At 50.9% G+C, this 70,499-nt stretch overlaps 2 protein-coding genes and 1 pseudogene across 2 annotated transcripts; 1 reads left to right on the top strand and 2 right to left on the bottom strand.

Annotated features, from left to right (window-relative positions):
• Positions 1-15,107: 15,107 nt before the first annotated feature.
• Positions 15,108-27,275, top strand: LOC131756223 (NADH-cytochrome b5 reductase 3-like; annotated as a pseudogene).
• A 3,042-nt stretch (positions 27,276-30,317) lies between these two features.
• On the bottom strand, positions 30,318-60,778 carry AP1M1 (adaptor related protein complex 1 subunit mu 1). Its single transcript, XM_059063115.2, has 12 exons — positions 60,496-60,778; positions 54,568-54,724; positions 52,003-52,070; positions 50,124-50,254; positions 49,132-49,279; positions 40,228-40,354; positions 39,039-39,181; positions 38,503-38,574; positions 37,713-37,871; positions 32,087-32,212; positions 31,378-31,453; positions 30,318-31,213 (listed from the first exon to the last, which is right to left on the bottom strand). The coding sequence occupies exons 1-12, from the start codon at positions 60,535-60,537 to the stop codon at positions 31,191-31,193; spliced, it is 1,272 nt and encodes a 423-aa protein (XP_058919098.1). The 5' UTR covers positions 60,538-60,778; the 3' UTR covers positions 30,318-31,190.
• Positions 60,779-62,932: 2,154 nt separating this feature from the next.
• Positions 62,933-68,737, bottom strand: FAM32A (family with sequence similarity 32 member A). The gene is made up of 4 exons (XM_059063126.2): positions 68,587-68,737; positions 68,355-68,496; positions 64,399-64,452; positions 62,933-64,096 (listed from the first exon to the last, which is right to left on the bottom strand). Exons 1-4 carry the CDS (start codon positions 68,658-68,660, stop codon positions 64,028-64,030), a joined length of 339 nt encoding a protein of 112 aa, XP_058919109.1. The 5' UTR covers positions 68,661-68,737; the 3' UTR covers positions 62,933-64,027.
• Positions 68,738-70,499: the final 1,762 nt, after the last annotated feature.

Genomic DNA, 70,499 nt, shown 5'->3' with positions numbered 1-70,499 from the left:
ATAGGCCCCCAAGTGTAGTGCTGAAGTGCTATCTGTTGTTCCTAAGAGCAAAAAGGCTGGGATGCACTGCTGGGGAAAAATACATGTTACTTCATTTAGGCATGAGTTCTGCACAATATATAGTAAACAAAGTGTCTGTAAACAGAAACACACAGAAAACAAGGTTATGCATTGACTGCTTGATGCAAATGTTGTCACCAGAGGCTCGCAGGAAACTAACCCTGTATTTCATTTAGGGTCAATGGTCCAGTATTGGCTAATTCAGTGTTTTTGGTGGATAATGAGAATTGACTACACACACACACAATATGTAGACATATATAAATGTATGCAAATATACTATAATATGCAAATGTGAAATATATGTAAAGCTATTACATATAAATATATACTTATATTTATGTTTATACAGACATTAAAAATTATATATATATATATATATATTTTTTACAGTTGGTTTGTTTGAATCCTGTTCCAAGCCAATGTGCAGGGACCTAGAGTCTGTCACACAGAGTGAAGTAAGTCAGAAAGAGAAAAATATTGTATATTAAGGCATATATGTGGAATCTAGAAAAATGGTACAGGTGAACCTATTTGCAGGGCAGGAATAGAGACTCAGACATAGAGAACGGATGTGTGGGCACAGGGGGAGGAAAGGGGGGAATGAACTAGGAGATTGGGATTGACATATATACACTACCGTGTGTAAAACAGATAGTGGGAACCTGCTGTATAGCCCAGGGAGCTCAGCTCGGTGTTCTGTGGTGACCTAGATGGGTGGAATTGGGGGGTGGGAGGGAGGTCCAAATGGGAGGGGATATATGTATACATATAGCTGATTCACTTCGTCGTACAGCAGAAACTAACATTGTAAAGCAACTATGCCCCAATTTAAAAAAAAGAAAGAAAGAAAGAAATGTCCTTTTCGTCTCTTTAACTTATAGCTTTTCCTCCCTCCTTTTCTTTTCCTCTTTACTTTTTATTTGTTGAGGAGCTGGGGTCACACGCGTGTCCTGTAGTTTCCCCAAATCTGGATTTTTCCTCTGGCGTCCCTACATGTTGCTCACTTTGCTGTGACTCAAGGTTGATTTTCGGCATGTTGACCCCCTTGAGACACAGGACGGGTCACTGAGCTCCATGCCATCAGAGGGACCCCGCATCGTCACATCCTGTCCTCGCAGCCTCCAGTGACCTCTGCCTGGAGCCACGACCTCTGAGGGGGGGCTGCGTTTGGGGCTGGACAGCTGTCCCTCTAAAGCCAGGTTTCCGTCTGGGACTGGGGTTAGGACAGCAACGTGGAATCCCACCCCTGCTGGGTCAGACTTGTCTTTATTTAGAACAGGGATACTTTGTTCATCATGGATATTTTTGCATGCGTTTTGATTTTCAAAAAGTTCACATTACATATTATTTATCTCGAAGATGGAGTTTTCTGGAGCAACCTGGGCCCCCCACCTCCCTCCTCTGGGTCCCCTGACTTTGATCCTCATCTGCATGGGAGAATAATGATAATATCTCCTCCCCCCACAGGGTTGGAGTGAGGCTGAAAGGAACCCACAAGCAAGAGAGTGTTTTTGGCCCCCTCCCCCCCCCCAGGACGAGGTGGCCGTGGAAGGAAAGTGGTTCAAGGAGGGAAGCTGAGAAAGAAGAGAGTCAGCTGGTCACTGGGCAGCAGGAGTGGGGGACAGAGGAGCTGGACACATCCCTGCCCTCCCTGGCTCTGTTGCTGCACCTGTAGCTTGAGGTGGCAGCCCCATTCTTCTGCCTCCCTCTCTGTCTACAGACTTCAGGCTTCCAAAAAACTGACATCCCCTGGTTCTCTGAGTTTCCTGAACACCTACTATGTGCTGAGCTCAGTCTCCGACCCTGGGGACACGGCAGTGAACAGGACAGGTCCAGTCCTGCGTGATGGAGCTGACATTCCAGGGGGATCAAGTCTGATGATTTGATTACAGGTCATGATAGACGGGGAATTGCATTAAATAGGGTGCTGAGAGAGGGGGAATCTGGGGGCTACTTTAGTCACTAGGGGAGGCTCAAGGGGCCCTCTTTGAGGAGGTGACATATGAGTTGAAGCCTGAAGGAGGTGAGGGAATACACTGTGTGAGGATCTGGGGGAAGGACGCTTTGGACAGAGGGCATGGCACATGCAAAGGTCCTGGGGTAGGGAGCAAGCTGGGCTTTTGAGGAGCCATGGCGCTGCAGAGTGTGTGGTCCAGGCAGGGAGGAGGTGGGGGTGGGGAGGTGGGCAGAGGTTTGCCAGAAACTTCAGGGAGCCAGGAAATCAGTTCAGGGATAAACATATGAATCAGGCTTTTAGATGTAACTTCTTATAGCATCTGCCTTTCTGGGGCCCTTTGGCTGTGTTCTGCCTCTGAAGCACTCTCCCTCTCATCTTGGAGCTGTGTATTGGGAAACAGAATTATCTCCCTTGGCTTTGGAACAGGCTGTAAATGCTCAGGGGTGGGGTGAGGGAGGCAGTGAGCACTATGCCATGTCCCTCCAGGTTTCAGGTGTGTGTGTGTTGGGAGGGAGGGTGTAGAAACCATGGCAGAGCCCTAGGAACCCCCAACCTGGCCCAGATGGGCATGGGCATCCTGGAGGCCTTCTTGGAAGCAGCGTCCAAACTGAGGCCTGTTCCCAAGCAGCCGTATAGGGTAAGATCTTGCTAAATTCTGTATCCCGGGCCCCTGCCTGGAGTTCTGGTTGGCCTTGAGAGGCCCAGTGTTTTTACATCCCCACTCTCCCTCCTTGCAGGTCCCTGAACTACCAGGAAGAGAACTCCTGGTGATGGCACACAAAGGCCTGGAGGGAAGGGTTCTTTTCCATTCCCCGCCCCCCCCTCCGCCCGCCATCTTGGGACTCTCTGAAGGCAGGGGCAGGGCAAGAGCAGACCTTGGGGAGGTCCCGAGGGTCCTGTTCCTCAAACTTTGCCTCTTGGAGGTGGGAGGTGGGGGTGGGATGGGACTGGACCCAACCTGACCCTCCCCTCAAAGCAGAGAATTTCTTTGAGGTTTCAGGGTGTATTTTGAAAACTTCTCTGAAGTTTTCACTCAACCCCTTGACATTTTCTTGTTAACTTTGCTATAAAACCACATGCAATTTTCTATTGAATCTGTGTGTACACTTCCCCCAGACTCAATTTTCTCATTATGTAATGAATAGTCACTGAATCCATGATGGCCACCAGGGATGGTCGAAGTCCCTTCCCATATGGGGCTCTCGGGCCAGCAGGATGCGAATGATATCAGTAAATAGACACCAAATGGAATTCCAGGTACTGAGATGGTCAGAAGAAGAAAGGCCAGGGGGAGAGAGGGCGCATTCATGCCTGTGACTGGAAGGAGGCGGCAGGGCTTCTCCCAGGCGGTGAGAGAGGCCAGAGGGAACAGCCAGTGCAAAGGTCCTGCACCTCACAACCATCCCACGTGGTGGGCGACTTTAATCCCATTGCTCAGGTGAAGAGACCGAGGCTCAGCTATCCTGGAGGACCCTCCGGGGGTTAGTGGCAAAGCTGGCTCAGATTCTGGACCGGTGTTTGTAGGAGGAGGTTCTGGACTGGGTCTCCCTCCTGACCTGTCCCAGATTCATCCTGGGAGGTCCTGTCTCCATAGAACACTCGCAAGGACGCCAGGCAGGGGGACGCGGGTGGGGGTGGGGTGGGGCAGAGGAGGGCCAGGCCATGCCAGGAGCCTGGGGGAAGCCAGGCACCTGCGAGCAGACAGACAGACAGGCAGGCAGCAGCCCGCAGAGGAATTGGCTTAGCAGGTAGACAGGTAGCAAACGCATGGAAACCCCAGGCAGGCCTGGCGTCATGGGCAGGCGGGGGGCTCGGTGACTGATGCCACATCTCAGGGGCAGCCCCTGGCACCTGTCCCACCAGAGGAGGTGCAGGAACAGCTGGGGCAGTTGGGGTTCCCAGTGGAGGTTCCCCTGGTCCCAGCTTGGGTGACAGGGAGCTCACTACCTCCCTCGTTCAGCATCCCTCAAAACACTTCTTACCAGGAGGTTCAGCGCTGCGTCCTGCATTTTCCAGCTCCAAGGAAGAAAAGGTCTCCTTTGTGCTTAAGTTTTGTTGAGATATAAATGCACATACCATGTAATTCACTCATTTAAAGTATCCGATTCAATGGTTTCTAGTATATTCACAGAGTCGTGCAGCCGTCATCACTGTCTGTTTTAGAACATTTCATCACCTCAGGAAGCAACCCCGTATCCTTCAGCTATCACCTCACTATTTCTCCCTGTCCCCACCCCCGGCCCTAAGCAACCACTAATCGACTTTCCATCCATATGGATTTTCCATTTCTTGATGGTGTCACCGGTCCAGCTCCCTCCAGCCTGTCCCAAGTGGTCTCACTTTATCCTCACATCACCCCCACGGGGTGAGCGCTACCACTAGGCCCATTTCACAGATGAGAAAACCGAGGCTCAGAGAGTGCAAGCTGTGTGGGGATTTGAACCCTCACCTCCCCCCCCCGCACCCCGTCCCTGGCTTAAGCTGTGCGAAGTCCCCACTGCCCTCGAGATAAGGCCCAGCTCATTAACTTCAACTTGCCAGGTGGTCCCCTCCTCCAAGCCTTTGCCCATGTGAGTCCTTCTGCCTGGAGCGCCCTCCCCACTTTCCGCAACTAACCCTCACTCACTCCCCCCGAGACCCCCTTCCAGCATCTCTTCCACCAGGAAGCCCCCCGGAGGCCCTGGCATAGCCGTTCTCCCCCTCTCCCCAGCCCTGACCCTTGGCTGTGAGACCAGGAGGCATCTGGCTGAAAATCTTAAAAATAAGTCCTGTGAACTAGTCATTGGGTGCATTAAAGGCTCTAGTCGTCCAGGAGCACGATGGGGGGTCCTGATAACCCGGCTGTTTTGTACTAGCTGCCCTGTGGTGACATGGGCCAACTCTTCTGAGAAGTGTGTGCATGGAGAGGCCCCAAAAGCACCCTCCCCCCCGCCGCTGATAGCAGATAACATCCCCTGAGCTGTGGTTTTCGCAGCCATCAGACTTGTGGTGCCAGGTCGACCGAGCAGAGCGAGATCAAAACAGTATCTGGGCCCGGCCGTGGTCAGGAGTGAAGGGCAGCTCGTGGAGCGCTCGGGAATGCGAGGGGGAGGCAGGGGCCCCCAGTGCCTGATGAGAGCAGTGGGTTGGTATTATGCACAGTGGGGCTTCTTCCATCCAGCTCACACTGGAGTAATTGACGTCCGATCGGTCCTCATGCCGCATTCCCTGGGTCTATCTTGGCCAAGTAGGCGTCCCGATGGGTCTCAGACACCCTTTGCTTCATAGACAGGGTTCGGGAGTGCTGGAAAGAACTGCCGTCAGGCCTGGGGCTGTCCAGGGGAAATGCGTGGATCGTCTTAGGGGTTGGCAGGAAGTGCCAGCAGCTCGAGATCCTCTGCCTAGGATGGTGGCCTCTTTTCTGTCACACCATCAAGTCTCTGCAAAGGGGCGGCATGTGGGGGGCAGTTCAGTCTTCCTGGGTTCAGGTTTGAGGCTGGCAGCTGTTGGCCAGGGACTTGGGTCCTAGAGAGGCCAACTCAGCTGGGCTCTGCTGGAGACACAGCCCTGGCGCCAGAATGCACCCATGCTGTTCCAGACCGTTTCACGCTGTTCCATCTTCTTCAGGGAAGCACACAACAGGCTCAAATTCACTGCACTCTGGGGCTTCCAAGGGCAGGTCTGAAGGCCCTGAAGTTCCAAAGGCAGGGCTGGGTCTGTGGTACATCCATCCACTTTCAGCAAATATTTTCCAAACAGCTGTATCACGCTGTAGCATACCTGACCTAGGTATGTCCACAGGCATGTTTAGGATAAAATCCAAACCGTTTTTTGAGGCCCACAGGGCCCTGTGGTCTGGCCTCTGACACCCTCTGACCCCATCTCCTCCCATTCCCAACACACCAGCCTCCCTCCTGTGCCATGGTCACACTGGGCACTGTCTGTCTCTGGGCCTTTTCATTGTCTCTTCCTTCTGCCAAGAATGCTGTTCCCTCTGGCTCCCTCCCTCCCTCACCTCCTGCAGGTCTGAGCTCAAACAACGAGGCCTTCCTTGACTTTCCCAGCTGAAATAACCCTCCTAGTCCCACCCATCTCCTTCACTTGATTCATTCTTCTGTATCACAAAGATTTTTCCGGATGTTATGTTGCACGTTTATACACTTACTGTTTCTTTCTCCATTGGCAGGTATCTTGTTTGTCTTGCTCACTGCTGTACCCCAGCCAGGCATGCTGCATCTGTATAATAAATAGCTGTGAACGGATGGATACAGTCAAGGGGAAGTGTGGGGGCCTGATTTGGGTTGGGGGAGGTTGGTGGAACCTCTCTGAGCTGACATTGGATATGAGGCTTGAAGAGTTTGCTCCTGGGGAAGTCGGCCCAGGCGTGGCCCAGGACAGGGTCAGAGCAATCGAGAACTGCAAGGCAAAGGGGTAGCCAGAGTCCCCAGGCTTTGCTTGGGTCCCAGGTTCTGAGATTATTCTTTTTCTGTTCCGCCCATAGGATTTGGGGGTTGATGTGAGCTCATGTCCAGCTAACTCTTTAAATAAACCTTCTATTTTGGAATAATCTTAGGCTTCCAGACAAGTCGCACAGGCCGTACCCTGTAGCCCTCCTCCCAAACTCCCCCATCAACATTTGACATTTTCACGGTACCTTTGCCAAATTGAAGGAATGAATGCTGGTGTGTTTACGTTGCTATTAACGAAATGCCAGACTTTATTTGAACATCACCAACTTTTCCACTGGTGCCTTTTTTCTGTTCCAGGATCCCACATTGCATTTAGTTGCTGGGCTGTTTTATAAATATGGATTCTATGTATTGGAAACCCAGCTGTGAAACTGGAGAAGGCTTGAATGGGGGGCTGGGTGGTGTCTGTGGACCTCTGTGAGGCTGTCCCTGAGCAGGAGGTCCCCAAGGTCAAGGGCATGCTGAGGGGAAGCCGGGGGAAAGTTGCGGCTCCATCTGGGAAAGAATCTGCTAATCCTGGGAGCTGATTCAGGGGCGAGGGTCCCACCAGGTTGCCCCATGGGTAGTGAGTGCCCTGTCATGGGGGCATGTAAGGAGGTTCTGTTTGGGTTCCTAGAGATTTTATGGAGACCTCTGGCCTGCGCAGGAAAGTTGGATGGGATGAGCCAGTCTCTGATTCCTACTTGAGGCGAATTCCCTGGAGCGCATCTGCCCTGCTCTCCTTGTGATTCACCCACGTTTCTCTTTGCCTTCAAGTCTGAGGAGCTGCGTTTTCACGCTGTGCAAGCGGGTCCTCCTCTCTGAGCATGTTTCTCTGTCTGTAAAATAGGGGCTTCCACTTCTCTCGCACTAGGATGACTATCTTCAAAAAGGCAAAAACAATCAAGGGTTGGTGAGGCTGTGGAGAAGTTGGAACCCTCCTATACTTGTGGTAAGTATGTGAACTGGTTTAGTCGCTTGGAGAAGAATTTGGTGGATCCTGAAAGTTAAACATCGAGTTACCCTATGACCCAGCAATTCCCCTTCTAGGTACAGACCCAGGAGAAGTGAAAACACGTGTCCACACAAAAACTTGCACACGCACACATCCACACCAGCACTAGTCACAGCCGCCAAATGTGGAAACAACCAAATGCCAATTGACAGCTGAGTTCATAAACAGACAGTGGTCCATCCATACAATAGAATATTATTCAGCCATAAAAAGGAATGAAGCTCTCATACATGTCACAATGTGGATGAACCTCAAAAACATTATCCTGGGCTTCCCTGGTGGCGCAGTGGTTGAGAATCCGCCTGCCGATGCAGGGGACACGGGTTCGTGCCCCGGTCTGGGAAGATCCCACGTGCCGCGGAGCGGCTGGGCCCGTGAGCCATGGCCGCTGAGCCTGCGCGTCCGGAGCCTGTGCTCCGCGGCAGGAGAGGCCACAACAGTGAGAGGCCCGCGTATCGAAAAAAAAAAAAAACATTATCCGGAGTGGAAGAAGCCAACGCGAAAGGCCACGTAGTATGCAATCCCATTTATGTGAAATATCCAAACAGGCAAATCCCCAGAGACAGAAAGCAGATTAATGGTTGTCAGGGGCTGGGGGTTGGGGGGGAGGAGGAGAGACAGCTGATGCGGATAGGGGTTCCTTTCGGGGTGACGAAAATGTTCTGGAATTAGATAGAGGTGATGATTGCACCACAGTGTGAATGTGCTAAAAACCACTAAATCGTACACTTTAAAATGGTTAAAATGGTGAATTTTATGTTATGCAAATTTTATCTTGATTAAAAAAATCAGAGCTAGCCTCTGTGATCACCCCTAAAGCAAAGAGTTGTTGGGGGCACATGTATCGTCCCCTCTCCCCTCCCTTTGGACCCTCAGAGCGGGGTGGGCGCTGGCCGCCAGCCCAGTGAGTGCCTCAGTGCCCACCGACGCTCCTGCCCACCACACCCAGGTGGCAGCTACGCAGGCTAGGGTGGTAAAGGGGGAAGTGGGGCTTTTCGTGGTTCCAGGGCCCCTGGATTTGCATCGGCCACTTTTACATAAAAATCTTTCCAAGCTGTGCCCAGCGGGCCCTGAAGCCGGCCATGGGGTCGGTGGGCTGTGCACCGGGGGGCGAGCTTGCTGGAGGCTTCTGCAATACCCAGTCCGACCCGCTGGTTCCTGTTTTGGGGGAATGTTATCACTGCTGGCTTCTTAGAAAGAGCCCGAGGTGGGGGGAGCCTGCCAGCCCCCAGCGAGTCCTGGCACCACCTTTGCTCTCTCTTTCCCTGGGGTGGGGGGCAGACAGGAGCTCTATCTGGGGGTCGGCAGGGGCACAAGGCCAGGGGTTGTGGGGGCAGTGATGACAGGGGCCGTTTACCAAGCACTGTCTGTGTCCCTGGCTGTCTATGTGCTGTGGGTCATCTCCTGGGACCCCCATAAAATGTGTTTCCCCCAAACCCATAGTTCCGCTGAGAGCACGGGGGTTCATAGAGGTGTGATGGCCAGACTGAAGCCAGGCTGGGGTTCAAGCTGCTGGCCTGGTGTCAAGCCCAGGCTGATAAATCTCCCGTTGAGATAAGCTGGGGGGATGGCCGGCCACCGTTTATTCAGGCAACAAATATTTACCGAGCTCCTCCTGGTGCCAGGGTCTGGGCTGGGAGCCGGAAATTTGATGGTCAGCAAGCTGGCAAGGTCTTACCCTCCCAATGGCCGATGGCCAGGGGACAGAGGAGAGAAAGTCAAATGAGTAAGGTGATATCAGAGAGCATGGTAGGGTGACGGGAGTGGGTCCCAGAGCCACAGGGAGGGTCTGAGCGAGGGATGTGGGCAGGGGGGTCTTGGTGGTGACGGGTTGCCTGCTCTGCACAAGGTGGCTGTCTCCCAACAGGCGTCTCTTCCATTGCTCTCTCTTTCCTGCTTTGGTTTCACCCCCTCGGGCCTGAATTTGCATTATTGGGACATTTCTTCTTGTTAAAACTCCTACCTTCTGCCTTCTCTGCAGAGTCTCTCTTGGTGCAGGCTGGAGGGTACTGCTCCTATCCCACGGTCCCCCATAAGCAAAGGATTTCTTCCTCGGCTTCGGGTTTCTCAGAAAAACCGCCTCCGTGGTCCCCGGGAGTTGTTGGGGGCACATGAAATGCCCCCTGAGATGACCAGGAAGACCCCGTTGGACTCACTGCCTACCGATTGCCCCCTGCAACAGGACGGGAAAGGACCCCTCATAACTTTCCTGGGTCTCCATTCTCCAGTTGAGGACCCGGAGGCCAGTGAGCTCAGATTGGGACTCGAACCCGGGATGGCTGCCTCTTGGATGCAACGATCCTTCCTACCCTGAGGCGCACGGGGCATCAGACTGGAAAGAAAGAGACCCTGGGAGAGTCCGGCAGGCTCACGTTGCACCTCCACCATTAACATGTAGCCAAGTAGCCTGGCTTTGTTGGGCATCAGTTTCCCCCTCTGGCAAATGGGCTGAGCATTCCCCCCTCGCTCCATCATAAACACTCCTGCTTGTGGCTTCAGTGGCCTTAAAGGCATAGGTCCACCCCATGTTGTCAGCCTCCACTTAAACCTCTTGATGGCATTGCTTTGGTTTCAGGATAACGTCCACGCTCTTGGCTGTGGCTTTTGAGGCTCTATGTGGCCAGTCCCTGCCCCCACCCCAGACCCGGGTCTCTGCCAGATCCTCAGACACATGAAGCTCCCCCAGGACCCCAGGCCTTCACACTTGCTCTTCCTGCATCCATCGCTGCCTCTGAACCTCAACCAGTGACAGCCTACTCACCTGTCAGTCTCAGCCTGACGTCAAACTGCCTTCTTTCTTTTGCTTCTTTTTAAATGTTTTCTTGAAGTGTAACGTATAGACAGAAAAGTGCCTAAATCCCAAGTCTACAGCTCGATAACTTTTCACAAAGTAAACACACCAGTGTCACCAGCACCCAGGTCAAGAAACAGAACATTCCCAGCCCTAACCCCTCCTGCCAAACTTCCTGGTGGGCTCAGGATTTTTGAATTGATAATTAATGATTACATGAGGGGCCCTCTGCCTCTGATGTAGCTGCCCAATAAGCTTCTGGGTCCTTGGGCTGCATTAATAGAGGTATAGACTCTAGAACAAGGGAGGTGATTTCTCTCCCCATTCTGGGTTGATCAGAGCAGGAAGGCAGCTGCCCCTGCCGCCTTGAAATAGGGCAGACAGACAGCGGGTTCAGTGAAAACCAGCGTGGTATGTATGTGTGTGTGTATACACTTCAGAGTGGTGCCCTGGGAGAAGGCACTGGAGGCTTTAAGGCATTTAACTTAGAGAAGGACAGACCCAGGTCCCTGCCACCTCATCCAGGTGGTTCTATGGCAGAGCAAGGCAGGGTGGAGGTCCACGCTGAAGGAGGCGCGGGTTCCAGGCTACTTAGACGGTAACGAGCATCCCGTCAGGAGGACGATGGCAGCCTGATGCCCAGGGGGCAGCAAGCGGAGCAGGAGCTCATTACTGCAGGCTGGCCAAGACAGGGATAGTCTAATGCCTTGCCTCACACCAGGCCTTGTAGAGAGGAGGGTGAGGAGGAGGGCTGCAGGGGACACGTGGCCATGCTGAGACCTTTCTCAGCGGGGAGATGGAAGCCCAGAACCTGCCCAAGCTCATTCGGCCAAAACTGGCTTTCCAGGCACAGGCTGGCCTTGGAGCTCTGGCTTTGGGCGGAGTTCAGGTCAGGTTATATCTGGCATGGCCGTTCCCTCTCGCCGGCTGCAGCTGCCCGGGGTGGGGGCCACTGGGCACGCTCCACCACCCGCACTGGCAAGCGGCCGCAGGTGCTGGGCCGGCCACTTTACATAGCCACGCTTGGTCTCCCCTGCCTGGCTTGCTGTCCTGCCCCCCGGCCTCTCACCAGGAAAGGGCCAGGGGTCTGAGAGCAGGCGCCGACTCCGAGCCCCAGTGAGCTCTTGAGTATTTTTATTTCACTTCTGCGTTTCACTTTTACTGGTCTTGGGCGAAATGTGCATGCCTGTCGGGCCCCAAGCAGTAGCTCTTGGGTTAGGGGTGGTTCTGTTCTGTGTCGACCAGGGTGGGGATGGGGGAGCACACAGACCTGGGTCTGAACCCCACCCCGCCCACTGGCTGGCTGTGTGGCCTCTGGAGCTACACTCAACCCCTCTAAGCCTCCTGAGAGGTACATGGGGTGTGGGAAGAGACCTCGGACCTGGGTTCTGATGCGACCCTGCCTCTGGCCTGCTGTGTAGCCTCAAGCAAGTCCCTTCCCCTCTCTGGGCCTCGATTCTCTCTTCTGTAAAATGGGAATAACTACAGCCACATCCCTGGAATGTTGTGTCTCTGATCCAGCACTTGTTCAGGGTCCGGCCGGGTGCTTGTCCAGAGGAGGTGAGAAATCCTGGAGAGTTTGGACCAATGGCATGTCCTTGAACTTGAGAAGCTTGAGCTATAAGGATCTCATCATGCAGCTAGTTTAAAATGCAGATTCCTGGGCACTTCCCAGGGTCTGGAGGGGGCGGGTTGGCCCTCAGGTGTCAGCGGGTGTCACATCAGACCCAGAAACTTTAGGAAAGGCTCTGGGACCCGAGTTTGTGTTTCCTGGGACAGGACGGAGGAGGGCTGTGGGCAGGGGAAAACCAAGGGCCAGAGAGGTGAAGTCATTCACGCTGGGTCGCTCAGCCAGCAAGTGGCTGCACTGGGATCGAATGGTGAGTCGTACACACAGGCCCTGGAACCTCCAGCGAGCCTGGCGCTTGGGCGCGTTCTGTTCTGAGCACCCAGGTGTTCATGTTCCATCAGCCTCAGGGCCAGCGGGAGCTGCCGAGGAATGTGAAGCTTCAAGCTTCCCCCGGGAACAACTGGCAGGCCGGTCGGGGTTTATATAGTGGCTCCCAAAATATCTGGCCGCAGATAGGCTGAGGCAGGCGAGGGCGCGGCTGGCCAATGCCGTGGCTTCCTGTCCTGCCAAGATGTTTCCTGCAGATAGCCAGGCCCAGTGGCCTTATCTATGACCCTGGGGCCGCCAGAAGGACAGCACCCCCTACCAGGGGACAGGCTGTTCTGGCCCGGGGAAGGGGCTGCAGGGACCCAGGAGAGGGTCAGAGCAGCCCTCTGAGGGTGGCGGGTAGTTAGGTCAACTCACAAGTTTGGGGAAGGAGCACTGTACTCAGAGCCCAACTGGCCCAGGGTTGAGTTGCGGCTTTGGGGCTAAATGACTGTGTGACTCTCGGGAGTTGGGTCCCTCTCAAAGCCACCCTCGTCCATCAAGTGGGGATAGTGGCGTCTCCATTTTCATTTAACATCCCCCACCCTGGCCCCCCAGCCTGGACCTCAAGGAGCCCCAAGTCTGGGGGAGACAGAGCTGGACACAGATCCCATCCCCAGCCCCGCAGCATCAGGGCTTGGCTAGAAGGAGGGTGGAGGCTGGAGGAATTCAGGTGTCTGTCTAAGGTGGCTGCCTGGAGGAAGGATGCCACAGCTGGGGTTTAGTGGATATGTAGGAGCTCATCAAGCAGAAGACCTGGAAGGGATGACCAGGCTGAGGGAACAGTATGTGAGAATGCTTGGAGTCAAAGTGACACTCTCCCCATTTCACAGCGAAGGAAGCTGAGATTCCAAGAGGAAGTGATTCCATGGCTCTGAAACCTGGCTCTTCCTCCTGTACCTGCTGACCCGAGCTCCTGGGAGGAGACATGTTCCCTCTCAGTTGAGACCCTGGGACATGGGGGACTTTTTTTTTTTTTTTTAATTTCAAATGTGATTTTACTGTAGCCCAAACAATACAATGAACTATACATAAATAAACTATATATAGGTATTATGTATATACATATGTATGTATATGCACACACATTTTAAGTTACAGGAAATAACAAAGTGAATAAAATTTTCTAGGAAATAAAGTTTATTTTGATAGATGGTGTTAAAATTAAAGTTTCCTACAGCCATAACGCAACATCCTTAATTTGGTATAAGTGTGACACATTTTCTTGCCTTCCTGTGTCCTGCCAAGTCACCGTACCTACTGCTTTATTAAACTGATACGCTGATATTAAACATTACTCATTTCACTTACACTCTGATTCTAAAAAGGGGTTTTCACCTCTGACTCTCACCAGCTCCACCATGGTCCTCCTGGACCTGGTGGCCAAGGCTAGGGGCTCTGATGGGAGCAGCAGGGAGGGACTGGGGTCAAAGATGAGTCTCAAGGGTCCAGCTGGGGTCTGAGACAGGGTCACTGGCCCTGCCTCTGTCTTACCCTGTGGCTTCAGGGAGGCTGTCCACACCTCCCTGCCCTTGGAGGCAGGAGCCGAGATGCCCCCAAACACCAGTGTCCCTGGACTCTTTACCCGGGAAAACCCAGTTCCTACCTGCTCGCCGCATCCCCCCCTCGCTGGCTCAGGTTTGGAGATTTTGTGCACAACGCAGGAAGGGTCAATGGGGTGAGAGGTGAGGGAACTGCTGCTTTTCATTCCCTCTTTCATGTTTTTCAAGAGACGTGAGCAAAATATGGAACTTTGTTCTATAAATCAGTGCTGCCTCCATGGGGCCTGGGCCACTCGGGTCCCCTGGTTGGAGGACTCAAAACTGTGTGTCTGAGGGACTCAAACAAATACATGTACGTGAATATTCACAACAGCATTTTCACAGAAGCCAAAAAGTGGAAAAAAACCAAATGCCCATTGATGGGTGAAAGATAAACGAAACGTGGTCCATGATGCAAGGAAATATCAGCCATAAAAATGAATGAAGCCTGACACATGCTACAATGTGGATGAACCTCAAATCTGTCACACTGAGTGAAAGAAGCCACAGAGTGCATGATCCCATTGATATGAAATGTCCAGAAGAGGCAAATCCATCGAGACGGGAAGCAGACAAGCAGTTCCAGGGACTGGGGGAGGGGGGGACAGGGAGGGACTGCTCATGGGAACAGGGTTCCCTTTTGGGGTGATGAAAGTGATCTACAATTAGATACTGCTGGTGGTTACACAACTTTGTAAATGCACAAAGGGCCCCTGAACTGTTCACTTTAAAATGGCTGGAATGTCATGTGAATTTTACCTCATTTGCAAAAACGATTTTTAAACTGTGTGGCGGTGTCCAGGGGCTTGTTTCTGGGTGGTTTCAAGATTTCAAATGGTGAAGGCTTGTGCTGTCATCTGATTTTCTTGGCTGAGGATGGGATGGGCTCCCCCATTATGCAGTCAGCACCCCTAGGAAGACCTGCTATTGGAGCTGGGGTGATGGTGGTCCTGCCTCTGCTGTTCTGATGAAACACCTGAGTGCTTTAGCTCTGACAGCCTGCGGGACCCTCAGCGGCACAGGCCCCCTAGCCCCGAGTGCCCTCACAGAATCCTCCCCTGAGAGGCAAGGGCCACTGTGAGCCCGTTTCCCAGATGATGGATTGAGGCTCAGATGCTCTTGGTTACCCAGCTGGCAAGTAGCCGAGCCCCAGTCTCACTCAGGTCTGGCCGGCTCCAAGGCCGTGTGCTCGACACCACACAGGTCCTCACTGTTGGGTCTAGGACCCCTCCCTCCTCAAGCGGTGGCATGGTGGGTGCTGCAATGGGACTGCACGCCTCCACACACACCCACTCACGTGGCTGGCCTCCTGCCGCTCCAGGCCTTCTGGGAAGCCGTGCCAGGTGCAACCTGTTTCTCTTAGAAGGGAGTCGAGCCAGGAGGAGGATGGGAAATGCTCTCAGCGTCTGAGCTCAGGCAGGGTGGGAGACGGGCTGTGCAGGAACTGCTGAGGGGCTGGGGACGTTCTGGGCTATGTGGAGAGGCGGGCAGCCTGTGGTCTGGGGAGCTGGGACAAAGCAGACCCCGCTGGTTGACGGTAGGTACATCACTCCTGCTCTCCGACCTGTTTTCTTCTATGAAATGGGCTTTATAAGAGCCACTGCCTCTCAGGGCGGATCTGAGGGATGCATGAGACAACTGAGGGCTCTAGCCGAGGGGGAGCCCTGCGTGGCAGGTGGAAGTTGGGACAGGAAGGACTGCTCAGGTCCTGGATGGGACGACTGAGAAACACTCTGGGTTTAAAAACAGACAGCCAACAGTATGGCAGTTCCTCAAAAAACTTGAAAATAGATTGCGACAGATGAATGGATGAACCAAACGTGTTATATGTGTATGATGGAATATTATTCAACCTTTAAAAGAAAGGAAATTCTGACACCTGCTGCAGCAGGGATGAACTTGGAGGACATTATGCTGGGAGAAAGAAGCCAGTCGCAAAAGGACGAATACTGTGGGATCCCACTTATGTGAGGTCCCTAAAGTAGTCAAATTTGTAGAGACAGGAAGTAGAATGGGAGTTGCCAGGGAAGGAGGGAAATGGGGAGGTTAAGTGTTTAATGGGGACAGAGTTTCAGTTTTGCAAGATGAAAAATTCTGGAGGTGGACAGTGGTGATGGTTGCACAACAGTGTGAATGTACTTAATGCCACTGAACTGTGCTCTTAAAAATGGCTAAGATGGTGAATTTTAAGTTATGTGTATTTTACCGCAATTTAAAAAAAGAAGCAAACGGCACGATGATCCCTCCAGGTGGAGCAGCTCTGGGCTCAGACTGCACTAGGTGAAGTTACCAGGTTTGTCCCTCTGACTAGAGGACCCCCCAAACCATCTGCCTGCCAAGCTCCAGCTCATCCTCAAATGTCCCCTCCTCCAGGCAGCCCTCCTTGATCTCCCAAGTAGATTCTAGCTCTGCTGTTGGGCACCCTCCAGCCCTTTCTCTGGCTCACCCCTGACCTCTCTGAGATGGGGCGTCTGCATCCGGCTCAGTCAAGGGGTGAGGCTGAGCCCATGAGAAGTTGGGGAGTGGGGAGCTCTGCTTTGAGGTTGGGAGAGTGTGGAGGCAGTAGCAGGGGAGAGAGGCTTAGGGGACCAAGACCTTTTGCTCAGTAGGCATTTTTGACTACCCCTCCCACACCTGCCATGTGCCCCGAGGAGCCCCCAGTGTGGGGGACAGAGCAGGACACAGAGTGTGTGGTCAGGACTGGGCAGGGGCTGAAAGGCAGAGAGGGAAATTTGACACCGGCTCAGTGACCCTGGAACCTGGCCTGGCCCTGTGGCGGGAGCTGGGGGCCTGGGGAAGAGAGAGGGGCAAAAAGGATTGTCCCTCAAAGGCTGGCCTGGAGAGGGTGCGTGTGTGTTTGTGTGCTATAGGCACACGTGTACGTGTGTCTCTGTGTTGTGTGTCTCTGTGTGTCTGTTGTGTGTGTGGTTGTGTTTCGTGTGTATATCTGTTCACGCTTTGTGTCTCTGCGTGCTTCTGCACACGTGCGTCATGCACCCATGTGTGTGTGCGCACACGTGCCTATGTGGCATTTTTGAGGAACTGAATCCCCTGCTCGGATGTGTTTTCTGCCCAGAGAGTATGGGAGGCCCCTCCATGCCGTCATCACTGCCACACCTCTCTACCCCACAGCCCCAAGTCCCCAAGTCTTCTCGGCTCTCTGGCCACACCCCAAATCCGACCTCTTCTCTCCATCACCCGACACCCCTGGCCTCCCCACCTCCCTCCTATCTGGGTTCTCCTCTCTCCCATCAGCCGCCAAGGGAAGCTGTGGAAACCTAAACCTCTCTGTGACTCCCCCTCCCCTTCTCTGGGGGGTCCCGGTTTTTGTTCTTCTCTCCCTGCCACGCCTGGCTAGCTGCGTCCTGCCCGTCCCAGGCCTCAGCCTCTACTCTGAGTCCCCTGGGACGCCTCTCTACCCCATGCCAGGCCGGGGCCTCCCTGCCCTCATGCAGCTCCCGACATGCCGTGGTGGAGATATCTGTTGCCTCTACCTCATGCCCCCGAGGGGGAGGGGTTTTGTTTGTGTGGTTCCGTTGCCTTCTTGCATTGAGAACGCGGCCTGGTACTCAGCAGGTTCTCAATAAATATCCAAATGAATGAATGAATGAATGAGGGTGGGAGGAAGCGCTGGAGAGGTCAGAGGAACCAGATGCAGCAGGGACTTGCCTGAGGGCCTGGTCAGGGCACAAATGCTAAGAAGTCGGCGAAACAACACCTAAGAGGGGCAACGCATTTGTCTTAGAAGCACGTGGTGTGAGTTGGACAAGAGGCAAGTGCCAGGGATGGTAGGACATCCAGGAGAGCTGGGCCCATCCAGTGGAGATGCAGGGTCTTAGGCTAGGTGGGTGCTGGAGGGGAGGGGAGAAGTGGGAGAGCTGAGATTCAGGAGGCGGAAAAGGTGGGAGCATCGATGATCCATGTGGGGGAGATGAGCCTCGATTTCCCTTTTGTGCTTTGGAATAGCTAGGTTGGCGCTCACTGAGGCAGGAGAGGCCCCCCAGGGTGAGGAGGAGAAGTAGAGTGTTGGGTCCTTCAGGGGATCCCTTAACTCTGTGCCCATTTCCCTGGAGGCAGGAGGACCTGGAGACCTTGTTTCAAGATCAAGCCGAGAAAGAGGATCCACTGAGGGGATGGAGACGAAACAGTGGTAAGAAAACACAGAGGGGGATGGTGGCCCAGAAGCCGAGGGCAGAGGGGGCCCTCAAAAAGGTGGGTGTGGTCAGCACCCCAGTGGTTTCTCAGTGGGGAGCGTGGTACAGAATCCAGTGGGTGCAAAGTCCAGTTGCAGTGGGGTTGGAACATGCATGAACCACAGCCCTACCAGCAGGGCTGAAACGGAAAAGTCTGATAACACTAAGTGTTGACGAGGATGTGGAGCAAATGGAACCCTAGCTCACCTCTGTGGGAGGTAAAATGGTACAGCCACCTTGGGAGACTGTTTTGCAGTGTCCACCGAACATAGATTCCCCCCTGCCCTATAACCCAGACATTCCACCCCTGGGTATTTATCCACAAGAGATGAAAACATGCAGTAGCCACAGGACCTGGGCACACCTGCTTGGAGAAGCTCTGGACACAAGCTGAACACCCGTCAACAGAACTGGCCAAACAAATTGTTGTACAGTTGTGCTGTGGAATAGTATACCTCAAGGAAAAATGATGGAGGATGTGGGTGAATCTTGCAGGTACGATGATGAGCAAAAGCAGTGAGATCAAAAACAGGACACACGGTGTGAGTCTGTGTACCTGAAGTTCAAGTACAGACAAAATGAACCAATGGTGTTAGCCAACAGGATAGTAGTTCCTTCTGGGAGGTGGCACGAGGGAGCCTGCCTGGGGGATGGAGCGGTGTTATGTTATGTGTCAATTTGAACATACGCAGGCTACACACCTCAGATCTGAGTATTTGGCACAAATTGCTGTGTGTTATATCTCAATCCAAAGGTGAATATATACAGTCACAAAAAACAATTTGGGCAGCACTTGAAATACATGAGATTTGGTGGGGTAGGGAGGCTGGGCAGTGATTACTGAAAAGAACTTGCCAGAAAATTCCAGGCATGGTATTCCCAGTTTGGCCAGGAGTCATGGCCTTTTAGTCTTATAAAAACCAGTGAAATTCCTCAAAACAACTAAACATGGGATTACTGTATGATACAGGAATTCCACCCTTAGGCATATACCCAAAAGAACCGAAGGCAGGCATGAAAATAGATATTTTTACACCTGTGTTTATAGGAGAATTATTCACATTAGCCAAAAGATGGAAACAACGCAAGTGTCCATCTACAGATGAGTGGCTGTACAAAATCTGGTAAATCCACCCAATGGAATATTACTCAGCCATGAAAAGGAATGAAGCACTGATACATGCTACAACATGGATGCACCTGGAAAACATCATGCTGAGTGAAAGCAGCCAGACACAAAAGACCACACAGCACGTGATTCCATTTACATGAAATGTCCAGAACAGGCAAATCCACAGATATGGAAAGCAGATTGGTAGTTACCAGGGACTGAGGGAGGGGGATGGGGAGTGACTGCTCATGGGGACGGGTTTCCCTTGAGGTGATGAAAATTTCTGAAATTAGATAGAGGTGGTGGTTGCACAATATTGTGAATGCACTAGGTTCTGTGGAATTGCCCACTTCAAAATGGTTATGTAAATTGTTATATGTTATGTGAACTTCACCTCAACTAAAGAAACAAGAGTGAATTGGCGACATCAGGGCCTTGCACCTTCTAAAAGGATCTTGTCCCCTAGAGAGGGCAACTGAGTAGTTCCTACATGGTTGACAACAACCTAGAACTTCCTTTCTTCTAACAAAATGGCACGTAGACGCCCGATGTGGACATGGAAACAGGCCCAGAGAGGGTGGGGAGTCTGCTCGAGGTCACACAGCAAGGGGAGCCGGTCTGTGGGGCTCGGCTTTGGACTGGGGTTCCCGGCTGAGCTTGAGCGAGGGACAGACCCAGTTCCACATCTGTTGAATGGCTGGAAGGAAGTGGGTGAGGGATGCCCTGTCTGCTCTCCCCCAGGAGGCCCCCATCCCGACCCCAGGGGGCAGCACTGGGTGTAGGGGACCTGCCCAGTCCTGGTGCCCTGAGGACTGCTCCAGCCTGTCTTTGGGCCTCAGTCTCCCCATGTGTTCAGGGGGTGCTGCAGGGCACAGGCAGGTACTGGGCCACCTGCTGTGAGCTAAGGTTCCCTGAGTCTGGGAGTGTCCGACTGACTCCTTGGTGGCCCTAACTTGATCCTTTTAGCCAGGACAGGCTGGCCAGTGGGGATCACAGGCGCCACCGGAGATCAGGGCTCCCAGTGCCCCTGTCCTCCTTCCAACCATAGTTTCCCTAGCTTCTTCTGGCGGGGGCTGAGAGAGCACAGCTGAGTGATCTGGGAGCATTCGGAACCTGAAAACTTTCTATGACATTTCTGAGCCTCAATTTCTACATCTGTCACGGTCAGGCTGAGTGAGAATCCCCCAGGAAGGATAGCATGTGTCTGGGGCACCCCCATGCTCAGAGAAGGCCTGATCTCCCCATCCCCAGGCCTGTCCCGCCCACCTTTCTCGGTGGCCTTGGACCCAAGTCCCCAAGCATTTATTGCTGACCCGTGGGCATCCCCTGGTGGCCACAACTGGCAGAGCCTTGTGGGCATGTCCACAGGTCCCAGTCCCAGCCTAGCACTGCCCTGGACCCTGGTCACACAGCAGTGACAAACCAAACAGGGAACCCTTCCCTTGGGGGGCTTCTAGGCAGAAAGGGGACACAGGAAACGTGGAACAAAGAACAATTGTATGTATGGACAAGCTGGCCTGGCTCGGGGAAGGCGAGATTTGAATTGAGATGTGAGTGTCAGGGAAGAGGCAGCCGATATGGGTACACGAGGTGGAGGTATCTGCGAGTGCAAAGGCTCCGAGGTGGGAACAAGCTTGGGGCACCTAGGTGGGGGTGGCAGGAGCAGAGGGGAGGAGGGCGAGAGTGGAGGCCTGAGAGGGGATGAGACCAGACACTCAGGCGAGGAGGGACTTTATAATATACTATGTGACCATAGATGTCGAAGTGTTGTTTTATGTGATTTTAAACTTTGTATAAATAAGGGGCGGGGGAACATCCTCCTGCAGTTCGCTCATTTCATTAACAAGGTTTATATATTTTTAGCTATTAGTTTTTCAGTTTATTTTTAAACTTTGAAAAACTGAGGTATAACACGTGCACATAAAGTGTTTAAAGTGCACGTCTTCAGTGCATGTGACTTACACATGTGTAAGCAGAACCCAGGTCACAATGTAGAGCTTTCCTATCATTCCAGAAGGTTCCCTCCAATCAGTAGCCTCCTAGTCGCAGCAGCAGCTGCTTTCGCTCGTGCCTGTGATCCGTTCTGTGGTGGCGTGGGGAGAGCCCTTCTGCTTTTTTTTTGGTCACTGTATAATATTCCACTGTGTGGCTCATCTATACCTTGTGTTTCTAGTCTGGGGCTATCATGTGTCACGCTGCTGTGAACATTTGAGCCCCTGTCTTTTCATGGCATGTGCGTTCAATTCTCTTGGGTGAATGCCCAGAGGTGGAACTGTAGAGTCTCAGGCTGGGCAAATGGTCAGCTTTGGTAGAGACCACTGGGCGTAACTGAGAGATGTGGCCGCGTCAGCATACCCAGCCCTGGGCCGTTCACTGAGTGAGCAGAATATGTGCCTGGATAAATTGACAACTGTTCTGCCATCATCCCACCAGCTCCCATCTGGTTATTTCCCATTGTTAGCTCTTCCAGAGCTATGGTGAGTGTTCTTGGACCATTTGTGCTTGTGTGAGGGGTATACAGGGGACTTGTGATGGAATTTGGGCCAGGGCCATAGGACAATGACATCGTTACTTTAGCCTCTAATTAAAATCCAGCATTTTTGAGGCAGGGCTGTGAAATCATAGGGGGCTTAGGGGGGCCATCGATTACTGGCTCTTCCTGCCGGCTGTGTGCCTGTGCCAGAGAAAGCCTTTCCTTCTGTGCTTGTCTACTAGGGTCTCCGAGAGGGGCACTTTCTGATGTTTGATGGTAAATGGGGATCGTTTATGATGGGGAAGTAGCTTCCTTCTATCCCTACACCTGTTTCTATTAGAAAAGTCTGCTGTGTCTTAAGCATTCCTTTCCCAAATTTACTGATATGGTTCAGTTTGGTGGTGGGATGAGTTATGTGGATCGAGTGGACTCTGTGGAACCCATATCCTTCCTGGAATAAACCTTGCTTAATCAGAGCATCTGGTAGTGTTGACTTGCTGCTCAATTCTGGTTGCTAATGTTTTGTTTACAAGTTTTGCTTCTAAAGTAAGGCTCATCTACAGTTTCCTTTTTCTCCCCCTATCTTTAAAAAAAATTATTTATTTATTTATTTGGTTTTTTTTAATTTTTGGCTGTGTTGGGTCTTCGTTGCTGCGCACGGGCTTTCTCTAGTTGCGGCAAGAGGGGGCTACTCTTCGTTGCGGTACACGGGCTTCTCATTGTGGCTTCTCTTGTTGCAGAGCACGGGCTCTAGGCACGCAGGCTTCAGTAGTTGTGGCACGTGGGCTCAGTAGTTGTGGCTTGCGGGCTCTTGAGCGCAGGCTCAGAAGTTGTGGCGCATGGGCTTAGTTGCTCCGCGGCATGTGGGATCTTCCCGGGCCAGGGCTCAAACTGGTGTCCCTTGCATTGGCAGGCAGATTCTTAACCACTGCGCCACCAGGGAAGCCCCTTTTCCCCTATCTTTAACTGGTCTGGGTATTCAAGTGCTGGCTGCTTCAAAGACTGAACTGGGTAGTTTTCCACCATTTTGATTGCCTGGAATTAGAGTAATCTGATTTGTAATACCTTAAATTGGGGGGGAATTATACTATCATACTGTAAAGTACATGAAACAGACATGTACAGTTTAACAGAATTCTGAGGCAAACATCTGTGTTACCACCATCCACTCAAGAAACAGAGTACGGGCAGCATCCCAACCCACACCCCCCTGGTCCTTCTCCTCTCCTCCCCCTCCCCCAGGTAGCCCTGTTCTGACTTAACCTTCATCTAGCTTTTTAGAGTTTTTCCCTTCCTCTGGAAGCATCCCTGAAGAATATAGTTTAGTTTAAGCCTGTTTTTGAACTTCATCCCAAAGGAATCACACTGTTTATGTTGTGTGTCTGAATCACTATCCATTAAGTAGGTCTTGATGCCCATTTTTTCTTTAATGTTTGGTAAAACTTTCCCAATAAAGTCATCTGTATCTGGAGTTTTGACTAGTTTAATTTCTTTAGTAGTTATAGAACAATTCACATTTTTCATTTCTTTTGAGTCAGTTTTTTTCCCCTCTAGGAATTTATCCAAGTTATCTAACGTTTTCACGTTTGCTGGCATAAAGTTGTTCATAATACCCCTTTATCCAGTACTCCTTGCCCATATGGTATCTTCAGGTGGATTAGAAAAAGACAGTCCTCCTCGAGGTGGGTGAAGCTCTGGGCCAGGCACACGGCTTGGTAAACAGAAAGTGGGCTGAGTGTCTTTGTGAAGTGGCATTTGCCTTGTTCTCATCTTTTTAATGTTTCAAAAGCTACAGTAATGTTTTTTTTATTTTTCCATTTCCAATAATAGCTATTAGTGCCTTTTTTTCATCTTGCTCAAAATTTCCAGCAGTTTTTCAATTTCATTCATCTTTAAAAATAGCTGACTGGTTGATTCTTTTTATTTGAATATTTGTTTTCTATCTCCTTCATATCTGCTCTTTATTATTTCCTATCTATACTCTTAGGTTTATTTTGTTCTTTTCCTAAATTCTGGAGACAGATGCTTAGCTCATCATTTTCAGTCTTTCTTTTAAAACATATATTTTATCAATATATATAATGTTGTATTACATATTACATATATGCAACATATATTGCATATATTTTAATATCTAGTATTAATACACTTAAGGTTACAAATTTCCTTCAAAATGCTACTTTAGCTGCATTGCACAAGTTTTTAAATGAACCATTTTCATTATCTCTCAGTTCAAGATAATTTTCCAAAAATTTAATTATTTCCTAAAAATTAATTTTCCAAAATATAATTTTCCTAAAATTTCTTCCTTGGTCAATGGGTTATTTAGAACTGGTTTCCAAAAAATGGAGATTTTTCTTATTATTGTTTTAAAATTGATTCTTAACTAAATAACATTTTGGTAAAGGGACTATTTCCTTCAATCTTGCTTTATAACCCAGTGTGTGCTTCAAAGAAAAATGTATTTTGTAGTTGCTGAATATAATGTTCTACATTTACAGGCCCATTAGGTAAAATTTATTAATTGTATAGTTCAAATATTCTGTATCTTTACTGACTTTTTTGGTTTACTTGTTCTATCAGCTGCTGAGAGAGATGAATTTAAATTGCTCATTATTACTGTGAATTTAACTATCTCTCTTGGTAGTTGTGTCAAATTTGGCTTTATGTATTTTGAGGCCATGTTATTAGGGTCACACAAATTAAAAATATTTTTATCTTCCTGATGAAATGAATCCTTTATTATTATAATAATAATATGTCCCGCTTTATCTCCAGCAATGATTTTGCCTTAAAGCATATGTTGTCTAATATTAATATAACAATTCCAGCTTTCTTATGGTATTTCTATGGTTATTTTCCCCATCTGTTATATATATTTTTTAATTAATTAATTAATTAACTTTATCTTTGGCTGCGTTGGGTCTTCGTTGCTGCACGTAGGCTTTCTCTGGTTGTGGCGAGTAGGGGCTACTCTTTGTTGCAGCGCACAGGCTCTAGGCTCGCAGGCTTCACTAATTGCAGCACGCAGGCTCAGTAGTTGTGGTGCAAGGGCTTAGTTGCTCCGCCGCATGTGGGATCTTCCTGGACCAGGGCTCAAACCCGTGTACCCTGCATTGTCAGGCAGATTCTTAACCACTGCACCACCAGGGAAGTCGCCATCCTGTTATTTTTAAACTTTCTATATTTTAATGTTTTTTATATGTCTCTTATAAATAACATAGAGCTGAAATTTTAAAAAATCCAGTTTGACAAACTGACCTTTAGCTGGGGTGTATAGTCCATTTACATTTAATGTAATAATTGATATCACACTTAAATCTAGATTTAAATCTACCCTATTAATTTACTTTCTATTTTTACCCTTTCTATGTTCCTTTTCATCCCCTCTCTGGCCTCTCTGGCCTCCTTTCAGGTTGTCTGTGGCTTTTTAAAAAAATCATTGGGAGCTTCCCTGGTGGCACATTGATTGAGAGTCCGCCTGCCGATGCAGGGGAGGGGGGTTTGTGCCCCCGTCCAGCAAGATCCCACGTGCCGCGGAGCGGCTGGGCCCCTGAGCCATGGCCACTGAGCCTGCGCATCTGGAACCTGTGCTCTGCAACGGGAGAGGCCACAATCGTGAGAGGCCCGCATACCACCAAAAAAAAAAAAAAAAAAAATCATTGTCTTCCCTCTGAACAGTTGGAAGTTACAATTCTGCTTTTATTATTGTAGTGATTCCTTTAGAAGTTATAATGCATGCTTATCAAAATGCAGATTTCATCGATGTTTTTAACTTTTTTTTTTTTTTGGTACGCGGGCGTCTCACTGTTGTGGCCTCTCCCATTGCAGAGCACAGGCTCCGGACGTGCAAGCTCAGCAGCCATGGCTCATGGGCCCAGCTGCTCCGTGTCATGTGGGATCCTCCCGGACTGGGGCATGAACCCGTGGCCCCTGCATCAGCAGGCAGACTCTCAACCACTGCGCCACCAGGGAAGCCCTGTTTTTTACTTTTGTCCCATACAATCGTGGACTTGGAACACTTTAACTCCATTTATTCCCTGAGGACTTTCTTTTTTTCTGTTGTACATTTTAACTCTATCACTTTTTTTTAACTCCAGGAAACATTATTATTGTTTTATGCAACCTATGTTTGTTTAGGTTTTCCCATGTATTTACTCCTTCTTTATTCTTTATTCCTTCTTACATCTTGACCTTCCATCTGGGATCACTTTCTTTTTGCCCGAAGTAATATAATTTAGAATTTTCTTTAGTGTGAGTTGGCTGCTGGCAAACTCTTACAGGCTTTGTCTGAAAAAGTTCTTATTTCAACCTCATTCTTGAAATATTTTTGCTGGGTTGGCAGTTTTCTTTCAGCACATTGAAAATGTCATTTTGCTTTCATCTGGCTTCCTTTGTTGCTGATGAAAAAGTAGGCTGTTTACCTTGTCACACTTTTGAAGTTAATGTGTTTTCCACCCCCAGCTGCTTTACAGATTTGTTGTCTTTCTTTTCTTTATACATTTTACTGATGTATAACATATATATATGTTATAAATAAATGCTTGATGAATTTTCAAAAGTGAGAATACTCACGTAACCTGCATCCAGATTTTTAAAAAAATCACTGGTATTTTCTAATTTCCATTACATTTTCTTCTTTAATTACACATGGTAATTTAGAAGTATTCTTAAAAACTATATCTGGGCTTGGTGACGTGGCGGTGGGGGGGCGGGGGCAGGCCCGGGGCGTGGCGGTCTTGGCGGCGGCTGTGGAGCTAGAGCAGAGCAGAGCCACCACGGGGGCCCGGCTGAGCACGTTGGGTCACGTGCTCCTCTCCCCAGTCTGGTTCCTGTACAGCCTGCTCATGAAGCTGTTCCAAAGCTCCACCCCAGCCATCAGCCTCGAGAACCTGGACATCAAGTACCTGCTGCGGCTGATTGACAAGGAGGTCATCAGCCTTGACACCTGATGGTCCCACTTTGCACTACCGTCGCCCCAGCACATCCTGGGCCTCCCCGTAGGGCTAGCACATCTACCTCTCGGCTCGAATCGATGGGAACCTGGTCATTCGGCCCTACACGCCCGTCTCCAGCGATGACAAGGGCTTTGTGGACCTGGTCATCAAGGTTTACTTCAAAGACACCCACCCCAAGTTTCCTGCTGGTGGGAAGATGTCCCAGTACCTGTAAAGCATGAAGATTGGAGGCACCATTGAGTTCCGAGGCCCAAATGGGCTGCTGGTCTACCAGGGCAAAGGAAAGTTTGCCATCTGTGCGGACAAGAAAACCAACCCTGTCATCAAGTGAAGCGAAGTCTGTCGGCATGTTTGCGGGCGGAAGGGGCATTACCCCAATGCTGCAGGTGATCTGCGCCATAATGAAGGCCATGGATGATTACACCGTGTGCCAGCTGCGCTTTGCCAACCAGACTGAGAAGGACCTCCTGCTGCGGCCGGAGCTGGAGGAACTGAAGAACGAACGTTCTGAGTGCTTCAAGCTCTGGTACACGGTGGACAGAGCCCTGAAACCTGGGACTACAGCCAGGGCTTTGTGAACGAGATGATCCAGGACCACCTTCCGCCCCTGGAGGAGGAGCCGCTGGTGCTGAATTGCGAACCGCCGTGCATGATCCAGTATGCCTGCCTGCCCAACCGGGACGGCGTGGGCCACCCCAAGGAGCGCTCCTTCGCCTTCTGATGGGCGGGCCCGGGCTGCAGGCTCCGCCCCACACTCACCATGCCCTGTCCGCACCCACCCCTCTTGCTGTTGTCTGTTACCACCACTCTCCCCCACATCTCCTGCTGCGGCCCGGTTCAACCTGGCCTGCCCGTGCCTGGGAGGTCACCCCGCTGGGCTGGTCCCCAAGGGGCCCCTTTGGGAGCAGGGCTCTGTTACAGGTGGGCCAATGTCAGCCACCTTTAGGGCAGATTCCTGTCTGGGCCTCACTGGAGATGCCCTTCCCCACCCCCTCTTGGCAGGGGCTGCTGGGTGAGAGGCTGCCTCGACTCCAGGGTACAGCAGGCCGGGCCAGCAGGGAGTTGTGCTCTCCCTGGGGCTAGAGTAGGAGGAGGGGGCTGGCCAAGGGCCCTTCCAGCTGGCACATGGGCCCTCCCAAAGCCTCAGCATCTCCCCAAAACACCCAAACATTTGGGCAGCTTTGGAAGCTCCAAGCAGTCGACCTCTGATTGACCAGCTTGGGGTCCCAGGCTGCCAGCCCTAATGGCAGAGCTAAGACGATGCATTTATCCCTCTGTCCCAGACCCCCCTCCTGCTGCCCTCACCCCAGGTGGGGGAGATTTTGAGCAGAGCCTCTTGTCCGAGGGATATTCTCAGTGGCCTCGACATTGCCTTTAGACCACAGCGTGTCAGCCTCTTGCATATCAGCTTTTTAGAGTCATTTATGAGCAAACGTAACATCGAAATAAAACTTCGCTAATTTGGGAAAAAAAGAAAACTAATTATATTTGTAAATATTTTAAAGGAATTCATTTGTTGTTGAATTCTAACTTAATTCTCTTGAGAATTTCTTAGAGAATGTGGACTCTAATACCAAGAAGTCTTGGGAATTTGTGAAAAGTGTTTCAGGGTCTAGTACTTTTTTTTTTGGCTTGAAGTCTATTTGGTCTGATATTAACATAACTACATGAGGTTTATTTTGGTATTGGTTAGCATTATTTTCCTTTTAACTGTGTTGTGTACTTATATTTCAGGTGTATATTTCACAAACAGGATATAGCTGGATTTTGTATCTTAAACTAGCAGGTTTGCTTCATTTACATTTATTGATTCCTAACATTTGGATTTATTTCTACAATCTTATTTTGTGGTTTCTATGGCACAGTGTGAAAAGTTGTGCAGTTTTAAGTGTTATTATTAAAAGATTCTTAGGACACCTTGTATTTATCCCGCTTTTTCATGCTCCTCTCTCCTTTCCTGTTGGTTTGTTAAAATTTTCTTTAAACCGTTTCCCAACCATTGGTTTGGAAGTTATACAAGAATATATAGTTTTTTAGACTTTAGTCCATCTTCTTCCCAAACAGTATAAAAACCTTGGGAGGCATCGATGCCAACTGCCTATTTTGCAGGATGCTGTCCAGAATTTTACTTGTACCTTATGTTACTACTCAGACATTACTAACTCATCATTACCACTGCTTTATACAGTCAATGATAGTTTAGATATTCCCAATGTTTTCCAAGCTTTTTCAGCAATCCTCAAGTCTCTTTCCTTCCTCCTGCATTGAATCCTTTTTTGTTGTTGTTGTTGGCGGTGTTGGGTCTTCGTTGCTGTGCATGGGCTTTCTCTAGTTGTGGAGAGTGGGTGGCTACTCTTCGTTGCGGTGCGCAGGCTTCTCATTTTGTGGTGGCTTCTCTTGTTGTGGAGCACAGGCTCTAGGTACATGGGCTTCAGTAGTTGCAGCACGCAGGATTCAGCAGTTGTGGCGCATGGGCTTAGTTGCTCTGCAGCATGTGGGATCATCCCAGACCAGGGCTCAAACCCGTGTGCGCTGCATTGGCGGGCAGATTCTTAACCACCGAACCACCACGGAAGTCCTGAACCTCCTCCTTGTTGTACGCCAAGTTGCTTCGTGAGGGTCTGCTATTGTTAAACTTCTAATTTTGTTCGTTTGCTGGGCACAGAATCGGTCATCACAGATTAGTCATCTTTTTCAGCAATTTGAGCCTATTTATCTTCTGACTTCCATTCTTGCAGCTGTGAAACCAGCTCTCAGCCTAATTGCTTTTTTCTTTTTTTGTGTTGTGTGTTTTTATCTTCTTTGCGTTGCTTTTTATGATCTTCACTGAGTCTCTAATGTTCTGCATTTTGACTGTGATGTTTTTTAGTTTTAGACTTAGGTTTATTTATCCTGATTTGGGCTCACTGGTTTCCTGAATCTGAGAATGTAAAGATTTTACATTTAAAATGTTTAATTTTGGAAAATTCTGGTCATTGTCTCTTTGTGTATTGTGGCCCCCCAGGGTCTTCTGGAGGGAGGCCACCAGGGCTTGCTGCAGATGTGGGCAGGCGAGTGAGGGGTGGGGCATTAAGGGTGCCCACAAGGGCTTTGGCCTGAGCCCTGGGCCAGGGCAACGTCCTTTACTCCACGCGGTAGAAGGCGAAGATTCCACTCAGGCTGATGCCCACTAGACCTCCAAGGAGGAGCTGGGTGATACGGGAGAGGGAGAAGAAAACACAGTCCTTGAAGGTAAGAGGGTGTGGGCCAGGCAGGGCCATCAGCGTTGGAGGGACAGTGGGTGCAGGTGCTGCAGTGGGAAGACAAGCTCCTCCTGCCCATGCGCCCACCATGATCCCCTCTGTGGACCAGTCAGCGGTTCTCAGACTCCAGTGCGTGCACGAAGCACATGTAGAGCCCGTTAACTGGTCTCCTGGGCCCCATCCCGAGACTCTGCCTCAGCAGGTCACGGTGGGCCTGTGAACCTGCATTTGCAGCGAGCTCGAAGGGGACGTTGATGTTGCTGGTACCAGGACCACACTCTTAGGAAGATCCCGGGGCTGGGGAGGGATGGGGACAAGCTGTGGGGATCTGAGGGTTGGGGCCTGTAACAGTCATCGAAGATGAGAGGGATATATTTTGCTCGTGTGCTCGCCTCTGCGTGGCCCCCCTAGAAGGGGTGGCCCTGGTGGCCCAGTGCAATGGCTCTGCCGTCCCCACTGCCTGTTCCTGTCTTCCCTGGGGGATGCAGGGGCACTGGGAGCTGGTGACACTACACGGAGCCACACAGAGGTTGGCGTGAGCCTGCACCTCCCCCTGGTCATCCAGAGGGAGTCGGCACCACGCTGCATCAGATGGAAGGCAGGCAGCATGTTTAATTGATGGAATTTAATGTACTCACGACACAAACACAGACAGGGTTGAAGGGGGTGGTGTCCAAGCACGGATGTGGATGACCCGTGCGCCCCACCCTCTGAGGCTGGGGGCCCTTCCTGGACCCCACCTCCCCTGGTGGGACAAACACTGATGTGGCTGAGTGAGAGCATCGTGTGGCACAGGCTGCCCCTGAGAAGGCGCCTCTGTTGAAGCCTATGCGTCCAGGCCAAGGAGCCTCCAAGGAACAGCCATAAGCTGCAGCCTCCGATCAAAGTGCCAGGTTCTGGCCTGATGTGGGAAGGCGACCCAGCGTCAGCCTCGCTGTGGAGGCGGGCGAGGAACGGGGAGGTCCTGTCCTCGCTAAGTGCTGCCTGAGCGCTTCAGGATGAGGGGCAGGAGGCGTGGACAGTGAAGTTCACGTAAACAGCAACGGACCAAGACAAAAATCCAGGAACACTCAATAGACGTACAACATTCAAAAGAATGGCAACAAAACGGCGGCCCTGCCGGCCCGGCCAGACAGTGGTCTGGCGAGCGTTTCCCAATCTTTTCGTGACTAGGAGCTACAGCACAGAAGGCTGTATTTGATCTCTGGAGGGAAAGATTTCTTTCCTTCCCTTCAAACTGACTCGGGGGCAAAGAGACGAGACTTCTCGAAGATAAGCCTCTTCTGGGAAAAGGGACTTGGGGGATGAGAGTGGCGACGGCACAGCAGGTCCACCTGGAGGAGGAGGGGCCCCTGGGTGGAGCCGGGAGGGTGGCTGGTGTCCAGGGGAGCCCTTCCTTCCGGCAGGCTTGGCAGGTGCTTCCTCCCGGTGCTTCCACCAGGAGCCCCAGTGCCGGGCCGGGAGCGTTGGCCACCGTGGCCCCTCACTGGGTCCGGAGCTGGTAATCTAGGAGTGGGGAGGAGGTGTCTGTTGTCTTCTCTGCACCCTGGACCCACCTGCCCTGACCCTGGGGTTGCTCCGTGAGCACCACCCTGGCGACAGAGGCATACCCACCAGGGACCTTTTTAGCACCCCCCCCCCGACCTGCCCCACGGGTGGGCTGCACGCACCTCCGTTCTGAGTGATGTAACGAACCCACGGTAGGGCCTGGTAGCCGCTCTTCTCGATGATCTTCAGGTAGCGCACCTGGGGCACAGGTACCAGGGCCCTAAGCATGCACACACCCCCATCCCCCTTCCTGGTCCCCCCCTAGTCATTCCTCCCGGGGCCAGGCTGTGACCAGGAGGGTGAGGGAGGGGGCAAAGGGCCTTGATCTGTCTGAACCTCTCTGAGGCTGAGGGAGGGTGGAGGTACTTCTAGATGAGGCAAAGAGCCAGATGTGCACTCTCGGGCACAGCCCTCTAGCAGATTCCTGGAGAAGAGGTCCTCTCCAGGGTTTTCTTCCCCACGCAGGTCTTCTGCAGAGGTGCCCAGGAAAACGGGTCCCATGGTGGCAAGTGTGTGGATGCTAGAGGCTCAAACTCTAGTTTTGGGGACTGAATGTGTCTCTGAGCTTGGAGCTCAAGCACAGGTCGGGTCTGGGTAGACAATTGTGGGCCTCTTTCTATTAGGGCCGGGCTGCCCTCGGAGACAGGCAGAGCTGGGGAGCACTGCGGAGCCCCGGAACAAGCCAATTAGCACCCTTTTCTAACTGGTTGCACTGATGTCTGTCACCTACAACCCTCTGAGCCTGGACTGACACCTGGTCTCGGTCCCTGTGAGGCCCCCGGGGCCTGTCCATGTCTGCTCTGGGGCCCTGGCAGCCCTGGCCGCATGTACCTGGATGCCGGAGGTAGTGAAGTAGGGGATCTCAAACTTGACACTGATCGGGGGCTTGCCCTCCTTGTCCTCTGCCTCCACGCTGGGCAGGCCGAAGTGGGCCCGCATCAGGTACTCCTTGCCGCCCTGGGGGAGAACACCAGGGTGGAGGTGGTCAGGCTGAGGTCCCGGGCAAGCTCAGCCAACAGTTGCCCCCGGAGAATGCCAGGCTGCTGGCTCGGCCACCAAGCCCCTTCCTGTGTAGCCTGCAGTCACCCAGTGCCTTGGCTTCTCCAGAACACTCATACTTGTCCTCCGGGCCTCACGGGCTGCCCCCACCAGCCCCGCTGGGGAAAACTGTTGAATTCTGAGGATGAAGAGAAAATTTCACAAGTTGCCAGGCACAGAAGCCTAGCTGCTTCAAGGAAAATAAGACCAACAGGCCTTGGGAGGGAAGAACAGAGAGGGAGAGCGAGCACACACAGCACAGATGTGGGCTGCTGTGGGACAAGGGCCCTACCTGCCCAGGCTAGAGTCCAAGTGAACACCCCCAGAGCCCAGTGTCAGGAAGGTGTGTGAAAGCAAGAGGGACATGTCAAGACAAAGAAAAGGGAACAGGGAGAGGCAACAAAAATAAGAGACCAAGGTCGGGGGCTGACTGATGAGCTGGCCCTGGGTCTTGCCCCCAAAGGGCGTGGCTCTGGCCCTGGAAGCTGAGCAATGACTCCAGAGATGGGGTTTGGAGCAGGGCCAGGAATGACTGGAACCCTCCTCTCGGCCACGAGGAGTCAGGAGTCTTGGCCTGGTTGTCCAAGCGCCCGGTGAGTTTCACCCAGAACAGCAGGGAGCAGTGGGGAGCACAGCTCTCGTCATACCCAGGACATGGAGGGTTTTGATCCCCAGGCCTCTGGCAACAGGAGTCACTGCCAACCAGAGCTACTTCTACATGCCTTGGGCAGGGCAGGGCAGGGCAGAGCCATGCCTCCCCAGGGCTGAGCTCATACTCCCCTCGCCGGGATGAAGCGAGTGGTCTGTCTCTGCTCATCAGTGCAGGAATGCGGACTCTGCCTGACTCGGTGCTATGTGCTGAGTGAAGATTCTGGGACAATGAGGGGAGAATAATGTGGTCTCAGCAATAGACGAAGCAGGCAGCAAAGGAATAAAATCAGCTCCGTCAGCCTGTGTATGAAACAATAACCTGACCAAAAATCTCAGCCTTATAAAAACAAAGTGGAGGGACTTCCCTGGTGGCACAGGGGTTAAGAATCCGCCTGCCAATGCAGAGGTCACGGGTTCAATCCCTGGTCTGGTAAGATCCCACGCGCCACGGAGCAACTAAGCCCATGCGCCACAACTACTGAGCCTGTGCTGTAGAGCCCGCAAGCCACAATTGATGAAGCCTGTGCACTCTAAGGCCCATGTACCTCAACTACTGAGCCTGCATGATGCAACTACTGAAACCCACACGTCTAGAGCCCGTGCTCCGTAACAAGAGAAGCCATCACAACGAGAAGCCTGCGCACCACAACAAAGAGTAGCCCCCACTCACTGCAACTAGAGAAAGCCTGCGTGCAGCAACGAAGACCCAAACGCAGTCCAAAAAAAAAAATGTTAAGAGTATTAATTAAAGAAAAAGCAAAGTGGAAAATGAAAGCAAAACAATATGCAGAGACGCAGGCCCTCTCTGGTGGGGGGTGGAAGTCTGCAAGCCTACCTTGTGTCAGTCATGTCCATGTAAATGGGTTTACTTCTCCTATTAATGAGAAAGACTTAGAGGTTGGCTCACAGACCAAAACCCAACTCCACACTGTAAAAGCAAAGTGAGGAAGGCTAAACCAGTAGAAAGAATGGGTGAAGGTGTGCCAGCCAAAGTCAAACAAAATAGAGCAGGGCTGCTGCCGCAGCGGAAAATTCAGGGCAAAGAATTACAGGTGCAGAGGACAATAGTCCACAATCCTAAAGGCTATTCCTATGATCCATAGGGACAATACAATAGATAGGAGTATCTATGCACCAAATAACATGGCAGCAACTTTTGTTAAGCAGATGCTACAAGAGAGGAGAAGAGAACCAGAGGAAGGCAGAGCTGGCCCAGCTCTCTGTCTGACTGATGCTGTCATGGCATCATGGCAGACCTCATGGCACATGTGTCAAATTCTCTACCCAAATAACAGAGGCCCTATCTTCTTCTCAACTACATATGGGATATTTACAAACGTTGACCTTCTACTAGTGCACAATGAACACTTCAATAAATTCTAAAAGTAGAAACAGCATGAATAACGTTCTCTGGTCTCAAAGCACCAAATTTATAGTGAAGACAAAATGGAAAAAACCCCTTGACCAGGAAATTCAAACAAAACAAAACAAAACAAAAAAACACTCTCCATTCAATTACAGAATTTCTAGATAATATCAAATATTACATGCCAGATCTATGGGCTATACAGCTGAGGCAGGGTTCAGACGAACATTTGTGGCTTAAATGTTCATTTACATCAATACAAATTTTAAAACAAAATAATCAAATTAAAATACATAACTTGAAAACTAGAGCAAAGAAAGGATGAAGAAACAAATTAAAGACTTATAAAACTGAAAACTATTACAACAAATAAACTAAAAAGTGAATCTGGAAAAAAAATACGCAAACCACCAGGTAACCTTATCAAGGAAAAATGAAGGCACAAGTATGCAAAATAACATAACAAGGGAGAAGTAATTGTCATAAGAGAAGGGGAAAAAAAGACACCAATTTTCTACAACTCTGTAGACAAATTTGAAAACCTGGTTAGGATGGATAATTTTGTAGGAAAATACAATTTACCTAAACTGACTCCAACAGAAATAGAAACTCTAAACGGTCTAATTTCCACAGATGAGGTAGAGAAAGTAACAGAGATACAGATGGTCACACAGCCAAATTCTACCAATCCTCTCAAGGCGAGACGATCTCAAGGCTACTTAAACTGTTCTGCATCATGGAAAAGGGAGACAAAAAAATAATGAAATGGGTACAATATTGATACCTGATAGAGACTGTACCAAAAAAAAATCAATTTCAGTTATGAATCTCAATGTAAAAATCCTACATACAATGTTAACCAACAGTATTAATAGCACATTAAAGAGAAAATAGATCATGATCAAGTGGAGCTTGCCAGAATGCATGGATGGTTCAAGATCCTTCCTATATTAATATAGGAACTTACAGACACTGAAGAGGTGTTTGGGTAAATCCGTTGGCCATTTGTACTAAAAACACAGTAAAGGGGACTTCCCTGGTGGCGCAGTGGTTAGGACTCTGCGCTCCCAATGCAGGGGGCCTGGGTTTGATCCCTGGTCAGGGAATTAGATCCCACATGCATGCAGCAACTAACAGTTCACACACAGCAACTAAGAGTTCGCGTGACACAACTAAGGAGCCTGTGTGCTACAACTAAGGAGCCTGCCTGCCCCAACTAAGACCCAGCACAACCAAATTAAAATAAATAGGGCTTCCCTGGTGGCGCAGTGGTTGAGAGTCTGCCTGCTGATGCAGCGGACACGGGTTTGTGCCCCGGTCCGGGAAGATCCCACATACTGTGGAGCGGCTGGGCCTGTGAGCCATGGCCGCTGAGCCTGCGAATCTGGAGCCTGTGCTCCACAACGGGAGAGATCACAACAGTGAGAGGCCCGCGTACCAGAAAAAAAATAAATTAAAAAAAACCACAGTAAAGTAGGACGTAAGTGAATTGTACCTCAAAGCAGCAACACACTTAAGAGGGGAAACCCTGCCAGCTCCAATTGGGGGCAAAGCCAGGAGGCTGCTCTCTCCACTGCCATTTACAGGCCATGGAAACAGCAAGTGAAGCAGTGAGATGCCAGAAGCCATAAGGTGCCCAAGAATGGGAGAGGAAAAGGGGAAACTGCATCTGGCTGCAAACAGTATGGAAGAATATCTAAAAACCCATGAGAATTGAAAGAAAAACTACCACAAACAAAAAATTTAGTAAGGTACCAGGACACAAAATTACCATACAAATGTTAGCAACCTGTTGTAAGATATCATGGAAGAGAAGACCCCATTTACCAAAACATCAACTTAAAAATTATCTTAATGAGAAATATGCAAAACCAGAAGAGATCCTTGGGGTGTCCTGGAGGCAAGGAGTGTTCTGTAGCTTTTATCCGGTTCAGTTGTGTTCACTCTGAGGAAATTCACTGAGTTGTACACATATCCCTTGTTACTTTTCTGCATGTTATATTTAAATAAAAGTACCTTTAAAAACAATGAGAAAGGCCATATGAGGTATATATAAGGTAAGCATTAAAACATTCCCAAAAGGCACAAAGGTGAGAGTGGGGCAAGGCTATTGATAGGATAATTTGGCCTCAAAAAGGTGTTAATCCTTCCCAATTAACTTACAAATTTACTGCAAACAAACTGATTCTAAAATTTATAAGGAAAATGAAACAAGCAAGAGTTGCCAGGAAACAGACAAGCAGTGGGGGTGTGGGGAGTTACGGTGGGGGTAGGGTTGGCCCTACCAGATGTTAAAACAGAATAAAGTTAAAATGTGGCCTTGCAGCATGGAGAGACAGACAAGAGGATGCTCAGAAAGAGACCTAATGCCGTGTGAAAATTTGATTTTTGAAAAACACGGCATTTCAAACCACTGGGGAACAGATGGGACTTTTTAGTGAATGATGTTAGGAAACTGATAGCCATGTGGGAAAAGATAAAGTTGGATCAGTAGGTCACCCATTTACCAGACTGTGCTCCAAAAGGATCTAAAGTCTAAGGTGAAAAATACTACTGTACTCGTTCTAGAAGCAAACATGGGTGAATTGCTTTATAGCCTGGAATGGGGAAGCCTTTCAAATCATGACTTAAAATCCAAACACAATAAAAGAAAAAGACTGAGAAATGTGACTACATTAAACAACAATTAAAAGAAGAAGCAATCAAAAAGGTTACACAGCAAAAAACACCAGAAGCAAAGTCAAAAGACAAACACCAAACACTGAGAAATACCATTTGCAACTGATATCAAAGCAAAGGTACTAATCTTGCCCATGTGTAAACAGCTTTTGGAAACTAAGAAGAAAAAGAGCAAACTTGATAGAGAAGTGAGCAAGAGACAGTGACTACACTTTGCAGAGAAAGAAGCACAAACAGTCCTTTGAGACATGAAAAAGTGCTCTCTCTTGTTTATCATGAGAATGGCAATGGGCCGCACCCGGAGTCAGCACAGCCGCTTACCCATCTTCCAGTCCCAGGGCACTCTTCCCACAAACCCAGACTCAAGTGCTCAAAGTCCTGAACACAAGCCAGGTGGCTATACCAGCCTGTGGGCCGGGCAGGAAGTGCTCTACCTCCCTGGAGCTGGTGCTGGATTCCTGTGGGGCTCTGGCCCCAAGGCAGTCTGTTCCCCAGGAGGGAAGTTGAGTTCTAAACAGGAGTGTCAGAGGGAGAAAGAAGGAGGGACAGAGGGAACCCTGCCGTGACTCTGAAGACAGGCCGGTTCACACACAAGAGGAGGGGGGAGGGCCCCCTTACCCTGGGCCCCAGCCCCGGCCCAGCCCCCGCCCCAGCCAGGCTGGGCCGAGCCAGCCTCTGCCCATGCCTGTCTGGAGGGGGTGCCCCGCCAAGAAGGGTGCTCACCGGGAAGGACTTGATGGACCACACAATCTCACTGTTCTCGGGGACCCACTTGACACTCCCCACTGTCGTCTTGAACTTGGGTGAGTCTGCATCATTGGGCACGGGGATGTGGATCTCCACGTTGTTGGCTGTTGACCGCCGCTTGAACTGGCTCTTGGCCTGGAGACGAGGCCAACATGGCCGAGGTTGTGGCGGGCGAAGGTGAGACAGCCTGGCTCCCACCCAGCCTGCTCCCACAAGGGCCACGTGCCCCTTGGCCTGGCCTCTGGGAGTCCCACCCCCAGCACCAAGCTGATCCCCATGCCCTCTCCTGCCCCCTGAGGTTTTCCTTAAGCTCAACTTTGGACGGTCAGTCTCTGCCCTCCTGTCCCCTTGGCCTTTGGAACTCCCGATCCCTCCCTCTGACCCTGGCCTCCAGGGAAAATGTGACCAGAGCTGGCCTGGGCTAGGCGAGGTCACTGAGTGGCAGGAGTGCTCCACCTGGACACTTGGTCACAGGCCACTGCCACGGTGGCTGCACACAAGACCCGGGTAGTGTGTCCTCTCTGTGCCCAAGGCCCACGCTTTGCATGAGCTCACAGTGAGGCAGCACGGATGACAGCCACAGGCCTCACCCCCTGGACAGGTGTCACAGAGCCCCAGCGTGTCCCCAGTCCTGGGTTAGGACCCTGTGCCAAAGGCCCCGGACAGGCCAGAGATACCAGAAGGCCTGCACCAGGCGGGGGAGCCCAAATCCCCCCTCTTATGCCCTGCACGCCTGGCTGATGCTGCGTGCAGGAATCACACGCACCTTGATCATGTACTCGATGCGGCTGTGGGAGTGCTTTTCAATCACGGACTCGATCCAGATCAAGGGCTTGACCTGTCAGGGCGAGTGAAGATGGCACTCACAATCAGTCGTTTTACAAAGCCCTGTTTCACAGAGGGGAAACTGAGGGCAAGGGACCACTGGGCCAGGTGTGAGCCCAGCACACTGCTGCTTGGGGCTCCACAGCCGGTGCCAGGATGGGTCAGAGCATTAGAGAAAATGCAGAAAACATCACCGAGGACGCTCTGGTGGGGATGCCTGGGAAAGGGGCAGTGGTGCCAAAGGGGTCTGGCCCCTCAGTTCAGAAAGTTCAGAACCTTGCATTGTCAAACAGGATCCTTGGAGCCCAGGCTGCTCCTGGGGAGCTGTGCCCATCCTGGGCATCACCTCCCAAAACGTGAGACTCGCTAGGGACGGGGACGGCTCCCAGCCAGCAGCGAAGAGGAGGGAGGCCGCCCCAGGGGAGGAGCAGGGGCGGGGGCCTGGGGGCCCTCTTGGCTGGCGGCTGGTGCACTCACATGGGTGTTGAGGCGGTAGGACATGAGCTCGAACTCGCCATCGGGTGGGATGAAGGAGATGGTGCGGTCGTTCTCAAAGCGAGAAAGCCGCACACACTGGTGGAACTTCACATCCTCCAGCTCCACGGATTTGCTTTTGCCACCTGAGGGGAGGTGGGGGTGAGGGTGGGACAGTCCCTAGGCCCCCCAGGCCACTCTCTCAGCAATGCTCCCACTGTCTGGGGTCCACTCCTGACAGAGCAGAGCAGAGCTGCCCCCAAATCTGTGAGAGTATCTTGGGCAACGAACACCAAGGGGGCCGGTTTCTGAGGCAGCCACGCCCCGTCTCTCCTCACCCTGCTGGAAGCCCCATCACGTCCCAAGATTGGGCTGAGGACAGGGCTTGTAGGCCTAGTTCACACTGAGTCCCCAGCCAGGGTTGCTGCCTGGGACATGTTTGCTGAATGATTAACAGACTCCACTGCGGGTGCTCGGTGATGGCTTGGGGCTCCCTGAGGGCCCCGGTCCTGTCATCCCTGGGGTCCTGTCTTGGTTTCCCAGCCCAGAGAGGCTGTGTGGGTGGAGCTCAGTCCTGAGAGGGGAGCTGCTCTGATGGGCTAACATCAGAGAGGCCCTCACTAGCGATGCTGCAGACGTAACTATGACAACACGTGCCACTGCTCCAGCCGCCGGTGGACCTGTGGTTGGCGGGGAGGCTGGTGGTCCAGTTTGCAAACACGGAGCCCCAGCCACCCTGGGCTCCTGAGGCCGCTCTGGCCATGCCCCGCCATGGGAAGTGCTACATCCAGGCCAGGCAGCACATGCTCGAACCACTGTGTGTGGCTTTTTAACAGCCCAGACCCAACGCCAGAGGTGAGGGCAGAAACGGCCTGGGGGAGGAAAGCAAGCCTCGCAGTACCTTCCAGTAGGGTGGAGTTGAGGACCTGTTGTATGATGCTCCACACGCTTTGGCACCTAAGGTACTCTCTGCACCTCTGGCCGTTGGAGCAACAAGGGGGCTTGACTTGAGGATTTTCACTCTCCCATGTCCTCTAAGTCCTGGTGTTAGTTTATTCGTTTTCACAGTTGTCTTGTAAACAACGTGAAAATGTTTCTAAGCCAAGTGCTTGAGATGAACGTGTTCATCACGCAGGTGAACATTCCCTCAGCTGCCCCAGGGGTGAAACCTGGGCCCCGGTGGCATACTCACGGCCCGTGTTGTCGAAGAGAACCTTGTCGTTGAGGCCCAGGCGCAGCTCAGGCATGCCCGACAGGAAGACCCGCATCTTGATGGAGCCCACAATCTCACTGCGTAGGACGTTACCGTTGGCACTGACCTAGGGGGTGGCGAGAAGGGGGTGAGGGGAGGCCCCACACACCGGTCACTGTCCTCCACCACGCTGTGTGACCCTCCTGGCCACTCCCATTCTCGAAGCCCTTCTCACTGTCCCCTGAGCTGGGGAGGCAGTGCCAGGCCAGGCCAGGGAGGCAGACACTTACAGGTCCTGCCTTCTAGGTCTCAGGCCACACTAGGCTCCTCCCTCTCAGATGGGCCAGGTGATACTGTACCTGGGATCCTCTCTGAGGGCTCTACTCTAAGTTGCTCTTGGGATGCCCGGGGCAGACGTGGTGGCTTGAGGCCGTGTGCTCGGCTGGCCTGGGCAGGGACTCTACCAGGTCTGCTCATCTGCTGGGCTCTCTTGGAGCAGGCCAGACTCACTTTCCTGGAAATCTCTGTTTCTCCACATGGGGCCTGGCAAAGCCCCTAGGGCTTGTTGAAGATGGAACTTCCTGGGCCCTGCTCCCAGGGCTGCCCTGATGTCTGATAACCACTGATCCAAAATAACAATACAGTTAAGCAAATACAATCACAGCTACAACACTGACTGAGCAGCTCCTCCTCAACAAGGCAGGGCTGTGACTTGGGTGACCTTTTAACTCCTGTGCAAACCGGAAGGCATGTGAGAGTGCAACTAAAAATCACAGCAGGACGATGGGCAAACCCGGAGACTGTCCTCAGGGAGCCAGGCTGCTGGAGCACCTCTCCTTGGGCCCATTTTAGAGACGAGGACACTGAGGCACAGAGGGGATGCCACACGCCAAGGTCACAGAGTGGCTGGCAGAGGTGCTGGGGCCACAGCCTGGGCCACCACCCGTAGTGCCATTCTACATGAGGCCACATCCACACCAGCAAGTGAAACAGAGGGCTACAAACTCAGAGGCCCTAGGGCCATATGGGCCGTTTCTTGGAGGGCCTGAGTTTCCGATTTCTGCAGAGAAGCAGGAAAATCTGTCCAGTCTTTAACTCAGATGTCTGCAAGTAACATGTGCACACATAAAGCCCTTTGCCTCTGAGGGAAGTGGAGAACTGAGGCGCCATGTGGACGACGACCCCAAGAAAGGCACAAAACAGGACAGAAGGCCCTGCAGGGTGTGGCTCTGTCAGTTACCATTGCTCACTATACTCTGACCACGCTGGCCTCTCACTGTCCTCACCTCACCAGGCAGCAACCTGACCCCACAGCACACAGAAGCTGCTTCCTCCTCTGCCTCTTGCCAGCCCTGTCTGCCTGTCCATCCATCCTGTCCACGCTCTGGTGAGGGGTCATGTCAGGCTGCTCACTGCTGGGTCCAGCACGAGGACAGTGCCTGGGGCAGCGGGCCCTTGGTGAGCCCGTGCAGACATGGTCCTTCACCCCTGGGCTCTGGGCAGCTGGCACTACCACCTGCCTTACTCTGCGGGTCCTCCGTGTTCCCCCCGACAGTCTGCCCTTAGACCCCCTTCTCTGGGGAGCTGTCTCCCCTTGGGGAGTTGGGACTGCACCGCCCTCTATAGCTGAACGATGGGAAAGAAGGCTCAGGAAGTGGAGACAAAAGCCATGCAGCCTCTAAGGCTAATCCTGGCCCTCTGGGCAGCAACCAGCACGGTGCTGAGGCATGACTGGCAGCCCAAAGCTGGTGCCTTCCCCAGGGTGGGCATGGAGGAGATGTTTGCCGGGGGATCGGCTGCCTAATTATACTAGTACAACAAGATTTTCAGAATCTGGAGGCCAATGTTGACTCTGAAGGCCGCCAGTTCTGCAATCAGACTTAGGAAGGTGTGTTCCAACATGGCCGGGACGTCCATACCTGCCTCTTGCTGCCCCTCGTATGGAAGAACAGGGGTCCTTGGGCAGTGCCATGTGTAGGGACACACTGCGGCTGGGACACCCCTGAACTCCCAGCACTTTCCCAGGCAGTTGTTTATAAGCTGCTCCCGGGGATTGCTTCTCTACCTTAGGACACCCTACAGCCATGTTCTGGGCTCAGTAAACAATCCAGACGAAGGTCCTCAGGCAGGAGGGGAAAGCAGTGAGTGAGGCCACTGTCTTGCCTCATGGCTTAGTAAGTAAGACAGCAAATACGTTTATATTCAGTCCACTGGGAGAATCTTTTTGGAAAGCACTGTTACTTAGCAATTGCATGTCTGGGAACTCGGCCCTCCTGCCCAGATAAGGGAGATGCCCAAACACACATCTGAGGATGAACAATCATGCTCTTTTCTGCACTGGCTGTAACAGTCAGAAATGGGCACACCTAAGTGGCCCACATGACTGGATTGGCCCAGCCAATCCGTGTCTGCCCAAGTAATAGGAGTGAGGCCCTCTCCCGTGTGGTGACAGGCAGGCTGCAGGTGAGATAGAACTGACCTGCATCACCCTTTCTCTATCACTGACTACAGCTATAAAACCTGGGCAGGATGTATGGGCAACTACTGGAAGACTGAAAAGGTGGATCTGGGAGGAGCCGACTGAATGAGCAGTCCTCCCTACCCCCCTACCCATGTGAAAGTGCAGCAGAAACCTGGAAGTGGAACCAAGAAGTATGGTGCAGTCAGAGCTTGTAGAAGCCTCTGGCTCTAGCTCCAGGGCCAGAAGGGGAACTGCAGCTCAGAAGGAGTATGGAAATCCCTCATTTACCCCCTTTTCTCTGTTTTCTCACGTCCTCGGCCCTAGGCAATTCAGCTGCCTTTCCGAGAGGGTGGGGCAAACCCAGGATTTCAGCCCAAGTGCAGACAAGAGCGAGAGTAGGGATCTAGAGCCCCAAGTTTTTGGCCACAGAACCAAAAAGGGAAGCCCCCAGCCAGAAAGCACCAGGTAGAGAGCAGAGAGTGAAAGGTTCAGGTAAGCAATCTCATGAAGTTGTTTATGTCTCCAGATCTCTCTAGAACCAGGCATGCATGGATATGATCCTAATTAACACGCCAAAGACATCAAGAACCAAACTCTCCCCAGTCCCTGACAGACCACTGGGCAGTGCATATTTGGGATAGATTTAAATAGCAAAGGGCACAAAGGCTTTGAAAACTGAACTGATTCTCATGGCCCATAGATTAGGGGTTGAAACTTGTGGCCTGAACCTAACCAGGACAACTGTCAGCTAAAACAAACAAACAAACAAACAGAATCAACATTTTCTGTATAATTTAAACAAGACCTAGAATCTTACCCCAGGATATAATCTAAAATTACTCAGCATACAAAGAACCAGGAACATTTCAGCTCACATGGAAAATACAATCAACAGATACCAACAATGATATGGATATTGGGATTATCTGACAAAGATATTAAATAGCTAGGATAAAAACTGCAAACACTCTTGCAACAAATGTCAAACTAGAAAGTCTTGGGAAAGAAACAAGAGTATAAGAAGAAGAATCAAATGGAAATTTTGGAACTGAAAAATATAATAACAAATAAAAAAATCACTGGATGGGCTTAAAAGCAGAATGGAGAAAACATAGGAAAGGGTCAGTGAACTTGAAAGCAGATCAATAGGACTTATCCAGTCTAAACAATAGAGAGAAAAAAAGATGGAATAGAATGAACAGAGCCTCAGAGACCCTTGGGACAATAACAAAAGGTCTAACATTTATGTCACTAGAGTCCAGATGGAAACAAGAAAGAGTGAAATGGTGAAAACATATTTTAAGAAATGATGGATGAAAACATCCTGAGTTTGGTAAAATACATAAATCTACAGATCCAAGAAGCTGAACAAGCCCCAAACAGTAAGAATCCAAAGATATCCATACCTAGGCACATCATAAGCTATCTGCTGAAAACTAAAGACAAAGAAAAAATGTGGAAAACAGCCAGAGAAAAACAACACGTTACCTACAGGGGAGTACTGATTTGAGTGACTGTGGATTTTCATCAGAAACCACAGAGCCCAGAAGGAAGTGACACAACTTTTTTTTTTTTTTTGTGGTACGTGGGCCTCTCAGTGTTGTGGCCTCTCCCGTTGCGGAGCACAGGCTCCGGAAGCGCAGGCTCAGCGGCCATGGCTCACGGGCCCAGCCACTCCGCGGCACGTGGGATCCTCCCGGACCGGGGCACGAACCCATGTCCCCTGCATCGGCAGGCGGACTCTCAACCACTGCGCCACCAGGGAAGCCCAACACAACATTTTTAAGGTACTAAAAGAGAACTGTTAACCCAGAATTTGATATCCAGTGGCAATAACCTTTTGGAATGAAGATGAAATAAAGACATTCTCAGATGAAGGAAAATGAAGGGAATATGTAGCAAGTAGGCCTGTTTTGAAAGAATTGCTAAAAGAATCTTTTTAGATGGAACTGAAATTGTACCAGAAGGAAACCTGGAAAATTGGGAGTGAGGGGAGAGCAACAGAAAGAGTAAATATCTGGGTAAATATGGTAGAGAGTCTTCTTTTTCTCCTCTTGAGTTCTTTAAAGTACGTTTGACAATCAAAAGCAAAAATTTTAACACTGTCTGATATGGTTTTCAATGTATATAGATGAATATATAGGAGAACTCTATAACAGGGTAGTAAAGTTTCTAAATTCCAATTGAAGCTGTAAAATATTAACTCTAAGTAGAGTATTTTAGAGCAACCACTAAAAAAACTATACGAAGAAAAAAAAGATAGAGTGAAGAAACAAAATGGAACACTACAAATGTTCAAAAAGATCACAGAAAGATAGGAAAAGGAAACAAAGGAATGAAAAACAGAAGGCAAGTAATAAAGTGGTATATTTTAATCCAAGCAAATTAACAGTTATAGTAAGTATAAATGCTCTAAATATATAAAAGACAGAGACCGTCAGAATGGATTTAAAAAATGACTCAATTATATGTTTTCTACAAGATATATGATATGACACAGGTAAGTTAAAACTAAAAGGATTGGGCTTCCCTGGTGGCGCCGTGGTTGAGAGTCCGCCTGCCGATGCAGGGGACACAGGTTCGTGCCCCAGTCCGGGAAGATCCCACACGCCGCGGAGTGGCTGGGCCCATGAGCCATGGCCGCTGAGCCTGCGCGTCCAGAGCCTGTGCTCCTCAACAGGAGAGGCCACAACAATGAGAGGCCCGTGTAATGGGGAAAAAAAAAAAAAAAAAAAAAAGTAAAAGGATTAAAAAAAAAGGAGTAAAAGGATAGAAAGACATATACCATGTAAACACTAATCAAAAGAATTTTGGAGTGACAATATTAATAGCAAAACAGACCCCAGAGCAAAAAAATTATCAGGAATAAAGAGGGACATTATATAATGATAAAGTTATGGGGTCAGTTCACCAAGAAAACAGAAGAATCCTAAATCTATTTGCACCTAATAGCAGAACTTCAAAATATGTGAAGCAAAGACACAGACAAATTCACAATTATAGCTGGAGATTTTAATGCTCCTCAGTAACAAGTAGAACCAGTAGACAGAAAATTAGCAAGAATTGCTAGAAGAATTGAACAATGCCATTAACCAACCGGATTTAATTGGTATTTACAGAACACTCTCTCCAACAAGAGCAAAATATACATTTTTTCAAGGGTACATGGAACATTCACCAAGATAGATCATATTCTGGATCATTAAAACAAACCTTAACAAACTTTAAAGAATTGACAGTATATAAACTATATTCTCAGACAATAATAGAATTAAATTAAAAATCAATGACAGGGACTTCCCTGGTGGTCCAGTGGTAAAGAATCCGCCTTACAATGCCGGGGACGTGGGTTCGATCCCTGGTCAGGGAACTAAGATCCCACGTGCCACAGGGCAACTAAGCCTGCGTGTCACAACTATTGAGCTTGCACACCTCAACTAGAGAGACTGTGTGCCTTAATCTACAGAGCTCATGTGCTCTGGAACCTGCATGCGACAACTACAGAGCCCATGCACCCTGGAGCCTCGGTGCCACGACTAGAGAAGAGAAAACCTGCACGCCACAAGTAAAGAGAAGCCCATACACCGCAATGAAGATCCCACATGCTGCAACTAAGACCTGATGCAGCCAAAAATAAATAATAAAAAAAAATGTATAAATAAATAATAAATAAATCTTAAAAAAAATCAATGACAATGAGATAACAGAAAAACCTGCAAACATTTAGAAATTAACACTTTTATTAAATAAGCCATGGGTCAAAAAGAAGTCTCAAGGGAAATTTGAAAATATTTTGAACAAAAATCCAACATATCAGTGTAGGATACAGCTAAAGTAGTGCTTAGAGAGAAATTTATAGCATTAAATGTTTATATTAGAAAAGAAGAAAGTTTCATATTAGTATCTTTAGTTTCCACTTTAAGAAACTAGAGGGCTTCCCTGGTGGCACCGTGGTTGAGAGTCCGCCTGCCAATGCAGGGGACACAGGTTCGTGCCCCGGTCCGGGAAGATCCCACATGCTGTGGAGCGGCTGGGCCCGTGAGCCATGGCCGCTGAGCCTGTGCGTCTGGAGCCTGTGCTCCGCAGTGGGAGAGGCCAAAACAGTATGAGGAAGAAAATATTAGAGATAAGAGCAGAAATCACTGTGATTGAAAAAAGAAAAATAATAGAGGAAATCAATGAAATCAAAAGTTGATCCTTGGGGCTTCCCTGGTGGCGCAGTGGTTGAGAGTCCGCCTGCTGATGCAGGGGACACCGGTTCGTGCCCCGGCCCGGGAAGATCCCACATGCCACAGAGCGGTGGGGCCCATGAGCCATGGCCATGGAGCCTGTGTGTCCGGAGCCTGTGCTCTGCAACGGGAGAGGCCACAACAATGAGAGGCCCGCGTACCAAAAAATAAAAAAATAAACTAGAAAATGCTGATGAAAGAAATCAAAGATGACCTGAATATATATAGAGAGACATACTGCACTCATGGATTGTGAGACTTAATATACTTAAGATATCAAATCTCCCCAAATTGATTAATAGAGTTATTTAACATAACACCAATCAAAATCCCAGACAAGCTGATTCTAAAACTCTACACAAAGGAACTAAAGATCTAAACAATTTTGAAAAAGAAGAATGTTGTGAGAGTCACATTATCTGATTTTCAGACTTACTATAAAGTTACAGTTATCAAGACAGTGTGGTTATTGGTGAAGGAACAGATATACAGATCGATGGAAAAGAACAGAGTCCAGAAATAGACTTGCACAATATGGCCAATTGTTCTTTGACAAAGATGCAAAAGCAATTCAATGGAAAAAGGATAATATTTTCCAAAATGATTTTACAACAAATGAAAAAATGTGTTCAATATGCAAAAAAAATGGATATATGCCTCATACCTCAAATAAAATTTAAGTCAAAAATATCATAGACCTAAATATAAAACTATAAAACTTTCAGAAGAAAATTTAGGAAAAAGTCTATGTGACCTTGGGTTTGACAATGAGTTCTCAGACATGGCACCAAAAGCTTAATCAATTTAAAAAACTGACATTTGGACTTTCTCAAAATTAAAAACTTTTGCTCCGTGAAAGACAATGCCAATAGAATGAAAAGAAAAGTGACAGACTAGGAGAAAATATTTGCAAATCACATATCTGACAGAAGACTTTATCCAGAATATATAAAGAACTTTCAAAACTTAACAATCAGAAAACAAACAACTCAAAAATGATCAGAAGATATGAAGAGACACTTCTCCAAAGAGCATAATGATGACAAAGAAGCACATAGAAAGATGCTCAACATCATTAACCATTAGGGAAATGCACAGTAAAGCCATGATGAGACACCTATTAGGATGACAAAAATAAAAATGTTGATCAAGGATGTGGAGCAACCGGAACTCTCATTTGCTACTGGTGAAAATGCAAAAATGTTAACAGCCACTCTGGAAAACAGTTTGGCAGTTTCTCACACAGCTAAACATACACTTACCATATGACCCAGAAATCCCACTGCAGGGTATCTGCCATAGAGACATGAAAACTTCTGTCCACACATAAACCTATACGTGAAACCTTTATAGCAACTCTTTTCACAACTGCCAAACATTGGAAACAACCCAGACGTCCTTTGATGGGTGAATGGATAAATATACTGTAGTTCAAAATATAAAATAAACAAACATAAGAAGAAATAAACTTTTGATAACAGAGCAACTTGCATGAATCTCAAAGGCATTATATTGAAAGAAGCCAGATTCAAACTGACACACACTGTATGATTCCACTCATACAACAATCTCAAGAAGACAGAACTATAGTGATGAAGACCAGATCAGCAGTTGCCAGGGGTTGGGAACAGGCAGGAGGGTGTGACTAGCAAGAGGCAGCATCCAGGGAGGTTTCTGAGGTGATAGAGCTGTTCTGATTCCTGGTTATGATAATGGGTACACAAATCTGTACATGTGCTAAAATTCATAGAAAATATGGTCAATTACCAAATAAAAAACAAACAAACACACACAAAACAGTAAAAACCAAAAACCAAAAAACCCCCAAAACAAGTCACAGGAGAACTACATCTTATGCTCTCAGTTTCACAGAAAAACAACGTATGTCTGTATATCTACAGCACGAGGTCCCAAAGGATGACAATGAATCCTTAAGCGATGTGGCCTTTCTGATTACAGAGCCCTTCACTTTCAAACTCTATACACTGCTTTTTTTTTTTAAATGATGTGCATGCATTCACTCTAAATAAGAACAGAAAGTAATGAAGATAAAACAAGCTCGCATTGCAATGAGCAGCCCAAACTGAATCCCGCTGATCTGCTATCACACAGAAACTACCTGTTTCCCAGGGCCTTGCTAGTTTTAAAAGTCGAGCTGCTTTTATTTACAATCATGGAGAAGACAAAATTTTAAAAAAAGAAAAGGAAGCCTACCAGGAGATTGACGGACTCAATGACGTCCAAGAACACCTCGTTCTTCCGGTACTTGATGCCCTCAGAGCGCCAGGACACTGCGTTGGTGACGGTGGCTGGGGGCCGTGGGGCCCCTGTTTCCAACTTGTGGCCTTCCTGAGTTATGTACCTGTGGGCCCAGGCTCACAGTTAAGCAGCTCAGGCACTGACATTCTTCAAAACAGCCCCTCCCTGTAGCAGGCGCCAGGAAAGGCAGGCTCTGGTTTCACCTGAGGCTGTTTAACACAAGAATACCTTACGATTTCCAAAGCCTCCAACAAACTCTTCAGTCACAGTGAGTGAAGAGTGGTCACTTTTAGGGGGCCAAGGAGACAGTGTTGGTGAGGAAAACAAGGAGGGGGCATGAAGTGCTCCCCCGCTGGGGGTGCAGAAGGGACCAGCCTCCTGGGGGTGTGACCTGGTGGCCGATTCCACTTGGGGAACAACAGATGTGAGATGCACTGAAGTTAGCGCGGCTTCTCTGAGTGTCCCTCTGCCCCCCTGTACAATGGGAAGACAGCACCTCTGATTGTGAATGGAGTGAAAAAAAAGTGCCTGCGCAGGGCCTGGTTCATAGGAAGTGCTTAATCCACGGTGACTGTTATTTGATGGGCAGGATTCCAAAGGAGGGAGATTTTTCATCACAGCTTCATTTATGACAGTACAAACAAAGGCAGGTGACTGACTCCCTAATAACAAGCCATTTAGCACACTTCTGTGGATAGAAATGAAGATCTCGCAACAGGAAAAATGCTCATGCTACGCATGGTTGCTGAGTGGAAAAAGGACCCACAACTGTCCCAGTGACTTAGTAAACTTCTGGTGCGGCTGGAGACAGGGCAGGGGGACCAACAACATGGACATACGTTTGCTTCCTCTACCTCCAAACCTGCCGACGACTTCAATGTTGTGACGTCACCCAGGAGGGGCCTGATCCCCGCCCCCCATCCCCGGGCTCCATCCCACCCACTCACTCCTGCAGGATCTTGCTGTCTGTGGTCTGGGGGTAGCCGAAGTCCATGAGCTCATCCAGCAGCTCGTAGATGATGACGAAGTTGTCGCGGATACTCTCCTCTTCCAGTTCCTTGAAATATTCCGAAAATACCTGTGGTGTTGCGTGGGGGACAGATCATTGAGAGGAAGGATGAGGAGGGGATGAATACTTGCACAGAGTTCATTTGCCCTTTGTGCCCTGAGGCCTCTGCTAACAGCCCTTTTGTCCACGAGCTGCGTTTGCCTGTTTCCCAGAGCGCTGTGGACTAGGCCTTGGGCTCAGGGAATGTGGGCAGCAGTGGCCGCCTATGAGGCGGGAACCAGGCTGGGGTAGTACAGGCGTCAGGCCTGGTCAGAAGCCCCACACCTGCGGGCCCACTCTCCTCCCCTCCCTGACAGACATTCCCAGGCCTGGGGCCCCTTCCCATCTTCTCTTTAATCCTGACTGTAACTATCACCCTTTGCCTCTGAGTCAGGAGTGACTCAGGTGAGGGACAAGAACCACTGCGGATGGGACAAGTGGCTCTTCCGGCCTCCTCTGGCCTCCATGAACTCCAGTCTGTACAGCTGTGCCTGCAGACGAATCTGCCCCATTTCAACAGAAAATTAAGAGGATCAAAGCAGGGACGCCAAAGGAGACAAAGGGAAGAGGCGCTTGTTAGAATCTCTTTCATGAGCACAAACACTGAAGCAGAAAGGCAATGCCAAACACTTCAGGGAGAACCTTCCTCCTTCCCGCTTCCCCATCTCCACACCCCAGGACTGCAACCGCTGGGCCTCTCCTCTGAAATCACAGGCAGCGCAACCTGGCCTACGACAGCTCCGGAATGCAGGCCTACTCCTCAGCCTGCACTCGGGGCCTCCCCTGGCGTACATGCTGCTCTCCTGCCCTCACGTCCTCACTGCCCACACCAGCCTGTTCCCCAGCGTCTGGCGTAGGTGGCTCCTGATCGGGCTGCACAGGGCACCATCTGAGGGATAAAAGCTTTCCTGGGCCCACCTCAGGCCTCCTGGTCCCAGCTGCCTGCTTTCTTCAACCCCACAGCCCCCACTTTGGTTGTGCCCCTCCATCTCTCTCTTGGAAACCTGTCTGGCCTCCCAGCTGTCTTCAAGTGCTTTTTCTATTCAGCAGCCAGAGTTGATCTTACCTCAAATCAGGTCTTGTCAGTCTCCTGCTTAGTGCCCTCTACCATCTCTCACGAGACTTGGAATGAAATCTGAACTCCTCACTAGGCCCTATACATCCCGCCCCTGCCCACCCCACCCACCCCTATGGTCTAGCCCCGTCACCTTGCTGATGGCAGCCCCACACACTGTCCTGAGCACACTGGCCCGCCTGATGTTCCCTGATTGCACCACATGCACTCCCCCCCCGCAGGGCCTTTGCATGTGCTGCTCTCGGCCTCCCCAGCTCACTGTCAGCTGGGCCTGCTGTGTGTCACCTCTCTCCAAGATAGGGCCTCAGACCTCTGTGCCTTTAGCACCCCTCCCCACCGCCCCGGAGATTCTGAGAACTTGGCTCTGTCCTCCTCCTGCTTATCCCACCTTCCTAATCTCTGACTCATCTGGTTACCCTCCACCCTTCCACAGCCAGCTAGGGGGCATACCTGTCCCTCTTGGAGTCATGGCGCACCCCTGGCCCGAGCCCCACCTCCTGTTCACTTTCCTCTCCTCACCAGGCAGAGGGGCAACTAAGGCTGCAGAATCACACTCACGGATCACGTGGAGCTCCCCCATCCCACTTCTGGGGTTCCAGCTCCAAACTCCCTAGGGATGCTGCAGCCCTCGGGTGGCTGGTATGGCGAGGCACACTGCAGTGCCAAGGCTAGATACCCCTGTGGCCCCTGTGGCTCAACTCACCTGCACCACCTTGTAGAGGAAGGAGAACACCAGTGACACACATGCGTTCTTCTTAGAGGTGGCGACCACTGCGTGGCGGCTGCAGTTAAGGAGCAGTCAGAGGCCTGGGCTGCCACCCCACAGACCCCAGTTCACTGTATGTTTTGGAGCCACCCCAAGCCATGACTTGGCCCTCAGAGGGTTACCGACCTCCTGGTCTGAGCTGGGCCTGGGACACAGCAGTTACAGCCAGAGGAGGTCCCGGCTCCCAGAGAGCACTCAGATGACATAGGGGCAGCAGGGGGCACAGGGAACCCACCCCAGCTGCTGGGTAGCGGGGGTTGCCCTGAGGAGGTGATGCCTGAGCTGAGGGCTGAAGCCCAGGGTGTAGTAGAGGGCACTTCAGGTGGGGTGAGCAGCCTGGGGCAGGAGGAGGTAGTGCGGGTCATCCCAGAGCTGAAAGCAGGAGCACAGTCGGCCCTTCTCCAAAGCCATTGCTTACGTGACCCTCCTGAGGTCCAGGGCTCCCCAGGAAGGCTCCGGCAGAAGCAGCCGAGGCCAATTCTAGCTCAAGCCTTTCTTTGAGCCTTTGCCCCTGAAGCAGACCTTTTGAATGAAGCCTCCATTTTCTCAATAGCATGATGGGGGCCTGAGAGTGAATTTACTGAGGTGATGTATGTAGTGTCCAGCACACTCCCTCTTATGGGCGGGGGGGACGGCGGGTGGGTGTGGGGTATGTCCCCACCTCTTGGGGTCAGTGTATACTGGGCACTTCCTGTTCCTCTTTCCTTAAAGGGCCTCAAGCCACCCAGGGAGGCCAGTTCCTGTGCACTGCGCCCTGGCCATTCACAACAAGCCTGTGCCACTCCAGTGCCAAGCTGTGAGATCTGGGAGGGAGAGAAAGGAACTGCCTCCACTTCACTTCCTGCCTCAACTGGCCCAGCGCAGGGCCCCAGGAAATGGAGCTGGGCCAGTCAAAGGAGTGCTGGCTTCCCACCTCTAGTCCGGGCAACATGCCGTCCACGTGCTCTCTAAGGAGGGGCAGAGGGTACCTCTGACCCTCGTGGCTGGGCCTTGCTGGAAACTGCCACCTGACGATGGAACTCAGGCTGGAGGTTAGAGGGTGTCCACTCAGGCAGGGTGTGCTGGGCACTGGCACCCAGAGAGGCAAGCCCTCGATGTCTCCTCCCTGGCTGCCCATGTATGAAACACTGGGGCCCAAATGGAAACTGGTCTGATGGCTCCTGCTGCGCTGACACAGCTGTCCCTCCCTCCTCTCCATACCTGGGCAACCACTGCCCAGACCCAGGGCAGCTTCCAAGATAGCCAACTCTTGGCTCACAGGCCACCTGCCATACTCTACAGAGCTGCCCGAGGCCTTCCGAGAGGGGTGAAGAAACAGAGGCACGATGAAGGGAGCCAGACCTCAGGGCACTGGATGAAGGTCCCAGGCCAACACCTCCCACCCTGTAACATGTACACAAATCACTAGGGATGGCCTTGCTACAATGAAGATTCTGACCCAGCAAGGCTGCATGGGATCTGGGATTCTGCATTTCCAAAAGGCTCCCAGGGGATGCTCAGGCCCGTGGACCACACATGCACTAGCAAGGTCCTGTGTGTCTCCATGAACACGGGAAAGGGGACAGAACCCATGTCTGCTGGGTGTGATGCATATGCACCAGCTCAACGGACCCTAACAGTCCTGCTCTCACTGGACCGTGGGAAGGTAAGGACTTGCCTCCAGTCCCATAGCTACTGGAGCTTGGGTCTGAACAGGGCTGTGTGTTGCAAAGCCATGCCCCTCTTGCAGCAGTGCGGATACCAGAATGTGCCTGACCAAAGCCATGGGGGGGCTGGTCAGACCTCATGGATGGAAACTGGCTCAGCCAGGTCTCCACATGAGCCTGAGCACGGGGGGCTCTGAGATCTGGGCAGGGTTGGGAGGAATCTCTCCCCTCCTCTGTATCCCACCACCCTTCATGATCCAGGCCACCACCCTACCCACCTGGATGCCAACCTCTGCCTCCCCACCCCTCCCTATGTCCACTTCTGATCCCTGAAGTCTGGCGTCCGCTCAGCAGCCAGAGACTTTCAGAAAATGCAAATGTGCCCGTGTCACCCCTCTGCCTGAAACCTTCCAAAGACTCCCCAACACACTGAAGGAGATTTCCTATGAGGCCTTGCAGTGCACACCCTGCTGACCACTTGGGCGCTGCTCCTACCATGCAGCCCCCTCCAGTGCTCCAGTCACCCCCACTACAGCTTCGGAATGAGACTTCACCTGGGCTAGTGCTCCTCGTGCCGGCCAACTCCTGTGGCTGGCAGACACCTGGCCTTCCTGCAGGTCTCCTCCAGGATGTCACCTCCTCAGGGAACCCTTCCTGGCTCCTTAGACCTCTGTCACACTGGTCATCCTTGGGCAGCAGGGAGCTCCAGAAAGACAGGGTTGTGCCTCATGGCCCCCACTGGCCTGAGCCAGACCTGGGTCAGCTGGGGCAGGGGCCGGCAGCCCTCAGCTGCACGTGTGTATGCACACACATGTCCACACAGGAGGCCCCTGGGAGCACCCTAGCCAAGGGATACGATACAGGTTGTTGTGCTTGATCCACATGAAGCGGACTCCCCCATGGGCCAGGATAGGTGACAGCATCCCCTCCTCCTCTTTCTCCATCAGGATGGGCATGAAGTGCTCCACCTCCGACATGTCCACGTCGCCGCGGTAGTTCCGGCAGATGAGCACCTGGGTGGAGGTGGAAGAGAGGGAAGACACTTTCATCTTGAGTTCCACCAGCTGGATGGCTGGGGTGGGGGGTGAGATGCACCAGCTTCCTTCCCTCCAGGGACCTCAAACACACCTGTCCATCAAAGGGCCATCTGATCTCCATCCCCCAGGGGATTCCTCAAGGAAAGCATTTCACCAAGTGAACTTCCACAGGGGCCAGTGGGAATCTTCCCAGAGGGAGCGTGGAGGGGGGCTATGGGGCAAGAGTCCAGGACCGCGTCACTCGGGAGATGCCAGGTTAAACAATGTCCCGTAGGCTCTCATTGCAGCCTTTCTGTGCTAATGAGCCCCGCTCTTCTGTCTGTGTCAGGAGAGGGACTCTGTTAAGTGTTCACATCTACAAGAACCTGCCTGTGGCCTGAAGAGAAGCTCTTCTCTGCATCTCTCTTTCATGGCCTGTGGGTTTGGAAGTGCAGCATCACTGCCGATAGGAAAGGAAAATGGGACAACCACTTTGGTAAAGTTTGACAGGTGCTCAGAAAGTTATAATCCAGCTTATAACCCAGCCATTCCTCTCTTAGGTATTCACCCAAGAGAAAGGAACCATATGTCCACATGAAGATGCATGCATGGATGCTCACAGCAGCTTATTTTAAATAGACTCAGGCTGGCGAGAATGCCAACGTCCTTCAACAGGCGAATGGAGACATAAACTGTGTCCATCCACACCATGGAACACTCCTCAGCTATGAAAAGGAATGACTACTGACACTGATGACAACATGAGAGAATCTCAGGATCACTAAGCCGAGTGAAAGAAACCAGACAATGGAGAACATATCTACGTGATTCCACTTAAATAAATAAATCCTGAGAAACGGTAACAGAAGACACATCAGTGGCTGCCTGGGAACAGGCTGGATATAGACGGGTGTGAGGAAGCTTTAGGGGGTGATAGAATGTGTGCTTATGGTTTCCTGGGTATACACAATGACTGAACTCATCAAACTATATGCTTTAAATAAACACAGTCTGTTACATGGAAGTTACACCTCTCTGAAGGAATGAAAAAGGAGGTGTGAAACTATGCCATTCTGAGCAAGGCCCCATTTGGAGATGCCGCCTAGAGCTGCCACCACTCTTGTGTGTCCATGAGGACAGCTGGCGGCATAACTCAGTAATATGCAGAGAATGACACCACAGAGCTGACCAGCCTGGGAGCTGACTGCCTCAGAACCGGTAGTTTCACAAGATACATTGTCTTACTGTTACAAGCCAGAGAGAGAGACAGAGAGAGAGAGACAGCAGGCGAGTGACAGCCTTCCTTTTCTAGTTTCTCCTTTGTGGCCTATGGGCAAGGGACCCTGTGCCCTCACTGCTGTTCAGAAGGCCTCTTAGAGACTCAGCACCCAGTGGGTGAGCTTGTGGGTACCTGGACCAGGCCCTGGCACAGGGCTTCCCACATAACCTCTCATATATTCTTTGCCAGGAATATATATTGCCTCATATAGTCCCCCGACCATGAAGCAGGACTGATATTTTTAAAGAGATGGACAATGATGTCCTGAGAGGTGGCACCACCTGCCTGAGGTCACACAGCGAACAAAGGTGAGCCAGGATTCTAACCCCACTTCTCACTCCCTTCAGGGCCACTTCTGCTTGATAAATATTGCTTTCCTGGGCTTCCCAAGCCCAACTTCTACCCCATGTATCCAATTTTGGGGAATGCCACGGGCATGGAGTCCCTGGGCCCCTAGTGTGTTCAAAGGAAAGAGCAGGGAGCAATTTATTTTGCTCACCTTCATCACCAAGGCTGCAGAGAGGTCCACTGGGCCTGGAGACACAGGGGTGACCAAAACAAACAGAGTCCCTGCACTGACACAGCTGGTCAGGGGGAAACGAGAGACTCTGCAAGGGTATGACCTTCAAACTGAGGCCTGAGGGGACAGGCAGGGTAGAAGCAGAGGGACCAGTGTGGCTAAAGCCATGGGGTTAAGGGTGCAGCCCATGTGGGAATACCTAGGAGCACTGGTTAGGTAGAGTAGGGGCAGCCTCGGAGCTCAGGCTTCAGGTCAGGACAAAGGCAGGAGACAGGACAGATTGGAGGGAGGCAGGCAACAATCAGGGGACAATCCTCAACCCGTGCTGCTGATCTTTTTTTTTTTGCACTACGCGGGCCTCTCACTGTTTTGGCCTCTCCCACTGCGGAGCACAGGCTCCGGACGCACAGGCTCAGCGGCCATGGCTCACGGGCCCAGCTGCTCAGCGGCATGTGGGATCTTCCCAGACCAGGGCACGAACCCGTGTCCCCTGCATCGGCAGGCGGACTCTCAACCACTGCGCCACCAGGGAAGCCCCCTTGCTGCTGATCTTGACCCCACAATTCCTTCCTCGCAGAGAGTGAGACAGGCCTTCTTAAACAGAATCAGATCAGATTGCTTCTTGTTTAAACTGCTGCTACCCCAGCCTCCCCTCATACAGAACAAACTGCAAGTCCATCCCCATGGCATGTCTTCACAGCCCCTCCAATGCCTCTCCATCCATGCTCCCTGGGCTCACCCCATTCCAGCCATCCTGGCCAGCACCCTAGCTCTCTCAAAGCAATCTACATTTGCTCCTGCCTCAGGGACTTAGCGCTTGCAGTTTCCTCTGCCCAGAATGCCCTGGCCTAGATCTTCTCGGTTCTCAGACCTGAGCTCAGATGGCACCTCTTCCAAGAAGTCTTCCCTGCTCACCCTAAGATCATATCCTGCCCCTTCCCACTCCCAAGCCCACTTTACCTTCACTGCCTACATCACCACTGCATTATATATTCATATCCTCATTTATCATCTGTCACTTCTACCAGAGTCTAACACTGCCTGAGAACAGTGACCACTTTTGTCTCATTTATGGCTGTGTCCCAGCACCCACAACAGAGCCTGGCCCATAGTAGCTGCTCAGTAAAGTCTGTGCAGTGAACATGGCAGTGAGGAAAAGGAGGCCAGGATAATGCCCATGTCTCCAATGTGGGCAGCTGCATGGATGGTGGTGTCAATCACTGAGATGGGGAGAGAGAGCAGGGCTGGCGGGTGGCAGGGAGCTCATCTGGGGAAATGCCAAGTTTGCGGTCGCTGTGAGACCTCCAAGGTGTCCTGGAGGCCCGTGGATCTCCAGATAAGTGCTCTGGACTTTGGAACAAATTTGAGAGTCATTGGCACAGTGACATAAATCAAAGCCTGCCTCAAGGAGAGCAACAGTATGGGTGGCACGCCAGGCCCAAGCATGAGGAGCCGACGTCCAAGGGGAGGGCAGAAGATGAGGGGCAGCAGTCAGTGAGAGAAACGGGGAAAATAGAGAGCACAGCAACCTTGAGGCCAACAGAAGCCTGCTGAGGAGGAGCGTAGTAGTGGTGTCAGAAGCTGCAAAGAAGCAAGAAAGATAAGGGCAAAGAAATATACATGGAGGGCTTTCTATCAGCTGAATGTGGCCCCGCTGGTTTCCTCGGTGATCAGAGGCTCTGGCTGGCAGGTAGATGTGTGGTTGTGAATTTCCTGACCTTATTTTTTATTAAATGAAGTCTGCGCAGAAGGCAAACTTTCAAAACATGAGGTCCATGGGGAGTGGAATAATAAATGGCGTGATGGTCACTGAGGACGGGAGGCAAAGCCACAGCTGCCTCAGGAGCTTCCTGAAAGGCACGTATAATCATGCTTCTTCCAGGCTATTGTCTCCTTATGGTGGCTGTTCCTTCTTGGGATCAAAGTGGTTCCCTCTGTCCTGCTCTCCCGTCTGAACATCCTCAACACCCACGGCCCTCTTGGTGCCATCCTCCAGGCTCCAGCGTTACCCAGGACTTTTGGCTTGCCAGCGCCAGCGAGCCCACTGTGACACCTCCTCGTTCACCTGACTGCCACCTGGTCACTCCCTCCTCCAGGAAGCCTTTCGTAAACACTTCTCCTCCCTCCAGCCCAAACTGAGGATGGGTAACTGCATTACCTGGGACCTTGTCCTTGTGACTAATGGGATCTGACCATTTGGATCCACGTGTCTGCTTGGATCTGTCAGCTGCCATGCACCTCCCCTACCAGAGCTCAAGGTCCGTGGGGACTAACATAGCCTGTGGACTGTGGGTGGTGCTGAGCCTGTCTGGTGCGCCTACTCAGCGAGTTCACACACTTGCCCTAGGTCATGCAGCTGAGCAGCAGAGGCAGGTTTTGAGCTCAGGCCTAACTCCTCACTCACAGAGCGATGGTCCGCACTGGAACTGGTGCCTACTAGGTGCTCATGAAATGTTTACTGAAGAAATGAGTGATCTGAGTAGGCAGCCTGTAGGACCTCTGGCAACACAGTGGCCAGGGAGGAAACAAGAACACGTGCTACAAAGACTTGGGGAACACTGCACCCTCCCAGCCCCTGGTGTGCCCTGTGTTTTTCTTTGCCTCCAAGAAGGTTGAAGAAGGGAGCCTAGTACTGGGTCTCACTAGTTGTTGACTTTGGGTCGCATCCAAGGCAGGCAACCCACTTAAGGGACTCTGGGAAAGTGCTGGGGGTGGGGAGTGGAGCAGCAAGGGACAGTCACTTCACCTCTTCACTCCCTACTGCTTCTGAGCTAACTCCTGCCCACTTCACCTAGGCCCGACACCCATGTTTCTCTCACTCACTGATGTGGGGCTTGTTTAATAATGTTGGCCCTGTCCTATTCTTGTTACTCCCCAGTGCAAGAGGCCAGATACTCGCTTGGCTTCTAGCCAGGATGGACTTGGGGGAAGGCAGCAGGTCACTTCTGAAAAGTTTTGAGATCCCTCCTTCATGAAGCTTTCCCAAAAACCCCTGGGAAAGGCACCCAAGTCCTAGTTATGTCCAATTCCTCCTTCATGTCTCAGCTGGGTTTGTCACTCCCCCTGGGCAGCCCTTCCTGACCCCCAGCAGAGGCTGACTCTCCCTATTATATCATCACTGCTCTACCGCTGCAATTTATATTTATTTGTGCTTTTTGAGATCAGGGTCCCTCTCGCCCACCAGATTGTGAGCTCAAGAAGGACAGGGACTGATTCTGATTTTGCTCCCCAAAGGCAGCCCAAGGCTCAGCACCCTGCCTGGCACTTAGGAGGTGCTCCTCAAATAGCAGCTGAATGAACAAATGATTCTGGGTTCAACTCCTAGACCTACCACTTCTCTGTGACCGGTGTGACCTTGGGCAGGTTGCATCGCCTCTCTGTGCCTCAGTTTCTCACTCTGTCAAATGGCACTCCTACCACCCACTTCACCTGACCCTTGTAACTCAATGTCACAGTGAACGTTAAGAAATCCCTACCGGGACTGGCAAAGAAAAATCGCTGAATAAACATAAGCTGCTGCGCTCCCAGAGGGCGGGACTGGCCCGAGGGCACAATGTACCCGCAACGCCTCACCACCTCTGGTCAAGGATCGTGAGGCCCCTGGGCGCCAGGCCTGGCTTCCAAGCGGGCTGCGGCCCGCGCTCCCCGTGGCCTCGGGTTCCCCGAGGCCCCCACGGAGGCCTGGGCCGCCAGCCCAAAGGGGTGGGGGATGAGGGTCTTGCAGCCGGTTACCTGGCAACGGCGGCAGCCCTCCGCGTTACCTAGCAACGAGGCAGGGCTAAGGCGGACCTAAGACCCCTTCCTGGATACTTAGCAACAGGGTGGAGGCCTCAGGTGAAGCCAAACGGCTTCCTTGCCTAAGACCAGGATGGCTCCCATTGGCCGGTTAACTAGCAACAGGGTGGGTTCCCATGGGGCGAGGCCCCCGCCAGTTGCCTGGCAACGCGGAAGGTGGGGCGCCCTCGGTACCTTGCCCTTCAGGTCCAGCACGTAGACAGCACTGGCGGACATGACGGCTGCGGAAAGCCTCGGCACTGGCCGAGGGCGGCGGCAACAGCGGCGACAGCCAGGCGGTGAGCCAGGCCGGGGGCGCCCCGCGACAGTTCTTTTCCACTTCCGGTCCGGGGAGCCGCGCGCGGACCGTTATGTCCGGCCGGGGACGAGCTGGCGCCGGCGCAGGGCGCAGGGTGCGCAGGCGCAGTATACCCAATGCGCCCTAATTTCCCGCTCCTCCCTCAAGCATCCCGGAAGTAAGCCGAGAGGGGCGGGGCGGGGCGGGGCGGGGCGGGGCGGGGCCAACTGAGGCAGGGCACTCTAGCTGTCTGACTGGGCGAAGCCCCTGCAGCTGAAAACCCCGCTTTGTGAGCCAAGTTAGGTAAGAGATCCTGGTGGTTGAACCCACCTGGGGCCCAGCCGTATGGAACTCATAGCCTGGTGGGGAAGTCGAAAACAAATATTCAGTCACCAATTGTGATACCCTCTATAGGGAGAGGTAAGGTGGTGGTTACTTGGAAAGAAGTTAAGCTCTCTGGCAATCGAGCCGTATCAACAGTCAGTTCCTGTCACCTGTCAGTGTCAACGTTTGTCAGTGGACAAGTGTGCCAGTTTATTGCCTGAAATGATCTCCTGAAAGCCACACCCCACTGAACCTAGGCAAAAAGCAGGTGATTTATTTATGTAGTTAGTGGTCACTGTGGATAATGCAAACTGTGACCCCAATTAATCTAATTGAATATCTCATTTGCTTTTAATACTCGGCCTTTGGAGAAATTCCTGCCTTCTGTCCCAATGAACTATCACAGTGCCCTGGGCCCAGTCCTGCAGTATCAGAACCATTTACCCAGGCTGCTTGCCTCTCTCTTATCTTTTTTTTTTTTTTTTTTGGCGGTACGCGGGCCTCTCACCGCTGTGGCCTCTCCCGTTGCGGAGCACAGGTTCCGGACGCGCAGGCTCAGCGGCCATGGCTCACGGGCCCAGCCGCTCCGCGGCATGTGGGATCCTCCCAGACCGGGGCACAAACCCGTGTCCCCTGCATCGGCAGGCGGACTCTCAACCACTGCGCCACCAGGGAAGCCCGAAAACTGGAATCTTTAAAGGTTATCAAGTGAATCCTGGGCTGGAAGAATTCTTCCACAAAGCAGCCAACTGAGGCTTTTTGACACCAACTCTCTCTTAAGAAATCCTACCGTGCCTAGCCTCATACCTTGCCCAATTTATTGCAATGTTTTAGAAAAACATGTCTTTTTTCTAACTACAAAACTGTACATCTCACTGAAGAAAAACTGAGGAAATGCCAAAAAGCACAAGGCAAAAAGAAAAGCCACCCAGGAGAGGCAACCCTTTCCATTATGGAGGATTTCTTTTCAGGCTTGCTGTGGGCATTTTAGATGTTGAATACAGTATCGGGGGGCTAGGAGGACAAAAGTCTTTTGAGGAAACAAAGACTTCCAAGTGCCAAGAGCACTGTCACAGTAAACACTGTTTACACATAAATTACTTGTAACCTCCTTTTCTCCATATGTGGAGGAAGGAATTTGAATCATATCTGAATTTCATTCTTGGCAGTTAATGTGTAAGTCAGATTTGACCTCTGTGACATCTCAGAAAAGACCATACTGATTGTGCTAAACCAGTTTTTCAAACTTTGCTGCATGCTGGGGTCACCTGGGGAGCTCTGAAAAATCTCACGACAGAAACCCACCCCAGGCAGCATCAGTGGTTCTTAATGCTCCCCAGGAGAGCCTAACATACAGATTTTGAGAACCATTGTGGTAGACTATAAGTGATGGCCCTCAATAAACCACATCTTCTGGTGTTCGTGCCCTGTGTAATTCCCTCCCAGAGTGGGTTTGGCGACGACTTGTGTTGGTGATGGAACAGGTTATGTAAAGGGAGATTCTGGAGGACATTCTGGCCCCAGGCAAGTCAATGTAACTGACACATGAACTAAACTACACCTCATGGAGCAGAACCATCCAGCTAAGAGCATGGTCAATACACAGAATCGTGAGAGAGAAATTACAGTTTTCAGTCACTCAGTTTTGGAGTGATCTGATTGGCAGGGAGAATTGGAATAGCTGTCTTCCCCACTACTGAAGCAGGCTTTTCACAGCACCACCACATCATGCTCACAGACCCCAACTGCTGACCCATGGATGACAAAGGCCTGAAAGTGCCTTTCTACCAGTCAGTGGGGGGATCCACCGCAAGGAGCCATGCTAACGAGAGAGTATGTCACCCCCTTTAGGCGGGCTGCAAACCCCAGATGGAAACGTCATCTAATTTTCTCCAAATTGAGGGAGAATAGTTGTTTTGAGGTACGCACATTCTTTGTGTGTGATAATCCTAAAGGCAGTGTTTCTAGTGGTAATCAAACAGCCTGTAATTATGATACTCAGACTCATAGTTAATAACTTTTTTTGGTTTTATTCTGCATTTCACATATGACAGTCCCAAACCCAACACATGGTTTTGTTTTCTGCCTCTCTTATTCTCTCAGCATCTATGTCAACACATTTTTTCCCCAACAGTATATGCAATCCGATCCTTATCTGGTGGGTATACAGAGGCCCTCAAAGGTCCTGGCTCTCCTGCATGGGAACCTGAGTCCTTCCTTTCGACTATACCCACTCTGTCTGTGCTGGGGGTCTGCCTTGGTCCCATCACCCTCGAGGTGTCCTTAGGCCAGTAACGCCAAACATGTTATGTGCCAACTCTAAATAAATACAGGGGGCTGCTTGGAGCCCAGGGTTGAAAGTAAGATGGCAGGCTGTGTCTGGGGTTCCATTACAAAGAATGCTGTGCTTGACTGGCAATGCCTGCCATGGCAACACCCACTAGACATGTCTGGAATGGGGATACTGGGAGAAGAGGCTACATGCTGGCCACAGGTTTATAAAGGGACAAGGTGTACGTTCCATCCTGGCCGTAGGTGGTTGTTCTGTTTCCCGGACTGTGTTGTCTCACTGGCCAGGAGGCTGAGGGGGCAGTCTGAAGACCATAGCTGCAAGTGGCTTCCCCAAGCCCTGGATGGGAGAGCATAAGCCCCAATCTAGAGGGAGCTTAGAAGGGCAGCCTGTGCGGGGCCCTACAGGGGTGTACATGCTGCAGGCCACGCTGGCATTAGCTCCTTGCCCTCTGGAGTCGGTTTCATCCAGGCAAAGCCAGCTGGCTGGCTGTCAAAGAGTCACATACAACTCGGGGGTAAAACCACTTCTCCATGGCACTTACATAGAAATAACCTTAATCTCTGGATACACTTTCCAAACTAAAAATGTTTCTCTTCTATGTGCTACTGAGAAATCAAAATAGAGTAAAAGGACGGTCTTATTTTAATCAAGTTCCAGAATAAGGACATACAGCTTTGAAAAGCACTGTCTCAGAAGATGATGCAAGGATGTATGTAAAAGAATGTTTCTAGAAAATACCAAAGGCACCAAATATAACCCCAACTTTGCCTTCTGCTTCTCTTTGATGCCACTCCATACCCCAGGAGGGGAGGCTACTTTGTCCAGCTGACTTTGGGAATGTCATAGTGCTCCGTGAGTGTGTCCAGGTGTCTGTTGAAGTCCTGGGAAAGCAGAGGAGAAAGCCCATGTCAATGCAGACCCAAGGAGGGCACTAGGGATACGCAGCACTGCCCACTCCCACTTCTCTACATCCTGTCTCTCCTCAGTGAGCCCCTTCCTCTCAAAGCCACCCTGCCAGGCATTATAGATGCCTGAACCCTGGCCTTGCCCTTATATGACGCTGGGGAGGTTGGGTAAAGCCCCTCCCCGCCAACACTCCAATGGCTCCTCTACCAGGCTCCTAGCCTTTGGGCCCAGCCTGGTCCCTACATGGCTCAGTCTCCCCCACCAGCACGTGACTTACCTCTACTCTCTGCTTGTGGGTTTTGGATGCTTTCTTCAGGATCCTTTCCATTTGCTAAAGAGAGGAGAGAAATGGAGGTGAGTCACATGCCTGATGCAGCCCAGGCCAGCACGCGATGGAAGATGAGAGCCCCCAGCCAGCCTGGCTGAAGGTCTCAGCGTGAACACCTCGCCCCTCCCTCAACTCCACTCAGGTGGGTCCAGCAGGGATGCCTGACCATGACACACCCCAGTGGGAACTCACATCAGCTGCCCTTTGGTCTGAGTGGCGGGAAACGTCCTAGCACTGACTTAAGGAGACTCCGCTGGGAGCTGTACATGTGCTTCCCGCATCCTTGGGCAACTGACTGCATTCCCAGTTTGCAGAAAAAGAAAGCCTCAGAAGGGGTCTGAGGAAGGATGATAAATGAGGAAGGAAAAGAGCCTGACACAGAGTAGGTGCTTGAGTGACAGTACACAGAGCCAAGAGGGTTACAAGATCCAGATCTCCTTGACAAGTATGATTCTGGAACATGCATCCCGTACCACCAAGACCTACCCGGCTCCTCATGCTTAACACCAATTATACCTGGTATGAGTTAAGAGCGTGGGATGCAGAGCCAGACAGACCTGGGGCCGCACCTGGCTCTACACTTACTAGCTGGGTGACTGTGGCCGACTCACTTTGGTGGCCCCCGCCATGAACCGAGCTGCCTGGTACTGGTGCCCTGGTGCAGTCCTCTGTCGCATTGACTCTGGGTTGGTCCTGTGACATGGTTTACTTAACAGAATGCAGTACCACTGCTGGGCTGAAGCTGTAAGGAGATCTAGCAGGTTTTGCCTTGTGTTCTTGGAAGCTAGCCACCATTCGGGAAGCCCGATGACCTTGCTGCAAAGAAAGGACCTGGAGACTGAGACGACATGTGGGGAGGGAGGCCGTGGAGGAGCAATGAGGCACCAGACACGTGATGGTGAAGCCATCTTGGATTTCCAGCCCAGATGCGCCTCCAGCCCCAGCTGCCATCTGACTGCACCAGGTTCCAAGGGAGGCCAGCAGAAGAACCACCCAGCTAAGCCCAGGCAACCCACAAAAGCATGAGATATACTGTAGACTGCCCCCTGGCTGCTCCTCCCTTTCCCCCCTCTTCTCCTTTGCTGCCTCTTTATCTCCCTCTATGTCCAGTCAGCTCCCACCTGGCTGACACTCCCTCTCCCTCTGAAGTATCTGCCTTGTCCATCCCTGCCCCTTCCTGCTGCTGTGAGCCCACGTGAGGCCTGTGTCTCCTCACAAGTGGCCACACTGACTTGACCAGCTGTCACCAATGCCAGACACTTTGGGGGGCTCTGCCCTCCCCCATGCACCAAGTTAGAGGGTGTCATGGGTGCTGTTGCAAACCCCACAGACAAGAGAAAATGAGGACCAGAGTGCACAGTGGGTGATGGGGCTGGAAATGCCAAGCTCTGATCCTTTCCACCAGGCTGGAGCCTTCCTTCCAGGAGCTGTCCAGCCTATAAAGCCCACTGTGCTCAATCCAACACTCTTCCACAAGGGAATCTGCATTTCCCAACTGTACCTCGCTTTGTCCACACCTGCTCCTTTCTCTCTCATCCATCCCACGTACCTCCCTCTCTTCCCTTCTCTCTCTCTCTCTCTCTTCCTGCCCCCCTCTCTCCCTCCGCTGGGTCAAACAAAACCCTCAGGAGTATTTCTGGTATTCATTGCCAACAATGAAAACTTCACCTTGACCTTCTACCCTCCAACTAGAGGCCCATTTCTCCATTCCCTTTGACAGCAAATCTCCCAAGACTTATTTCTAATCCTTGTCTCCATCTCTGCCTTCCCCTGCCCCCACGTGGATCCACTATAATCAGCCTTTCCTCCTTCTAGTACCAAATGCCAACTAAGGGCTCTGAGAGAGTGCTCACCCAGCGAGATCTCCTGCCAGCATATGACACAGTCGATCACGTCTTCCTTCTTGAAACACTTTCTCCACTCGGCTCCTAAGGACACACTCTCTCCTGGTATCCCTCCGTCCTGTGCTCCTTTGCAGTTTCTTTTCTGCCACCCTCTGATCACCAGGGGTCAGATCCTAGACCTCCTCTGTCACTATCCTTCCTCAAAGGATCTCATGCAGTCCCCAGAGCAATTCAAAATGTTTATCTGGGCCCAGACCTTTCCTCTAAACTGCAGATTCAGGTATCGAACTGTCCATGAGAACTCTCCACTTGGGTTTGTAACGGGCACCTCAAATTTAACTTCTAAAACGAAGATCTTGATCCCCCCACTTTAGAAACCTGCTTTACTTACAGTCCTTCCTGTTTCAGTAAAACAGCACCTTCATTCACCCAGCTTCTCCCACCAAAAATCTTGGTCATCCTTGATTCCTCTTTCCCAGCCCACAGCCAACCCATCAGCTAATCTGGCTGTTCTTCCTTCAAAACCTATCCCAAACCCGATACATTCCATCACCTCCACTATTACTGCCCTATTCTGAGGGGCCATTATTAGTCACTCTGATGGTTGCATGAACCTCTCCCCATTTCCACCCCAACTCCAGCAGTAAAATCCCAGTCCTGCCTCTGACTATAACCTTAAGGAATGGGCTTAAGTGCATTCACTTGTTAAATCCTCACCACCTATGAGGTTGGAACTTGAGTCCCACTTTACAGATGAAGAAATTAAGGTGTGGGAGGTGAGTCAACTTGTCCAGAGTTACACCACCAACAGTGGTAGAGACAGAATGAGATGCAGGTCTGTCGTGTCAAAGCCAGTGAGTCTCTCTCTCTCTCTCTCCTATGACTCAATTAGGCCTGGGAGTAATGAGTTAACTTTTTCCTGATGTTACTGGACCAAATCACCAAGATGACCATTAGCGTTTCTCAGCCTGGGCACTACTGACATTTTTTTTTTTTTTTTTTTTTTTTGTGGTACACGGGCCTCTCACTGTCGTGGCCTCTCCCGTTGCAGAGCACAGGCTCCAGACGTGCAGGCTCAGCGGCCATGGCTCACGGGCCCAGCCGCTCTGCGGCATGTGGGATCTTCCTGGACCAGGGCACGAACCTGTGTCCCCTGAATCGGCAGGCGGATTCTCAACCACTGCGCCACCAGGGAAGCCCAACTACTGACATTTTGGGCCAGATCAATCTTTGCTCTGGGGGACATTGTCTCAAGCACTTCAGGATGTTGAGCAGCATCCCTGCCCACCCCCACCCCACCCAAGTTGTAACAAACAAAAATGTCTCTAAACATTGCCAAATGTCTTCTTGGGGGTGGAGGTGGGGGACAAAATGGCCCCCAGTTGAGAACCACTGACCTAGACTGATTATTCCCCCCAAACATAATGGGCTGAACGTATGTATCTATCCTATGCTGACCTCTCCTATCCTTCGCCACCCAAACTTATTAAGTATTAAGAGAAATCATTTTTCAGAGCCTGAAAATACAACGTATTTGAAGCTGCCAAAGTCGTCACGGGAACACTTCGTGGTGACCTACAGCAGTGAGTATGCCCATTTAATGTCAACAGCTAACATCCATTGAGCACTGACTTTATGCCACACTGAGTGCCATTTACCCGCGTTACCTCATCCAAAGTTCCCATCCCTCTTAGGAGAAAGCATGATCCTGACCCCTACATATGTGGAAACTGAGGCATCAAGAAGTGAGTCACTGACCCAGCGTTACGGGGCAAACGAGCGACTGCGCTGGAATCCAAAGCCGGGTCTCTAGCTCTCCCCTCTGCGGTCCAATTCGGCCAGAAGACCTTCTTGTCCTCGGAGCTCCCCCACCGTGGACTCTTCCTCTCTTTCTCATGCAGCATCTTCTCCCCGGAATTCAGGTCCTCACTGACCGCTTGCCCTCCCCGGAGCATTCTGGGGTAGACCCCGGTTACGGGTCTCTGGGTCCTGCCTCTGAATCCACCCCAGGAGACCCAGGCCAGCAATGCGGGGCATCCCTAGGCTTCCCACCCGCCTTACCCGCTTCTCCTGCATCTTCTCGAAGGCCGCCTGGGCCGGTGTCCGCTTGTCCAGGCCGCGCCGCTTCTCCTCCTCGTTCTTTTTGCTTGTTCCCATCGCTTCCAGCAGTTTCGCCTTGTCTTTGTCTTTCTTTTTCTTCTTCCTGGGAGGGGAGACGGGGTAACGGTGGGTCTGAGGGCAACGCTCCGGGGTCTCAGGAAGAGGCTCAAGGGGACAGCCTCTCGGGACTCACCGCTTAGTCACTCCGAGCTCTGCCACGCCTTTCAGCTTCAGGGGCGCCTTCTGGACCTGCTCATAGGCCTCCATGGCGCCCGGCTGACGTCCAGAACGTAAAAAGGCCACACTTCCCTATTTTCACCCGAACGCCCGCCTTCCTTCGTTTTGATTGGCCGATCTAGGCTCTGCGCGTGCGTATTTGCATCCGGACGTGCGCCATACTTCCGGGTTCGGGGCCGGACTTGGAGAGTCAAGCGCGTCCCCAGCTTCTGCATCCTGTTTCCTGCCACACTTCCGGCTTTGGCACCCACTTCCAATTTCCCCCGCCTTGGGCACCTAGACCTGGGAAGCCTTTTTGACAAAGCACCGGTTTCCTAAAACCCAACGTTTTATTGAGTGTTTTGCGCGTATTTGAATGGTCTGTTCTCCTTTATTGCCATATTTTGAGGGTTCAATAGATAACCTAATTTTGTAAGCCTAATAAGTACTCCTTAGTTTTTCAGCTTTTGGTAAATGACGGTAGTATGTGAAATATATGTTCGTGGTATTTAAAATAAAAATCGATTTCATTGAGGTACAATTTATAAACAGTAAAATGCACCCATTTAAATTGTAGCCTTCCACGAGTGTAGTCACATTTATACACCTATGTAATCGCCTTCAGAATCAAGATAAAGAACCTTCCTTCACCCCCAAGTTCCTTTGTTCCTCTTTACAGTTTATTCTCCCAGCCCTTTCCCCAGGCAACTCCAAATTTGTTTTCTCTCACTATAGGTCATAATGGTCTTTTTTAAAAGTTTCATATAGGTGGAATCATAAAACGTGTTCTCTTGAGTTAGAGTACTTGCACTGGGCATAGTGTGTTTGAGATTCTTCCTGTTGTTGGGTATAACAGCACTGCATTTTTATTGGTAAGTGTTATTCCATTGTAACTGAGTAGGACCCTTCCTGGAACACACCCTCCCCAACCCACTCATACACCATGTCTTCTGCCTACCTCTCGTTTATAGAAGAGCTTTAGCCTCCTAGGCTGTCCCCAAGTTCCAAAGTGTAAATTTAATCAGAGAAGCGAGACAATGCAGAAAGAAAGGAAGACAAAGTAATAATAGTTTAGCCATTAAACAAAGTCAAGGGGACTTGCCTGGTGGTCCAGTGGCTAAGACTCTGCGCTCCCAATGCAGGGAGCCTGGATTCGATCCCTGGTTGGAGAACCACATGCATGCCGCAACTAAGAGTCCACATGCGGCTACTAAGACCCGGCGTAGCCAAAATAAATAAATAAATACTTTAAAAAAACAAACAAAGTCAAAGACATTTATTTCCTCTTCAAGGGCTACAGATAATATTCTGAGCCATACCCTTTGAGGGCTTCCCCACCAGATGGAAGAAGTTAACTGTATGCTGACCACAAACACATAGATCCCAGACCTGTTGGAACCAGAAGATTGATGATGTTGACTCCCAATTGCCTCGTGACCAACCAATCAGAAGAAGGTCCATGAGCTGATCACATACCCCACAATCACTCTTCCTCACACTGTCATTAAAAATCTTTCCCTGAAAACCTTCAGGGAGTTCAGGCCTTTTAAGCACTAGCTAGGACTCCTTGCTTGGCACCCTGCAATAAACGGTACACTTTCCTTCACCACAATCCAGTGTCAATAGATTGGCTTTACTGCACACAAGTAAGCGGACCCAAGTTTGGTTCGGTAACACCATTATATATAAATGTATTCAACTTGCTTATCCACTCACCTGTGGATAGATATCTGGGTTGTTCCCAGTTTGTGGCTATGATGAATAGAACTTCTGTGAACATAGTATATATCTTTGTATGGACATATTTCTCATTTCTCTTGGGCTCACTCCAGATGCCTTTGCTTCTTGAGGTAGAACTGTAGCAAGACTTGGTTTTCCTCAGAATACAAT

This window comes from Kogia breviceps, chromosome 4 (assembly GCF_026419965.1).
Source record: "Kogia breviceps isolate mKogBre1 chromosome 4, mKogBre1 haplotype 1, whole genome shotgun sequence".
Taxonomy (NCBI): Eukaryota; Metazoa; Chordata; class Mammalia; order Artiodactyla; family Physeteridae; genus Kogia; species Kogia breviceps.
This window is presented reverse-complemented; position numbering and strand designations above follow the sequence as displayed.

Excerpts from the sequence above, each read along its gene's own strand:
- AP1M1 (XM_059063115.2), bottom strand. The coding sequence starts at position 60,537 with ATGTCCGCCAGTGCTGTCTACGTGCTGGACCTGAAGGGCAAG. Across the intron at positions 54,725-60,495 it reads TGCTGGACCTGAAGGGCAAG|GTGCTCATCTGCCGGAACTA; the intron begins GTACCGAGGGCG and ends ACCTCCACCCAG. Across the intron at positions 32,213-37,712 it reads GGTCCATCAAGTCCTTCCCG|GGCGGCAAGGAGTACCTGAT; the intron begins GTGAGCACCCTT and ends GTTCTCCCCCAG.
- FAM32A (XM_059063126.2), bottom strand. The coding sequence starts at position 68,660 with ATGGAGGCCTATGAGCAGGTCCAGAAGGCGCCCCTGAAGCTGAAAGGC. Across the intron at positions 64,453-68,354 it reads AGAAGATGCAGGAGAAGCGG|CAAATGGAAAGGATCCTGAA; the intron begins GTAAGGCGGGTG and ends TCCTCTCTTTAG. Across the intron at positions 64,097-64,398 it reads CCCACAAGCAGAGAGTAGAG|GACTTCAACAGACACCTGGA; the intron begins GTAAGTCACGTG and ends CTGCTTTCCCAG.